The 72,089-nt window shown below is 37.6% G+C and overlaps 2 protein-coding genes across 4 annotated transcripts in view; one reads left to right on the top strand and one right to left on the bottom strand.

Moving 5' to 3' along the window:
* Positions 1-5,920, top strand: part of LOC5573845 (transmembrane protein 53-B) — a 12,008-nt gene extending 6,088 nt beyond the window's left edge. The window contains exons 2-4 of the mRNA XM_001654832.2: positions 3,108-3,468; positions 3,529-3,666; positions 4,760-5,920. Of these exons, the coding sequence (XP_001654882.1) occupies positions 3,108-3,468; positions 3,529-3,666; positions 4,760-4,936 (676 nt within the window). The 3' untranslated portion in view covers positions 4,937-5,920. The remainder of the gene's footprint in view (positions 1-3,107; positions 3,469-3,528; positions 3,667-4,759) is intronic.
* Positions 5,921-17,791: 11,871 nt separating this feature from the next.
* LOC5573849 (inositol-trisphosphate 3-kinase A) lies at positions 17,792-71,556 on the bottom strand. 3 transcript variants are annotated; one of them, XM_021845588.1, is made up of 4 exons: positions 70,297-71,556; positions 49,803-49,889; positions 26,031-26,131; positions 17,792-19,268 (listed from the first exon to the last, which is right to left on the bottom strand). In XM_021845588.1, exons 1-4 carry the CDS (start codon positions 70,429-70,431, stop codon positions 18,437-18,439), a joined length of 1,155 nt encoding a protein of 384 aa, XP_021701280.1. In that variant the 5' UTR covers positions 70,432-71,556; the 3' UTR covers positions 17,792-18,436. The 3 variants fall into 3 exon arrangements, with proteins under 3 accessions (XP_021701280.1, XP_021701281.1, XP_021701282.1); XM_021845589.1 differs by lacking the exon at positions 70,297-71,556 and adding an exon at positions 50,104-50,373; XM_021845590.1 differs by lacking the exons at positions 49,803-49,889; positions 70,297-71,556 and adding an exon at positions 35,836-35,980.
* Between the last annotated feature and the right edge of the window lie 533 nt (positions 71,557-72,089).

Below are 72,089 nucleotides of genomic sequence, written 5' to 3'. Positions count from 1 at the left end.
TAAATTGAAATTTTTACGGAATGAGTTTATTTGTTATGCTTGCGCTTATAGAATAAGTTCATTGGGCTTTGATACCAAACAAATCGGAGGGTCCGAATTGGAACAGGGTTGGTCCAATTCGGACCTTCTGAAGAATTTTGTTCAAACATGTCTAGTCATGTCCTGGTGGTTATTTATATAGATTTATATCTTAATGAGTTATAAATGAGGGGAATTGACGGTATAAACTTGTTTTCAATCTCTTTCAAATGATAACACAATGAGATATTTACATGACATCCTTATTACAAAATTCTGTTATCACGTTTATTATGTTGCCTGCTTATTCAACCAAAACAAAAACAAACTAAGTAGGTAATCAAGTGCTTGTTATCCGATAACTCAACTTGTTATCTTTTTGTTACTCAACTTTGCTCGGAGAATGTGTAATTGAAGGAAAAGCTACGTGATATTGTTATGATTTTTTTTTTTCAAAATGGTTCTTTGGGATGGTACACAAATTGTGTCACGCTGAATTTCAACTTTTTTGACTCCCTCCCCCCTTTGTCACGTTTTTTGTATGAGTCCTCCGAAATTTTTGTAAGACTTATCACACTTGACTTGACCCCATACCCCCTCGAAGCGTGACGTAATTTGTGCATGACCCCTTTCAATCTCACCGGTCGAGAATATTTTTCTAATATACAATATTTATACAAACACATTAATGAACGATTGGCGGAGCAAATTCTTAGTTATTAAGTATGCAGAGCTGAGATTCTGGCTTTGTCCGTATAGGGGTGTAATTCCAGACATATAAAGAAGAAAGTTAATGTATTCTAATCATGAAAAGTCACAGTTATACGCTAGAACTGATATACTTCCACGGCACGAATATGTGCCCTATGGCTTACTAAATCCACAAGATCACATAGGATAGTTTTGTCCATTACAACATGTAACCTTATATATCTTTGTTTTATCAAGTTTCATTTGAAATTTAGGCTTTCATCGAACTTGAGAGAAAAAAAAACTTTCTTCACCATTATAGAAACAAAAATTTAATATAAAAAATGTTCAGGATCGCTCAAGATATCGCGATAAGGAGGATGGAGAGTGAAAATGTATGCAGAATGAAGCGAAAAAATTATCGACATAGGGAGAGATATCGAGAACATTGAGATGTGGAGAGTCGACTGTACTAGCGATCAGTGACATAAAGTTAGAGTTCTAACGATGTGTGCCGATGGCGGCCTGGTTTCAGCGAGAATTGCTCATCGATAATAATATTATCATGAGTCATAGAACACAAAATGCTTATATTGTTATAGGGAATAATTACTATTTTCGAAGCATCAAATTTGTTTCAAATTGTGCTGTTAGAATAATATTGACATTAAAAAACAAAGCCTGCATTGGATATCAAAAATTTAGCCCATGAATGTCATGAGTATCACGTGACTTTGTCAATTGAATATTGATACTATCTCTCTTTCTAGTGGAAAATGCCGTTTCCTTGACCAGTTTTGAATTACTATAGGTTGGTTATATTAAATAACTGATGCCATATCTCACTTGACAACCTTAGCATTTCAATTTGGAGCAAATGTCAAAACTTTAAAAGTATTTTTTTGTTGCCAAATAGCCGAATCGAAGAAAATAAAAACACACACCTGTTTTATGTTGGAAATAAAACAGCTGACATTTGCTCCATTATTACTTGAGCCTTAACAGCACTAGTCCGAACAGGTCCGAACCATTAACCCTTATTATCACGGCATGAAAATTAACAAGGCTCTTTACTGATGTAAATATCAAATTTGCTTGTAAACATGTGACGTCACTTCTATCGTACCATATACCTTCCGGACCACTAGATCATTTTTTTTCACAAATTTGTTCTGGGTGGATAGGAATGACGTCGTCAAGTAGCTGTCAGTTTTCGGAATATATCACCTTCTTAATATAGTACACCGTGCTTATTATGGTGAACTCGAATTTCAGTATAGTTACATCTACATAACGAAAAAAAAACAGCATGCGTTTTAAAAAGGTGGTAAGTTTCGTGTGATTAACCCATGATTAAAAAAAAAATCCAAGAAAAAAAACTTAAATAAGGTACAGCAGGGGAAGTGTGCCAGTAGGGTAATTGGATCCTATGCCTATATTAAGCATAAATACTTGAATATTTTGAATGTTATCGCACCATTTATTTCATTTTAGGTTACACACTGATACTATTGCAAAACTGGTACTACACGTGCACTAACACAAGCAAACTTGGTAACTACCAAAATCAATTCATTTCAAAATTGTTTTCTGTCAATCAAAAATCCATTGTATATCTGACTAAAATCGAATATTATTTGTTCTTTCAACGCATGGTGAACATTTCAGTTCTAGTTGAATGAATCACAATGAAAAAATGTGATGTTAATATGTAAATACAGATTTTTTGGATATGGTACACTGCGCCGTATCTTTGAATGGGATGGGGTAAGTGGATCAAGTATTATTACCATATATTGGCAGACTGATTGAGCAACTTTGAATAAGTTTTAACATCCTTAAATATTGTTTTCCTTTAACTTTTTTCATTCAATGCTTAAATTTGTTAAATTGACCCGAGAATATTTTAATTAATCAACCTAAAAGTTTTTAAACCCTTCTGATTTTTATACCAGATAAGAAAATTAATATTGCAAAATTCTAACAAAACTTTTCCCGGTTTATCAAATGTGAATTGCAAAAGAGCAAAATATACCAGTTCTCCAAGTCAATCGTAGGTTATTTGACCATACCAATTGTTCTAGACAGATGATGTAAAAATATTCATAAACAATATTAAAAGATTTCAGCTTGGTAAACGAAAGTCAATGTAATAAATATTTTAATAAATAAAAGATTGAATTACATTATTCACATTACGTACGTAACAATGAAGTTGGGTATTGATTTTTCTGTATACACTTATCCTACGGTACCTGACTAAAAATATTTAAGCCTTTCGATATTTTCAGCCTATCGATCGTTTAATCTTATGTGTTTAGTCTTTTTCTTAATTCAGCCTTATATTTTTCGTAGCAAACCCGTTCTCCAAAACGTATAATCATCATTTCTTTTTCCAGCTTGATAACCATCCGATACACGGCTCCGGTTGACAATCTATTCTGGAAGCGAACCTCCATGAGCCAGATAGGCGAAAAGATACTGAAGCTAATCTACGACATGAACTTCGATAGTCATCCCCTGATTTTCCACGTGTTCTCCAACGGGGGAGCGTTTCTGTATCAGCACGTGGCCCTGGCCAATAGGCGCTCGAAAAAGCCGGTGCAAATCTGCGGAATGATATTCGATTCGGCCCCCGGCGATCGCCGAGTGCTGGGACTGTTCCGGGCCGTTTCGGCCATCCTGGGCAAGGAACGGCGCTGTAACAAGGTGGTGTCGGCGATCATGACCATTGGGTTGATCTTTCTGTGGGCTTTTGAGGTAATGATTTGGAAAATGAAGGTTGAGAGAGCTCTTTCGATGATTGTGTTCTTCTTGCAGGATTCGTTCAATTATTTCCGGAGCTTTATACGACCCTTCGAGGTACAGACAAACCCTTCGCACAATTTAAAATATGAAATCAATGAGTGGCCGCAGCTATTTCTGTATTCCAAAGAGGATAGATTGATCCCTTATACGGTAAGTCAGTGAAAAGCGCTCCAAAACACGTTTAGTTAGGAGCTTTCAGGTTGTTTAAAAATATTATTGGGAGAGCAATCTCTTTCTATTGACTGTTTAACAATAAACTTGCGACGATCGACACGCCACCATATTTCATATAACGGAAGTTATTAGAACTAGCTTGGAGGTGATGTTTTGGAGGTTATTTGGTAATTTGGAGGTTAAAATCACCTCCAAACACTAGTGATTTTGCGGTGGGATGTTGACGTTTGATCACGAATTGATTGTTTTGCAATAATGATCAAATGGACTTAAAACTTTCATTACCATATATATTTCGATGCATTGAAATCGTCATAGATAAAATCGTCCCACAGATAACATTGTGGAACGTGTGGAACATATTTTTTATCTCAAGCACCAAAGTACCGCTACCTACCTACATATATAGCGCGATGTTTGGCATTAAAGTTACCAGTAACAAAAAAAAAATTACTTATTGTGAGCCAATTTTTGCAAGTCAGTTTTAAGCAAATTAACTTGCTGCCCAGTTCATTGAAAAGGCAAATAGGCAGCGAAGAAAGTATATTTACCAACCTGTGTTTCAACAGAAACTCACAAAATTTCAAAAACTTTGGTTTCGAATGACGATAAAAATTGATGTTTTATACGCCAATGAATGATTAAAGCAACTCCACCCCATGCTCCAACCAGGCGATCATTGTGATAAACAAAAAAGTTTGAATCTCTTTTGAGTTTGGATCCAGGTTTCAAATGAGTTTCAGTAATAACTGCTATATGTATGTTATTAGCTGTTAGAAAATTAAGCAATACGTTTTCTTTACTAATCAAAGAACAGGCATTCCAATTTAAAATATTTAAAAACAAATTTGATCTATCAGAGAACCGTAACCCAATAACTATTTTGTTTGTATTTTTTACACCAACTTGGACTGCTTCAGCTGTAGTGGGGGTTTTGAACATTGCATCAATTATTTAATTCAATTGTTCAGTTAAGAAATTAAAATCAATTACAATCAGAGGGAGACATGTTACTAGAGGTAAAGAAAAGTTGAATAATTCTCACCGTTCCCATTTCGTACCATTGCAGGACATTGAGAAGTTCGCTGCCTACCGTCGGAGCTGTGGCGTTGACGTCAAAATGGTCTGTTTCGATCGGTCGGAGCATGTCAAGCACTACATCCGACACCCCCAGCAGTACGTCTACAGTGTTTGCAAGTTCATCAACGATTGTTTAACCACGTACTACAACAAATATCACACCTAAGAGGCGATCAGCAGGCGATCTCTACTGGAATGTTGTAGCGAGCATGTTACGATCGAACGAATGCCTTGCAGCCAAAATAAATAGTCACGTTTTCAACAGCTCCGTAGCGGATTTGGATATTTCGTTCCAATAGGGCAAACCATCAGGTTAGCAATAGTGTAAGTTTAGGAAACGAATTCAATGCATCTCTCCTTCTTTAGTATACTACAGAACGCGTGTATGGTTTGACAAACTACTGGTTGATTAGTTTGAAGTTTCTATGACGAATAGTAGTTTCATATTCAACTGGTTTCGTTTTGTTCTGAAAAAATACGGAGAGAGTTCTAGAAAATGCACAAATATCTTCAGTATTATGTTGTTTTTGGTTTAATGTGCTTAACAACAAAAGTGTCTACGTTTAGGATGTTATTTTTAATTTAATCATGTTAATAATCAACAAAATGAAACATTCGTGCACTTAGCTAAAAGCAAATAACTATTCCATCGTAACTAGTACATATTCGTTATCTTAAGTCAGTAAAACTGTTATGTGATATTAACACTTGGTGCCTCTCGCATTCGATGTTTCGTTGATATCCCGATACTCGCGCTGCTGGTTGCTATTGATACCACAGACAAATGGATGAGGCACTTGAAACATTATCGTCACCCAACGCAGTCGACGTAGCATTATTGCACAATCCTAAAACAAAATGTCTCGCTTAGCGTGAATTAGGTGGGAGTGGGGTAGAACCGTTCAATTCATCTAGAATGCTTGAATCGACTGCCGAATGGGCATTATGTTAGAACATGCGAGAAAAATCCAGAATTGGGAAAAGCACACACAAGGTTTTGGCACCGTCTTACGCGAGTACTGGAAGGTTGACCTCCAAAAACTAAAGCATTTTGTTTTGATTCATTGTTTAAAATAGTTATAAACCCCAAAAAAACTATACTTTTATAGGAAACACAATTGGTTCAAATATACTGTCATTTTAGCACTGATTTCGAGTTTCATCACTGCAGGGAAATAGTAGAGAAATGTCCTGTGTCCACAGTGAGTGTGAAAGAAGATAGCACACCAACGAAGAATTCTGTGTCTTGCGAACGCAACGTGTCCACGTTTAAAATAACTGATTCTTCAATTGCATTAGTTTAGGAATCTAATGGAAAAGGTTTTGATAGCCAAATGGATCGTTTTTCACCTTTGTTAAGGCTAAGTAGCCCGTCATTCGTTTTGGCAACAATGGTGATTTTTCAGCTTGCATTTCAAAGTGATAAAACTCAGTATTGATAGTTTATATTGACTTCAAAATGTATCACTGTACGCGCCAACATGCATGAAGTATGCTGATACTTTATCAGCTGTGTCAGTGCAGAACCAACTGATTTTCTTTGATTCGAAATCGTGAGATGAATTGGCAACAATCATCAACGACGCTTACAAAATACAATGACGGCCTACTTCGCCTTAATGAGATTTTTTAGCTCTGGTATCCAGCTTTTTGCGATGGCTATAAAACAACAGGGGGTGATTCGAATTTGATATGTTTTGCGTACAGATTTTATAGCTAGGTCTTAGTAGGCAGTGACTCGAGGCTCGTTGACCCGACTGTCAAAAATTTTCACCAACCAATTCATGTTTCGTATTCAAGTACTTATTCGTTAACTATATTTTATTTAACTAAGCTTCATTTGTTTTATTTTACGTACACAATGAAAGGAAGACCATTCACAGGAATAAATATACTTATGACGAATCATTGTAATTCCAATAATAATCCTTGGGAAATATGAGCTCTTGCCGTGGCCCTCGCCGCACTTTTTTTTATACAGCCGCTGTCATTAAATAGATCTTCCTCGACTTAAAAGAATCGCCTTTTTTGGCAGTTGACAGTTTTCAACATATCTTCCAGTGCTCTTTCAGCTGCACTAATGAGATAATAAGAATTGTTCGAAAAAATATGAAAAAACAGCAAGTCAAATTGTCCCATAATGAAAAGTAACCGCATATCAGTCCCACTACAGATTTCCGCGACATGTATTACGGTTATTTTGAAAAAATTCCGTTCTGCGGTAGCCGCCAAATTCTACCGCAGCTGTCAAAGTTCTACCGCTGGCTCGAAAATCATTGTATCATTGAACGAAACCATCTAATCAAAGTATGCTTGTAGAGTCCCCAGCTTTGAAACGCGGCAGAAAACAACAGTCATTAGCGTGGTTTTCGCAGCCGATCGATGATGCTTTGTGAAAATCAGTAATTTGACGACTGCGGTAGCTTTCTGTTCAACCGTAGAACGAAAAGTTATCTCAAAAATTGCAATAACACAAAAATGAAACGTTTTTTGTTCATCTTTATATTTTTCTCGGAAAGATATCGTAGTGTAAAGCAAATTGTGAAAGTTTCATCAGGATATGAACACGTTCCAATCCTATGGAATTTTTTGAATATTTGTATGTTTTATATCCTGTAAATAAAAAATAAAATAATATGTTAATCAGTCCACAGTTCGGGAAATCTCTCTTCTGTGCCAACTGCAGCTAGTACTTATAGCTCAAAAATACCGTAGGTACGAACAGATAAAAGATACCAAGTCAAAAGGTAGAATAATTAATATCACTTGCGATAGGTAGACATGACAGTCCTTTCCCTTTAGAAATTTCTAATAACTCTTTAAAAGTCACCTACAAGTTGCAACAACTCTTACAACGAACAATCGAAAATATATCTAAAGAATTCCACGATCTTATCTTAAGCACGCAGATTTTGCTAATTCCATGACTACAACAAAACATTCAAATCATTGGATTTTACTGCTCAACATTACATTTGACAAATTCGTCAACACTAAAAAACAATTTCGTTCATCTCAATACAGCAATCGCTTCACAAAAGAACAACTATGTTCACAATAAACGACAATTTCGTCAGCTCTGAAGAACAATTTGGTTCAACTCAAATTGGCAATTTTACCAGACTTTCAAAAACAGATACAATTGGCAATTCGCCTCCCCAAAGAAAATCGATTATCTTCAACACACGTTTCCATGATCCTCGTGGCCACTTTTATATCCTGTAAATAAAGAATAATAATAATATGTTAATCAGTCCACAGTTCGGGAAGTCTCTCTTCTGTGCCAACTGCAGCCAGTACTTGAAGAAATTCCCCTGAGAATTTCGTCGGGGATTTCTTCATGAATTAGTATCGTAGTTTGAGTTCGTCCTGGGATTCCCACGGAAAATCATTCCCAGACTTTCTGATCTCATCAGAAAATTTCTCTAAGAATCCAATTGCTTAAAAAATTTCTTAAACAATTCCGCCATAGATTGCATTAGAAATTCTTTTAATGATTTCTACTGGAAGGTCCTCTACGTACTTATTACGTTTAAATTCTAATTGTAAATTTTAATTAATCCTCCAGTAGCTCATAAATAATTTGTTTAGGATTTTCAGGAATTACTGAGGATTTCTCCAAATAATAGTACAAAAACTCTAGGAATCTCACCAAAAATGTCTTCAAGATCACTAAGCAAGGATTCATTCCACGAATTCTTCTTAATCCTCTCAAAACATTTTTTTATTTATTCAAAAATGCTCAACTAAGAAATGTTTAAAGAACTCTAACATTCCTATGAAGTTCTTAACGGAATAAGTTCAAATTTTCTTTCACTCTTCCGCGAAAATACTCAAAGATTTCCCGAGTAATTTGTTCAGGGATTTCCTAGAGAATTATATTATTGTTTCTCTAAGATTTCTGAAAAAATACCAGAGACTCATCTTAGTATTTTCCAGAGATTTTTTTCTTTATATTAATTTCAACGATTGAAAATTTAACAAAAAAAAAATATCAGAGTTGCAGTTCCATCAAGCATTTCTTCGGGCTCTGGAAATTACTCCAATCTTTCCAAAAGTTAATCTCAGAATTCTTCCATAAATAACATTTAAACTGTATCTACTCTCCATTTTTTGGTGCAAAAACCACTTCATAAAAAAAAAAAAAAAAATGTTTCAATTGCAGCATGAACAAAATTTGGAAAAATATACTATACAAATATACAAGAATTACATCATAGAATGGAACTTGTTGACAATATACCTCAGGAAAAAGCGTAAGTGGTCCATGTAGGATTTACTTCAAAAATTTTTGCTTTGCTTTGCCATCAATTTCATCATACTGCTTATATTTGGTGGGACTCAAGGTAAAAAATATACACGACCTCATTTGTTTTAATTTGAAGTCTCCAGAATTTGAAGAATCCCAACTATGCGAAATTCATTACCCACTTGCCCCACGGTACCTTAGATTCTAAAACTAGAAGAGTTTTTTTGAGAACTTGTGAAATAGTGGTGCAAAACTATCAAGAAACAAAAAACTTATCGAGGTTTGAATATTTTTATTGCGGTAAAATATGAAGCTGCCGGTAGAGGGGTTAAGGTGACCATTTCCAAAATAGGGTGACCAAAATAAATCGCGATTTTTTTTCTATCTTTATTAACGAGATTTTTAGCCCTGGGCTAGTTCATCTCGGGACCAACGGCTTAACTTCCCTTCCGAAGGAAGTCGTCACTGAAATTTTTTAGTAACTATCTCAGGGATGGGATTCGATCCCAGGTCCTCGGAGTGAGAGGCGTGTGTTCTAACCACTACACCAGGTCCGCCCCCTCGCGATTTTACTTAATTTTTATTTAAAAAAAATATAACTTTTGAACCGTTCGACCGATTTTCAATTCTTTTGGACGAAATGAAAGCCAAGGATTTTGACTTTTCAGGAAAAATATAAAATTTCACAATTTTTTTTTTTACATGAAAAAAAATCAATAATTTTCGTTTTTTCGTGTTTTTAAGGTCTCGGGACCAAAGGGGCTAGTGTTGTTCTCATTTTTTCTTGAAAGTTCAGGTAATTTTACGTTCACTGTAAAATTTTGTATGTTTTTTAGTTTTTTAGATAGGGGTACGGGTGGTAAAATGAACACCTTAAGGATATCATCTAGTTTCCAATAGAAAAACGAAGAATTTCTATAGTTCTATCGCACAACATCAAAGGTAGGGATGTTATCTAAAGCAGCGACACGAATTCAAACTAAAATTGCTAAATTTTCACATATTTTTATCGCTAGCAAAAAACGATGCAAATGTTCATTTTACCTGCACTATGTGGGTAAAATGAACATCATGCAAAAAACGTGAGCAAAACAAATATTTTTGAAAATTTTCATTGCATATCCGAAAATATAATTATTAAGGATTGTACCCCATTCAAAAGTAAATTTAAAAATATCAGAATTGACATCATATCATAACGATATTTACCTCACTGAAAAACCTCCAAGACCTCCGAGCAAAAAGTTACGTCAGTGCTAATTTTCAAACGTGATTTTTTTGCTAAATTATTAGTTTTCGTTGATATTTTCACTTCAATTAGTCTCCGTATCAACCCGAACACACCAATTTATACTCTAAATCGTCCGTGCATGATGAAAATTAATTGAAATTTGATTTTTCTCGGTAAAAGACACGGTTTTCATTTTACCACCTCTGTTCATTTTACCACCACTTCCCCTATTTTTTTTTTGAAAATAAAAAATCAGTCATTTTTTATCGGCACACACTGTAGGTCTCAGCGCAATAGATTTTTTTATTTGAAAAAAAATATAACTTTTGAACAGCTCAACCGATTTCCAATCTTTTGTTATGGAATAAAAGCTTAAGATTTCAACTCGCCGCTTTGGTCCCGAGGCCTTGAAAACACGAAAAAACGAATATTATTAATTTTTTTTCCTGTAAAAAACATTTTTTTGTGAAATTTTATATTTTTCCTGAAAAGTCAAAATCTTTGGCTTTCATTTCGTCCAAAAGGATTGAAAATCGGTCGAACGGTTCAGAAGTTATAGTTTTTTTTTAAATAAAAATTAAGCAAAATCGCGATTTTTCTGGTCACCCTATTTTGGAAATGGTCACCTTAATCAAAGAATCCAAAAACACGTGTATCCTTATTTTGGATAGGGAACAAAATAGCACATTTCCACGGAATTCGGTGTTCCACTAGATCGGTTTTTCATGCAATGGCTGTATTACTAATTGGACACGTTCTCAATCTACGCTGGTTCCATTTATGATGAGATTGAAACTGCATGGAAATGCGCAGATTACGGACACGATTGAAGCACAGATAACAGACGTTGAAGTGCGATTGTAAAACTGTGTAAGACAACTACCAATAATTTGGAATGGCAACACATATAACAATATCGTGACGCTGTCATCACTAAGTTCCCATGACAATGTCAATGCTGAATATGAAATATTTCAAGATACTGATATCCACCACTGATTGATGCAATTCGCTGTGTGGCGGCGCTAGTGATTGCAAGGAGTTTCAATTTGAAGTATTTTCTCAGATTTTTTTGTCCTAGCATAAATATCTGTTATCTGTGCTTGAAGCATATCATGATCTCAATTAACATGCTTTCCATTAAAAAGAAAGTAATTTGTATTAGGATTATTGTTTTGAGCTTTACAGATTTACACAATGGAACAAAGTATTAAGTTTTGATAGTAAGGCGGACTCGTTCCCCAAGCGTAGCTCATGAGCTACGACCGAGAGTGAAAGGGACATATTTTGCTCTATTATCACAGACTAAATTATAATAATCAGTGGCACCTGGGTTTCCCTGGGTATTGATACGGAACCAGATGCGCGTATCCTGGTGGAAGCGATCATTTCAAACATCAACCCGAATTTGTTCATCTCGAATTGCTGTTCCTGAAACTTTATTTTTTGTTGTTTTAGCTTTGATATGAATTACAAATTTTATAAATTGAAACAAAACAAACCTTCAAAAATAAACATCAATGTTTTGAAGAGTATTGTTCACATTTCGATTCGCTACTGAAAAGAAATTTCTTGATAAATGCTAATCAAATGTAATATTCCTGCAAGAAATTCCGCAAGCAAAAAATATTTCTTGAGCAGTATGCCGCTGAAACGAATTACAGTGGGATTCCGTTTTTGGCAACAAAGTTTAAATTTTCAGTTGCCAAAAACGGAACCGTGCCAAAATCGGAACCCATATTTCAAATTTTATTTTTCAATTATTGGTTTTGAAAACATCTTTACAATGTTAATACATCATTTTTATGGAATCATAAGGCTTTGAGACTTCGAAAAGGTTCACTTCGTAGTATTTTTCCGAAGGGTTATACTATGCTATGAATCTATTGCACCGTAATGTTAAATCTGGCAAACGTTTTTCTGGTGGCGTTTTTACGCCTCAACATCTTCAATTATTTTTAGAAGCTTTAATTTTTGTATAAAAGGCCCTTGTAAAACCAATAATCGCATAAGTGACCTTTATTCAAGAACTAGATATTTTCTTAAAACTATGAAAGAACACGAAAAAAATATTGTTTTTTCTTATAAAGACGTATTTACGAATCAAAAGCGCTGGGTATTGCAAAACGGCATTAGCTTATTTTTTAATTGAATGAACATTCAAAATCAGTTTAACTTTTGGACTTATGCGTAAAATTTGAAAACTTCGGTAAGTTTAGAATTGCTTTTTCAATTTATGTTTCTGATAAAGTAAAACATTTTATAATGAACTGTTGACTGCAATCAAAAGGGCAAACATAAAGATGAGATGATGCATAAATGTGACTTGTAATTCTGTAGAATTTATTTTTTACCTGAAATAATTTTTCATTGAGCTTGATATATGTTTTACACCTACTTTATGAAATCAACTGAAATTTACAGGATCCTGTTATGAAACCTCAATAACCTTATAGGAATCTTCAGGTTCTCATAAGAAATATACAGAAAAATGCTTGAGCTCTGAAGCATCTTGCCAAGCATCCGCAGGATCTTGCATAGAGTTCTTAGGATCTTGCTAAGGATTTTGCTAGGAGTTAATATCTTGGAATTCCGCTGCGATGTTGCTGAAAATTCTCAAGTCTCCGATGAAAAAACATTTTAAGTTTATTATTATTACGCTACCACTAGCACACCTCAACGGAGATGAACCAGCCAAGGGCTGAAAATCTTCCTAATAAAGATAAATAATAATAATAGCACACCTCAAATTCCTCTGGAAACCTTTTCAAAGCCCCCAAGCTTTCGCCGGAAATATTAAAAATACCAATAGAAATTCACATTATCCCGCCTAAAATTTACAGGACGCCCTAGTGTTTATTAGGAATTACCAGATTTTGGACATAATTCTCCATAACCATTTATACACTCTAAGGATCCCTCAAGAAGCCCTCAGTGTCCACTTGGAATCTGCAGATATCCTCATGAATTCATTAAAATTTCTGGAAAGTCCCACAAAAACCAAGAATCCCTTAAGGATTCTCCAGGGTACAGTAAGGAATCTCATAGACTCAGCTCGTAAGGAACATTTTGATGATGTTAAGACACGTATGCTTGATTACAGAATTCTGGATCGTCTCTTAACAAATTTAACGCCTTACAGAGTCTATAGAAAAAAGGAAACGTAGCTTTCAATAGTTGACGCAGAGAGATCAATATACACACCAATACCACAGACAAATAGTTAAAACACTCTCAATCGTATTTATCGCACGCTTCAATGATATTATTGAGAATAAATTGTAGTTGGGACTGTATTCGCATTTGTCATATTATTTAATGAAATTTATTAAAAGTTATGATGCACGACATTTTGCTGTACATATTTGTATATATTATTGCGGTGTGTTTTTACATGCGCTATGTTTGTAAATCCATAATCCATAAATCCATAAAAGATGAGACAAGATTTATGATTGTAACTCTGTGTGAGTCATAGATTATGCTCTTATGTCGGTGCTGGTGCTTTGTTCAAACAAGCTGTTCCAAATCTGAAGAAAAGTGTTTTTTATTGTATCACCTACTGGCAGACTCAAGTGGGCTGGACATTCAATATGAATGCCTAAGAAAAGAGTCTTTAGTTGAGATACTGGTGGAGACTATTGGCCTCATGAAACGTTGTCAATGTATGACCAATGACCATTCTGAAGTAAATAAGCGCGTACGCGAGTCCTTAGTAGTTGGTGAGATTTGGGGAAATATCGACGAAAATGGAGCTCTGGAATGTAATCGGTGTGGAGATGACATGCTGTTCAAATGACTAAAGCAACAGACACGAAAATATTTACAAAAAAATACAAATTTTAATGGCATTGAAAAATGTTGCCAAAAACGGATCCATTTTGTTGCCAAAATCGGGGGGTGCCAAAATCGGAGCATGCCAAAAACGGAGCATGCCAAAAACGGAATCCCACTGTAATAACCTTGGAGTAAAATTATTTACTGCGAAGGAAAATATGAAGCAGGTCGTGTTAATAGTGTTCCTATGGTAACGAAGTTTAGCTATAGTATCTCAGTAACACAGTTGTTATTCCCGTCAAAAATTTTCAAAGCTTGTGAACTCTGAAACGATGGCGCTTGAAGATATGTATGAGATCGAGTTTCTGGGCGATCTGGATGATATGCCCAGATTTGAGGAAGATGCCGAAAAAGCGATGTAAGTATTTTTTGCAGATTTTCTTTTTCTAAGATAGCGATTGCCATCGATTCTGAATTGATAACTGATTACTTACGGTTGTTTTTAGGCATATATGCTGGACAGTTCGTGGCCTGAACGGCAATCGAGGAAGTGGATGACGACTCCAAGAAAAAGCGCAAACGTACGACCCGCAGGAGGCTGGATTTTTTTCTTCGGACGACAAGAAGCAGCTAGCAGCAGAAGTCAAGAAGCGCCCGGTCCTGTTGGATCTTTCCCAAAAGGATCACAACAATGGGAATGCCGTAAACTCTTCGTGGAGGCAGATTGGAGCGGCACTTCGCCGAACCGGTTAGTATTAATTAAGTTTATTAATCCAGTTGAAAACCGGAGTTTTCGACTCGCGAAAAATCATTTTCTCCCAATCCATGTGCCGGAGCTACGTCGGGCTAGGTGCGCTGTCCAACGCACTACACTTAAAATAATCCAAACGTCAAGGCTACGTGGAAACACACGTAGTTTTTTTTCCATCGCACTTTTCACGTAGCACTTACGTAAATCATAGGTGGTTCCACGGTGCCCCGAGAGACCGTTATTAAAAACTAGCTTACCCGACGTGGCTAGCCACGTTCCAACGAAATTTTAAAGCGAAATGTTACGTATAATCTTTCAAATCGCTTGATACTGATGGCCGAAAAATCGCCTAAATTTATGCTCTGGCCATACTCCATCGAGCTCATGGCCTCAATACTGTTGTAGTGTTCTGATCTAAAATAATTACAGCCTTATATGCTGTTACAGTGTTCCTTCTGTTGAAAAATATTTCAAACGTTCCAGAAGATTCTACAAATTAGAGAGTAGAATCATACCAAAAATTCTAGCACATTCTCCCGAATACCTGATATCAGGGCCTTCCTTAGCCGAGTGGTGAGAGTCCGCGGCTACAAAGCAAAGTCATGCTGAAAGTGTCTGGGTTCGAATCCCAGTCGGTCCAGAATTTGTTCGTAAAGGAAATTTCCTTGACTTCCCTGGGCAGAGCCGCATTGTACCTGCCACACGATATATGAATGCGAAAATTGCAACTTTGGCAAAGAAAGCTCTCAGTTAATAACTGTGGAAATGCTCATAAGAACACAACGCTGAGAAGCAGGCTCTGTCCCAGTGAGGACGTCATGCCAAGAAGAAGAAGAAGCTGATGTCATTGTCATTTTTCAAAATCTCAGTTGTGGTGAAACTACCATCGAGTCAGGGAAATATCGGGTCATGGAACAGGAATGTTTTGGAAAGTTGTTTTAAGAGATTGTCATAATAAGCTTAAAATTTTTAAATATACATCCATGAGTCGAAATCGAGTCATTGAACATCGACTAATCTAGGTATCACTGTAAATCAATCCAACTCGAATATTTGGCGCACATTCATCCCATTTGTCTTGCTTTTACATATGTCGAACTCGTTTTTGAACATGAGTTGGAACTGAAGAAACCCGTTACACATTTTAAACTCCCACCCGATTCAAATTCGACCGAATAACAATTTGCTTGATGGTGAAGGGTTCGAGAATATTCTACGAATTGGAATGAACAATGTTCCAGAAAACTCCAGAATATTCTGTCAAAGAGCTATTGTAGTGCTCCACAATTTGCAATTGTAATGTTCTAATATTAATATTGACCGTTGTAGTGCGCTTATATTACTATTGCAGTGCTCAACGAAACTTTTCAATGAAGCATTTCAAAGCGTTACTGACAGACAGACAACTCTGGGATTTTATATATTACGGTTCTTTCGAAAATTTTCCGTTCTGCGGTAGCCGCCAAGTTCTACCGCAGCTGTCAAAGTTCTACCGCAGGCTTGAAAATCATTGTATCATTGAACGGAGCCATCTAATCGAAGTGTGCTAGTAGAGTGCAAAGCTTTGAAAACAGTAGAAAACAACAGTCATTAGCGTGGTTTCCAAGGTATCATCGCAGCCGATCGATGATGTTTTGTGCAAATCAGTAATATGATTGCTGCGGTAGCTTTCTGTTCAACCGTAGAACGAAAAGTTATCCCTAAAATTGCAATATACGATTGTCCATCAAATCTGAGCACAAGGCTCGATTTCTGAGGCCATTCTGCATCTCTGGACCATTAAAAAAAACTTAGGAGGATCCTCAAGAAATTTTGATTTGAAATTTTTCACTAAAAATTTCAATATAATCCTCATCAGGGATGGGAAATGTACTGTAGTAAACATTCACATTTTTCTACACGACCATCAAAATCCAAAGCAAACCATGACCGTTCAAAACAAAAAATGTCACGGCTCCTCAAAACTGTAATCTTCTTCTTCCCAACGTTTTTTCAAACCCGAATGCGAAATGGCTCGAGCACAGTGGTGACACGATTTTTCCGGTTTTCGGGGTTTTGCATTTTTGCTCGATAAAGGCAGCATGAAATTGAACTTTTTTATATGTATCGTAACGAAATGATTGTGCTCTTGCTATTAGCGCTAATAGATTTCAATTAGTTGAAAACACAAGCGAAATATTAGCGATTGAATTATTTAACTTTTTTTTTCAATCATTTACCTCGAGATGGCTGCCCGAAAACGATCATAGTGGAGAGACAAAAACAGTCTAGCAGTGTGTGAACTGTTGGCAGTGCAATGCCTGATGGTATTGATGCTGCTGCTGTTTTGTGTTTTGGTTGACTGGCAGAATCGATGAACTGTGGTGAATAATGGTCACAGTTCCCAAGCCTGATCCTCATGAAAATTTTGCAATAGCACTGAAAAAATCTACAAAAGCGCTCAAAAGTTGGCCAGACTGTTCTCTATTAGTATAAAATTGTTACCGTTGTTATAATTAGAAATTTACCACTGACCTAACTTACCGGATTGACTAAAGTATGTTGTTTTCATAGTTCACTGGTTCAAATTTAATTGATTGAAAGATTAATCAAATAAATAAACAATTAACAATGTTGTTATTTCGAAAAAAAAGATCTGAGAAATCTTCTTCTTCTTCTTCTTGGCATTAACGTCCCCAGTGGGACAGAGCCGGCTACTTAGCGTAGTGTTCTAAGAGTACTTCCACAGTTATTAACTGAGAGCTTTCTTTGCCAAAGTTGCCATTTTCGCATTCGTGTATACTCTATACCCAGGGAAGTCAAGTAAATTTCCATTACGAAAAGATCCTGGACCGGCCGGGAATTAAACCCAGACACCTTCAGCGTGGTTTTGCTTGGTAGCCGCAGACTCTAACCACACGGCTAAGGAGGACCCTGTTCTTGAGTCCTCTCAGCCGAATGCTGGTTGATATTCCTTAGGATCCTAACGAGATCCAGTAGATTTTGAGTTTCTTTCAAACATAGAAAAGCGTAATTTCATTAATTTTCGTATTTATTGATCACAACATTTGTTTGTTGATTTATTCTTATAAATAGTGTTGATTTTACCTATCTAAACCGTTGAAATTTGCTTTCTTTGCTTGCGATTCATTCAACTAGTACAAAGAATTATTGACAATCCTCTCGCTCTTTTGTACTTCGTATGATAGACACATCTGAGTTCAATGACAGTTTGAGGAGTTTCGATAATCCATGTACTTTGGGCACTTAGGGCTTAAGCTAAACTGGAGAATATAATTTACATTGACAAGCTTTAAGGCAAATATGTGTGTTTTTTTTCCTTTTCCAATGTGGAAAATTGGTCTGGAGAAAATGGCGTTTAAGTATTGTCTTTGCTTTAAGTAGAACATGTCTTTTCCATGCAAGTCTTTGATTAAGTATTGAACCATAACGGCATTTTGAACGCTGACTCAAATGTTTTCCTGTTATAGCCTATCTTATTAATATGAATTTAATTAACTGGCATTAGCATCTAGAAAAAAAAATATTACAGGCAACAAGGGCCACTAAATTCAGTCTTGATTTACTTTTCGCTTGTAGTTTTCTTCAAATAGCATTCATATGACTAGCTCTCGGGTTCACGTGTTTGTCCCATCCCACAAGATGACAGCAGTGTCCTCTATCGGCGCCCGTACTTTTTGGAATCATGCGAAGACTGCTGCAAACCTCTATGCACATCTTCCAGCGTTCGAATCAGCTCGTCGACCCCAAACAGCAGGCCTTCCTCGCAGTTTCCCAAGGTCCATCGTTTTCGGTGATCGACCTTAACGCCTTCGGGCAGCGGCAGAGCTTTGGCAAAATCGATCAACCACACGCCTACTTTGTGATCGTCGTACACGATGAAGATGCTACTACCGACCACCTGATGGCGCTGGAAGAACTCGGACTTTTCGATCAGCGTTCGCATTTGTTTCAGTCTTTTGGTCATATCTTTGACGACGCTTTTGCGCCCGTTCACGAAGTTCGATATGGTCCCTTGGATTTCCTGGCTGGTTTTCACCGTTTTCATGTCGGTGACCGGCGAAGAACCACGCATCTTGAGGGCCTCTATCCGGAAGCCTTTCTCGTGCGACGAGGACATGTTCTCCCGGAACAGCATGTACCGTAGCTTGGTGATGGCTTTCTGCTGGTGTTCTTCGGCCGTGGGAGCTGCCGGATCGATGGCGATCATCTTCTTGTAGAGATCCTCGCGCAGAGTCGTGTTGGACACTTCGTTTTCCGAGAACGTTCGGAAGCCGATCTTGATGTCCATCACGTGGGGATCATGAAAGCCGTGGAGCAGGTCCTGCAGTTCGATGAAGTATTCACCATCCAGTCGGTGCACGCCGAGGAACTTCGGTACGACTTTGCAGGCGTTGGAATCGACCGATAGCTGACGATAGGCGACCACTTCGGCATCGCTGGGGCCGGATATGCGCTTACGAACGCTTCCGTTGGCTGCGGGGGCGATGCTACAAGGAAAAAAAGAAGAGAAATGTGATTAGATGATTTGTTTTTGCGATTGTGATTGGCTATACTAATGGCAGGGAGTGAGATATGTGTTAATCACGTTCAATGAGCTTGCGTATGGGGATGAGTGAGTCATGGAACATCTGTTTTTATCGTAGCGATTCCATTCGGAACGAGGAATGCGTCATTTCAAATGGCAGTGAGTCATGTAGCAATATTTGTTTCTCCAATTGTACTGACTAAAGGCACTCGGTTTAATTTATGAGATTGATTGGTTACAGTGACCTAGTGGCGAACTTTTAAAGAATGTCCTTCAAATCCACAACGGAATAAATGGGTGTGGCCTCAAACTAGATTTAGAGGATCAAACACAAGAAGACAAATAAGCTATAAAAGATATGACCAGAGATCGCAGAAGGACACGTAATGTGGCAACCAAAGCAAATCGGTGTTCATTAACCACTTACACTTGACAGCTATGCAATCCGTCCGTAAAATTCCCTAAAGGCCCACAGCGTTTTGTGAAGGTACTCGGAAAGACCAGGAACCATTAGCGTAACTTGAACTCAAATCAAGAGGGGGCTTGACTCCTCTGATAGAAAAAATCCCTTAAGTAAAGTGTATACTTAGCATGAGAGTTGAAATTTTCTAGGGGGGCTTGAACTTTTCTAGGGGGGTCAAAGCCCCCCCTAGCCCCCCCGTATTTACGCCAATGCCAGGAACGTTTACAATTCGTAGTCCTCGGTCGTTACATCAGTGTTGTGTCCCGACTGACCGTTAACCAAATCCAAGGTTTAATGAATGCAATAATCATCAATAGTTGCCCTGGCCACGTCCTTGCCATAGCTTTGAATAGGCAAAAGTGGATTAGTTGGATGTCTACTTAAAGGAGTTGTAGAGAATCTAGCATATAGTCAGGAGCATAAGTCAAACTCATAAGTCGTTGAAATCAAAATATCTAGAATTTTCCAGATGCCTCGTTGCACTTGCGCGTTTGACGTAATCCGCATTCTAATGCGACGCACACCCGTGAAGTACGTTGTTGACAACGCTCAAGTTCATCAACCGCCTTGAGAGCGTGCCATCAAAACCAAAACGTCGCCGTGAAGCAAAACCACACAAGCAAGAAACAAAAAAAAAAACACGAACGATAAGCAAATAGGTTACAAGGTCGTGTCTGGCAAAATTAGTAAAACAAATACATATGTTTGCTTCATAATCAACGTCATCTGATGGGTTCGGTCCGTTAACGAGTGTCAGGTTTCCGAAGAATTCTCCCTACATCGAATTCCTCTCCTTCTCTGTGGAGGATATTGTTCCAACCCATTTCAAACTCCGCACGTAATTGTATTCCCACGTACGTTGTTGGGTAATCACAATTGGAATTTCAAATTTTGCCATTTCACAACGCACGTATCGCTCTAGTAGTCTATAGAGAGACAGGATACCATACCATATGCCACTCAAGATTTGTAGAATTTGCCATTTGGGTTTCGTTCGATGCAGCTTGGCGGATTTTTTGAATAAATGTTAAATAATTTGCTTCGGTGACGCGAGTTGCGAACCCCTTCCTCAGCTGGACTTGGTTTGACGTCAGCTCTCGGCGCACTCCATTGGCTAGTTGGGTTGGGGGCCGCTCGGCACTTTAGGCAAATTTATTCAGCGAATGGAGTGGCCCACGTAGGATGGATGCTTCTTCAATAGGAATATATGTAATTCAGTTGAGTTGCGATTTCGGGCCACTTGCGAATGGATTTAAAGGCTCGTTTGACGTCCTCATTCCGTCAGCAGAGGCAGGCAGAACCGTCATAGGGGTTATCGCACTTCTGGGGCACACGTATGTGCAAACGTGCCGCGCTTTTGTGAGATTTATTGGAACACTGGGAAGTGTTGCTACCCCACGCGAATCATCACAAGATTGTGATGCCTCGCACTAAGAGGTTTTCAGTTTTCCTTTTTTTCAAGTGTAAGGACCACATCACCTCAATATTTGAGTTTTAATAAATTGAGAATTTCAATTGATTTTTTTAGGTCGTATTTTCATGTATTTCGAATTGGTGCATTTTCATATATTTCGAATTGACTAGGTTTCCATCTTAAACATTCTGCTAGTTTAGCTGATGTTTGGATAGTTCGAATGATTGTGTAAAATAGATTCATATGAGCAAGGTAAAATCCATTCGAACACTTTAATAATTCTCCTTTGCATGGGTATTTTTGTAGCTCAATTCAGTCGTAAGAAGTTAAGTTAAATATAAATATGTACTAAGGCAGGCCTGCCCAAACTTTTGGAAACTTGGGCCAGATCGCAGAAAAAAATATTGCGCGACCAGTAATTTTTTTGTGCACAATCCTTTACAATGCTTTAGTGTCGTTGAACAAAAACTACCTATATAAGAAAAAGCTTATTTTGAAGAGATCGAAAAAATAAATACTAGAGTAAGGTGGGGCAAAAGTTCGACCTTAGTGGTATAAATAAAATTTCCAGAAAAACAAAAGTAGTTGAAATAAAATAAATACCATACAGTACTGAATCAACATTATAAACATGTGCTTTCACTGAAATCATCAATATTTTGCTGAATTTTGCCGAGATGATGTTTTCAACAATTTTTATGCTGAAAGTTTAGATTAATTCGCCAAAATTTTCAGCAAAAAACGGCTACATCATATTTAAACTTTAATTTAAAAAAATGGGTCCAAATTTGAACCTTGGCACTTTTGATCATGAATGAAGTTCGACAAAAACGCCACAGGGGTTTCACTTTTTAACACTGGGGTTGTACTTGTCTGACATTTCGGATGGGACACGGAAAACAAAATACATACAAAACTTGAGTTTAAACCAAGGGGTGTGACAAATTGTTACTTTATACTTTATCGTCTTCTTCTACTGTTTTGGCAACATTTTTTTCAACAAATTGAAAAACAATTTTTGTTTGATTATTAGGTACAAAAACCTATCATTTTAAGACAAAACAAAGGTAACATGAATGAATGGTGGTGAACATTCTGAGCATAGAAAGGTAATGTGACACGTACTTATGAGCAGAACTTATGTTTATCGAAGTGATATAGGATTAACAGTAGAAGCAAGTAATATGGAAGCATCAAATGTAAAATAATTAGTAAAACTGTATCGAACAAGACTGTTTCGATTGTCGTGATTGTGAGAATTTTTCAACATATCTATCGGATTGTGTTATAGAAAACGTTTGAGCCATTTATAATGTTGTAGATTGTTTCTTTTATGTTTTTTTTTATATATAAGGAGGTTTTATGCCTTTCGTGGGATGATTTCATTAAGAAATCTCTCAAAGAAGCTTTTCCTCTTTTAAAATTTCAAGTTAAATATAAATAAAAATATCAATAAATAAAAAAAGAGTTTGGCGGACTGGAAAGCAAAAAAATGTTTCCCGTATCTCGGGCGAACGTTTATAAGCAAATCCACAGAAAATCTCTTGTAGTAAGTGGTGTTTTCTTTTAGGCATTTCTGGGAGCATTTCCGTTAGACTTTTAGGAGAATACATAGAAGAGTTTCACGCTTTACTCTAGATGACAATTTTTGGCAGAATCTAAGGAAAGTAATTGAAGAAAGTTTAAAGAGGAATCATAATATGCATAGGAGAATCCTTGATACAAATTCTAAGGACATTGTTGAAATCTTCCAGATATCTTACTTCTCGTCGCATTTAGCCAAGACAGACATTTGGGAATATTTTCTGACAATATTGACAATTGGTCGGCGTTAAGCCAGAGTGGACCAAGTGACATTTTTCATATTTTGAGAAAAATGGGCTTAAAGTCTAACGCTCTGTAATTTTTTAACTCGGTAAAGTTTTGGTTCAATATTTCTACACATCTTCGTGTTACTTTCACACAATATAATGTGTATTGATAATCATGAAAAATCACAATCCAAACCTTTGATAGAACGATTTTTTGATGGACTATGTGTACTTGGTCCACTCTGACTGAACTAAAGACCACCGTTCAGTGAGTTGGTTCACTCTGACTGAACAATTTCTAGGAAAATAACAATCATTTAATGCTTGCATAGTCAAACTGGGTGCAAATTTCTAAGATAAACAGATTATCAAGACCCTTCGACACCAAAGTCGTAAATTCTTCAATAATCCATATCGTCAACCCCGAAATTAGTGGCATTTTGATAGCTTGAAAATTAAGGTTTTTCAGGGTACGAGCATTGGAGACCAGAAATATTCAAATATGCGTTTAGTCAGAGTGGACCAAGTGAAAATCTTGAGTACCGACCAAAAAATACTTGTCCAATAAGCGAGTTCTAGGACATGCCATACATACACCATAGAACTACCATGAACTCCTATCGGACTTTGAAATCGACTCAAAAAATGCAATAATCAATCAGTTTATTGCTTTTCAACAATTGGTCCACTCTGTCTGCACAAAAATTGTTGCAATTCCTGACCACCCATCCAGATATGATAAATGGACAAAAATCAAAATCAAATGCTTCGAATTAAGTAATGTTTATGAATTTATATTGAAAAATCATGCGATGTCGAAAAATCTGACAAATCTCTTGAAATGGTTTCATTGCCTCGCATTCCTCAGCGTGCTGATCATTTTCGCTGTTATAGTAATAAGCACTTGGTCCTCTCTGACTGCACACTTTTATGGATTTTTATTGATCATCCAAAGTAAATTTGTTACATATCTCTCGCAGCATACAGCATTCATCAAATCTGATCAAAGTGAAATGGAGGTAAGGTAATTTCGCATCTAATGAAAAAATAATCCAATTTTCCCAAGTTTTGTACTTGGTTCCCTCTGACCTAACGCCGACCAATTAACAATCAATAATCCAGAGGTGTTTTGGCCACATCTGTGTGACAACTAGAGATTGGGATATTTAGATGTCCATTAATGAGATTTGCTGGCATTTCTACAATTTGGAAAACAGTATTTTACAAGAAAAAGAAAACCACTGCTGCAATTGTTTTTATTGATTTTCCATAAAAAGGCTGATTTTTTTAGGAATTTGCCTTCAGTTTTCAAACATGTCACAGAAAATCAAAGAAATTAGTCTAGAGGTGGCGTAATTGTTGGTAAACAAAAACTTTAATCTCAGCAAATAAACATAATGCTAAATGGGATCTCGTCATAAAATATGTGTCTGAGCGTATGACGGAACCAGTCTCTATAAAAAGAATTGATCAAGATCCGGAAATACAATAAGTATGTAGGTTTTAAATGGGCCTTATGGTAAATATTTGATATCGTTCTTCTTAACATTACAACTAAGAAAGCACTGAGTTCAGCACAGAAATTCATGAGATGTTTCTCCATATTCAACTGAGAACTTTCTTCACTATTTTTTGGCCCATCGACATGCATCAACATCTTCTCAACAACACCTTATTGATAACAGAAGGCTCGATTTGCTTGTCAAATGGATCGAGCTCGGGACTTCAGTCTACTGTAAATCGCTGCAGTTGAGATAGGGCATGTCCAAGGTGTGCTATTTTTTCATAAAGGTATTGTCAGGTAACCGTAATTGCATTCTGTGTTCAGGAAAGTCGTTTCCCAGACCAAACCCGTATAAGACACCAGTTACTGTTAAAAAGGTCTAGCTTTAAAGCTATACATTTGCACTTATGAAAAGCAACAAATGACCACTGAAAGCTAGATCACTCTTATACTGTGTACAACAAGTGTTCTTTTCAACTTGTGCGTGTACTCTGCTCTGGTGAAGACTCCCAGACATTTTCCACACAATCTGTAGTTGTTGTGAAGCATTTAGAGATTACAATTTGAAATTCGGGGGACGGACCTGGTGTAGTGCTTAGAACACACGCCTTTCACGCCGAGGACCTGAGATCGAATCCCATCCCCGAGATAGGCACTCATGACAAATATGTTGTAGTGTCGACTTTCTTCGGAAGGGAAGTAAGGCTGTTGATTCCGGGATGAACTAGTCCAGGGATAAAAATCTTGTTAATAAAGACAGAAAAAAAATGAAGTTATAATAAATTTAAAATTACTAATTTGGCAACATCCCAGATTTGGTAACATAACATTTACGTCTTGTTGCCAAAATCGATAAGGCACTGTATTACAAATTGAAATCAGTTTATTCTAGATGCAGTTGATACAGTTTTCTTATAATTAAGTTTTTTTTTGCTCAAATTTAAAGAAATCGTTATGATAACACGTTACACAAAAATGCCATTTTTGCGTGTATCAAGGATCAAATTATGTGTCTTTAGTAGGTTTGAGGTTGCTGAACCTGATGCCGTTTTCAGAAAAGTTCCAGCACGTCACAACTTTTGGCTACAGGTCGTCAAAACCTTATAAAATACTGGTTTCATTGATGTTTACACGAAGTTTAAACTATGGTTTATCATACTTTTTTTGATCTGATCCACCAAACATGCAAAATAAGACTTTAACTTTTATTTCAGATATAATATGGTTGAAATTGCACCATTAAATTCAGATTAAATCGATTGACTTTTCTAACTTTTCTAACCATCAAAGAACAACTTTTGACCTACGAATGCATTACGAGCTTTGTTGATAAGTATTGTTATACACATGAATTTTAACTTTTGTGACAGATTAAGCAAATAAATTGCCATGCAAGCTGGCAAACTTGCATGCAAGTTTTCAAAACTCGTTTGGGAAATTTATAAACGGTGATGGTTATTTTTCTCTGAAGGAGGTTCTATGATAGCTAAATGATTGTCAATGAAGAGGAGCTTGTGATTGTGTCGACTTACCTTTTGGGGTGACCCGAGAGCTGGAGCCAGCCGGACGGGATCGCAGGGGCGTTGTGCTCCAGGAGGACGGGACTAGCGGGGGCACTCAGCTCAAGCGCATTCTGGAAAAGACGGAAAAAATAGAAACGGACATTGGTTAGTTGTGGTAATTGCACGAGGCGGATGTGTGATTTTAGGTGATAATTTTAGGCTCCTTTTAGGGGGGAATGGTTGGCCTCGAAAGATCGATTTATGGATGAAGAACTTCTGACACTTCAATTGATTCGAAGAAGCACAGTCTTGAATGAAGCGGTTTGGTTAATGAAGTATCTTGCTTTATATGGTTTAAACAGATTAGACAGTTTGAGTCATTGGAGCAATATAAGCCACGTGCAGGTATGACGTTCATATTGTGCAGAAACTAGAAAGTTCTAAAAGACAAAAAGGTTAAAAAGGAAAAGAGTAGGGACAAAAAGTAGATACTCTTTTCTCTTCTTGAAAAGAGAGGTTTATCATTTTCGACACTTTGTTCTTTCGGCCTTTTGTCTTTTGACCATCTGGCTTTTCTATGTTTTATTTTCGACACTTTGAATCCAAATCTCTACAGATACTTCTTCTGCTACTCTTCTAGGAATTCCTTGATAAATTCTTCTTTGCTTAAAAAACACAAAGTATCACATTGTTAGTTGTTCAGAAATGTCACAAGGCTAAAGAAGACCCCATTTCTGAAGGTGTTTCTTGTTGAATTCCCTCCATGAAACAGAGTTTTGTAGGCGTTATTCGAGAGATTTTTTCAAGCTTCCTGTGATTGTAGTTATAAGGAATGGTTAAGGATTACTCAAATCCTTCTGAAATATATCCTGGAATATTTCTGGTCATCTCTGCTCGCATGGTCTATATTACAGACCTACATATTGGATATCGCAAATATCGGTTTGCGAACTAATTTCTTGTATAAGTCATATGAGACCCCATAGTAACGATTTGGTTTACCAAATGGAAACGTAAAAACAAATTCTATCAAATTCGAAATTTCAAATTGTGAAACAACCGAGTCGTTAATGTATAATTCTTTATTGTATCACTTCATAGCAAAAGGTCCCCTTCCTAGAATGCAGACTTGTGCTCATCCTAATTGAGGTCAACTATGACGCACTTCCGTCGCTTTCAAGCTCTTAGTACAATTTCCTTTCTCCGTTTCATCGGAGGAATCGCAAAAGTCAATCCAATTGATAAGAGCACATAAAAAGACATAAATTGTCTTCCAAACACACCGAGTCAAGTGTATCCCAATCCTGAGCCAATGAGCTCGCGCTCCTTCGGAAGGCGTGCCCGCCCAGCGATTTGCTCGCAACTGGACCAATCGCCGTCGATCGAATGGCGAGCATACGAGTCGTCGTCGCATTGACGTCAATTCCGAACCTCGCGCGTTCAGCTGTGTGGACTGCTATTGTTAGACGGCGCCTCCATTAGCCCGTGGGTATACTACAGTGCAACTCAAAACTGGACAGCATTTGCTAATTAACTGCGTCAACTGATTTCGGACAGTAGAAGCATTAACCTAAGAATGCTAATGTCGCTGCTGTTCGTGTTACCAACATCTAGTTTGCCACGAACTGACAGCGTGAGTACCGGGCCTCAAAGTGTCAGATTAATTTTAAGAACCAAAACAACATCATGGTATAGAACAAACAATGAAAAACCACAATTTAAGGTAATAAAAATTGAAATCAGTTTTGTGACAACTACGCCATTAGCGTTCTACTACTAATAATTCTATTTTTCGGACCGACGAGAAAACGCGCTAAGGGCGGCCAAAGCCGATCGATCGCCGAGAGATTCTTCAAGTTGTCTAAAAACGAACGAACGACGATCATTCTCAGACAGGCGTTATCAGGAATTGTGTTACTATTTTTAATTCCAATGACTTTTCCATCAGTCAGTTCCGATGCATTTGAAATGCATTAATGAGGCAAACGCTTGATAGCGATTCGTCCGTCAAGCTGGATTATCTAGTCGCTGCTACTCGTTGCTTCACCAGCTTCTCTTTCATTCTGTGTGGGAACTTGGGTGGGATGATCATTATCTGGGTTGACACTTGACAGCCTGTTGATGCGCTTGTGTGATTATCTGATGAATCACAGTCCAATTAGAAGCGGCAACGTGATGATGCTATCGAAATGTTGCAACCAACCAAGAAGGTGACAGACAGTCGTAGAAATCTGGATCCGGTGACGAGGAGTGATCGCATGACAGCTTTGTCTGAACGATAACAACCCGTTGGACACTGGTCGATAAACATATGCTAGCCGCCTATCTCAAATGTCAACCGCCGGTCGAGTTTAGCAATGTGATTCAGTGTCTACAGTTGTTTCGTCGCGCGCTCGACTGAGTTTCACATCCGATGTTAACAATGTAACTTGAGCAGATTACAAGCGCTGTTCGCACAGCAAGACTCGATCTCTGATTTAGTCTCCATCTAATGCGGAGTCCACACGACATGCTTCGAAGCGCAGCATTCTTTCCTCAAAGTGTTGGTCGGTTATTTGCATGCTAATGCAAATAATTCAAACGGGAAAGGTTAACCATTCGCCGCGCATATGCCGGGGACTGTCAACGGCTAGGAGAGTCGTCGTTTGATTAGGAAAACGAATCTACATTTATACGAACCGACGATGGTGGTGCCCTTTCACTCATTCTGGACAAGTGGAGGAGCGATGTCGTTGTTATTGTAATTAATGAGCCATTTGCGGAGGAGGAAGTTTAATTCATTAAGCGTGGGGCACCGCGTGATTGCTCTGTCGAGAGTGAGGAGGATTCTAGCGGACTTGGTTGTCGTCGGTCAGAGCCGCTTGAATTGGGTGATAAAAATGCCGCATTGGCGAGGTCAATGCAATGAACATTATCAGAGATGGACTTGGTACCTCACCTAGCTGCTATGGTTGAGTTTGGCTGAGTGAACGGTTCATGCAGGAAAAGGAGGTATTCGTTTGTATAAATGGGAATATAATGGTTTAATTGGAGGTTGCTGCTCATATTCTAATGTTTACAATGAGGGGGGCATGACTGGAAACAGTGCTATCTTTATGATGTTTAAACTTAAATAACCTTGAGTTGGCTTGTTTCCGTCCAATGAAAATTTTTGTTATTTTTTCTAGTGAGACATCCCAGCTGGGACAGATTCTGCTTCTCAGTTTAGTGTAGTTATGTGCACTTCCAATTTAGCTGGGAAAACAAAATTGAAATTAAATTCTTCAAAGAACTTTTTTACAAATCTCAAAGACAATGTTTTACTGTGATTCAAACATTGTCTTAGAAATTTATCCTAAGATCTTCAAAAGCACATTAACCCGTTAACGCCCAAGGTATCTCACAATTGGAATTCAGCTCCGTTTTTCTTATTCATAGTCGTATTCCCATAAATTAAACCTAATTTCACCAAAAAATTTCAAGTCTATGGTGGGGATCCAAAAAAAATCATGAAAGTGTGTCGTCCATATCTAGTTGTTCTATAAGTTTATTTTCAAGATTAATCAAATATATTTTCATGCTCTTCGACCCATTACAATGTAAACAAGTTGAAAAAAACTTCACTTGAGGGGTAATTCATGAATTACGTCCCGTACAGAAGGTGGAAGGAGGGGGTTACAAGGAAACGTGACTACTCATATAAAAATTTAAATCTATACAAAAAGTGTAATATAGAGACAAATTGAGGAGGATGAATATGGCCAAACTTTGCGTGACGTAATTTATGGACGTATCCTGATAAAGAAATTGCAACATAAAGAATAAAAATTACAGAGGCGTAAGATGCATGCCAGAACTAAATCATTTAGTGACTTCAATTCAATTTTCTGCTCTACCAAGTAAGTAAGTTAGATAGAGACATACATACATTTCCATACATGTACATGTACAATTATGCCCACTTACACCCTTTATACCAAAAACAAAATAAAATCTTACGTCAAATATTTTGATTATAAAAAAAACCCACAGATGTTTCAAAATAGTCTTCAAAAAGATTCTATAAAACTTGCCAGCTAACTATCAAAATATTTTTTCTGGGTCAAGTTATTAGTATACAATGTAGTTCGGATCTGACAGCGATCGAAATATATATTTGGCAATATCATAATTTCGTTAGTGCTAATCAAAAGTTAGACCTTCAGTCCAATGACAGTCAAATATTGCACTCCAACTGTTACATGCTTTACAGACGTGAATATTTGAAGCCAACATAATTCGTCTATAACGTTGAAGTTACTGCATATGGTCTTATCCACCGATAGAACCGAATCCACGGGGTCCAAGATTTTTGACACTAGAGATTCAAAAGATCATCTTTTTCATTCGACGGCTAGAAAACATGTGTTTTCTTCTTTTAGCCTCCAATAAATGGTGTCAAGGTTCATCTAAAAATGTAAGGAGCATTGCATCCGAAATAAGCGATTGTTGCTCGACTCAATAGTAAGTATCCATTGTTTTGATCTAGGCAGACCAATTTCTTATTAATTGTTTCCTTGATGTTTTGCACATAAAAGCAATTCCCAGCAAATAAGTTTTTTTTGCGAAAATATCTCCTTTAGTTGATCATTGTTTTCGAAGATACCAAATTTTTCATCACTGAACTTCAATATAGACGAATAAAATATTTGCCGAATAGCGCCATCATAAAAAGGACTTCCGAACTAAGAAGGATTAAGGCGAATACCTTTCTTTGGATTTAATCAGTGGACTTATATATAAGAGAATAAAATGTGTGCCCAGTAGTGCCATTTAGGTGATTTTCGAAGAAATAAGTTTCCAGGCGAATAGGTCTCATTTAGTTCTTCAACTTTGTCAAAAACACTAACTTTGTATCCAATCACTGGATTGAGATATAAGCAAATAATATGTTTGTCTACTAGCGCCACCTTGGGAAAGTTTTTCAAACTACTGTGTTTCGGGGCAAATAGATCGCATTTATTTGAACACTTTTGTCGAAGACACCAATTTCGAATCTCATCGCTGGACTGAGATATAAAAATATATATATTTGACCACTAGCGCCACCTTGTGAGTGTTTTCCGAACTAATAAGGTTCTAGGCGAATAGGATTCATTCAGTTGTTCAACATTGTCTTAGATACAAACTTTGTATCTAATCACTTGACTGAGAGCAAAATAAAATCTTTGCCCACTAGCGCCATCTAGTGAATGTTTTCCAAACTAAAAAGTTTTCGGGTGAATAGATCTCATTCAGTTGAACGCATTTGTCGAAGACACCAATTTTGTATCTCATCACTGAACTGAGATATGAACAATCAAAATGTTCGACCACTAGCGCCATCTTTTGAGTGTTTCTGAACTTATAAGGTTTTAGGCGGATAGGTCTCATTTAGTTGATCAACTTTATCGAAGACACCTATTTTGTAGCTCATAACTGGACTAAGATATAAGCAAATAGAGCTTTGGCTCACTAGCGCTATTTTGGGAGTGTTTTCCGAATTTATAAGGTTCTATACGAACAGATATTATTGAGTTTTTCAACTTTGTCGAAGGCACCATTTTTGTATCTCATAACTGGGCTAAGATATGAGCAAATAAAGTTTTGGCTCACTAGCGCCATCTTGGGAGCGCTTTCCGAATTTATAAGCTTCTATGCGAATAGGTATTATTTAGTTGTTCAACTTTGTCGAAGACACCAATTTTGTATCTCATCGCTGGACGGAGGTATAAACGAAGCAAATATTTGTACGTCGGAAAGCTGTTTCATATTTTGCTTATAGATGCAATATTTGTTGGCGTATGTGCGCCACCTGGTGAGTTAATTATGAATTACAATAGTTACCAAGTGGAAGTCAGCAGTCCTGTGATCAACTTTGCAGAAGACATTTTTCTCGTTAACCTCTTTATTTTCAAGATATTTGCACTACAAGTACTGTCCTATTTATAGGATGCTGGGCGTTCGGAGCTTCTGTCCTATTTTTAGGACGCTGGGCGGATATGGGTTAAAATAAATATCACGACATTTCAGTTCCATCTAAATTATCTTGTAGATGTGGAAAACAGCCGGCAATGTCTGAGAAAATAAGGTTCAATTTGATACAAGTTCTGCATTGCTGGTTGAATGGAGTATTTCGACGTTTTCATCTTATCAAGGTCCACAGAATATCTTTGTAAGAGTCCAATCGTTTGTCTCACCAGATACCTCTAGAAAGCTGCTGGGGAATGTAAAGCAACGCTCATTAGAAATCTTCTATGGATCTTAGCTGAAATTTATCAAAGTTATTACGAGTAATTTATCAAGCAGTTAATTGAGAACCAACCAAATATATGACTGCATTACACAACCGCAAATTAGCGTTCATTACTGCGGTATCTTTCAAGGCTTTGAAGTTACGTGTAAGGTTTTGTAAAAAGAAAATATAAAAGATAGTACAATCAAGTCCATAATAAAACCTTGACGGAATACGCATATGGAATTTCATAAGAATCTTGGAAGGCTTTTATAGAAATTCCTGGAAGGATTCTGATAAGTTTCCTGAAAGGTTTCTAATGAAAATCCTTGGAGGTTTCTGATGATAAACAATTTCTGGTGCAGTACTGGATGGTTTCGAATGCAAATTCTGGAAAAATCTCTTTCAGAATCCTGGAAGAAATGTGATGAACATTATGATTTCAGATGAGATTTTTTCAACGTTTCTGATGAGAATCCTAGAAAGTTTGGATAAGAATCGTGGAAGGATTTAATGTGGCTCCTGGAAGGATTGTGAAAAAAATCCAGAAAGGAATCGGTTGAAAATTTAGGAAGAATTCTGATGAACATCCATGACAAATTCTCTGAAAGATTTCGGTAACAATCCTTAGAGGATGTCGGATAGATTCTAGCGAAGATTCCCGAGAGGATTCTGATTGGAATCCTGAAAAGATTCTGGTGAGAATTGTCAAATTTTTCCATCGAATCCAAACATTTTTTTTTGAAAACTTGACGCGATTCCGAAGTGCATTCAGAGAGGATGCTGATGAAATACCTAAGGCGATTTTGAAAAGAATCTTTTAAAGATTCTGATGAGAATCCCAATAGGATTCTTATGTGAATATTGAGAGGATTCTGATGAGAATTCTGAGATAATTTTCATGAGAATGCTGGTAGGAAACCGTAGTGAATCTTGCGATAATGCTGATGATAGTTCTGAGAATATTTCAAATAAAATGCTGCGAAGTATCTTATGTGAAACATGCGAGGAATCCAATGAGAATCCGGAGAATGAAAATTGTGTTAGGATTCTTAAAAATTCCTGTGAGGATTCATCAGAAACTCTATAGGATTCTAATCCTTCCTTTCAGTCTACCATCGATTATATCCAAAATACACAAATTTAGCTTCCGATAGTTTTACCTTCACGAAACAGTTGGATTTTATATTTCTCGTGATGAGAATTTTATGTTTGTATTCCTTTATGTGGCAGTTTATATTTTGGAAAAAAATATGAATTAAAATTCTGGATCCGATACAGGAGCTACTGAATGTCGGAACGGGAGTCGACCATTTCCTCGCGAAAATAGGAACTTTAGAGATCTCGTGTTTGAAAAAGCAGAACTTAAATTAACCTAACAGGTGAAAGAAGATCAGAATTTCCATTTCGACCAGATATAATTCTAAGGATATTTCAAAGAGTTTTTAAGTACTCGTGACATAGCGACAAGCATTACTACTTGTATTACTGTATAGTTGTACATGGTTGTTTCCAGGAATTAAATCAGACATCAATATAGGTATTTGTCTAAAGTTTGCTTCAAATCATCCACGAATTTCGTTAAAGATACCTTTTGAAATTTAACCTGATTTTTTCTAAGAATTACCTCAGAAATTACTCTAAAGAATGCATTAGTATTGTCTCAAAACATTCTCGCAGAAATTTTCCAAGAAATTTCTAAGTTTTACAAGATATAATCCAAAGATTCTTCCATCGACCTCCCTAGGATTCCCTCTAAGATTTACTTTTGAGAGAAGTCTTAAGAGATTTCTTAGGATGTCCTCCACAATAGCCGTTTAGGATTTTCATAGGATTTCAATCAATAATTTTTCTAGGGATATAATTGAAAATTTCCCCAAATATTTCATCTAATACTCCTTTAGGAACTGCTCCAGAAATTCATCAGGAAAGCTTCCAAATTAGTAAAAAAAAATAATCTAAACATTGATGTCCCTAGAAAAGTCTTCAGAAAATTGTGAAGGAAATTTTTAAGTAAAAGAAAATTCTAAAAAAAAATGATAACTGGACTGGACTCAATAGGAAGATTATTTTTGAAATTATTGGTAACTAATCAATAGAACCCCTGGATAACAATCTGCTGGATTATCTGAAACATCCCAAAACTCCATGAACAAATTTGTGTATGAATGATCGTAGAATTTAGAGTAATAGTTGCTGTAGTATTTACTAGAGAAATGTATCGAAAAACTGAAGGAGTAATTTATGGATTAAAATCTAGAAAAAAAAACCTGGGGCAATTTCAGAAAGAACTTCATGAGATATCTCTGGTCGAATTTATTGAGGAATCCGTGGAGAAACATCTTCAAAATCTCTGGAATGAAACTTTGTGGATCATATTAAATGCATATTCCGTTAATATCCGTCTATCTACGAAGCAGTAGTGAAAGCCGTCAAACTTCAAAACATGGTCTCAAGGCGGGAAGCGTTGATCCTTGTTTAGTAAAGAATATTTGAAACACGTGTCTTAAGGCGATTGTTAAGTATAATAACGTGTTCGCTATTAATCCTATAAATTCTTCGGTTTTCATCTAATCATTTATATTCGAATCATAATTTACATATTTTTGCGATCAGTCGTATGACTTCCAGTTTTATGACAAAATTAATCAGCCTCTAAATTCAAACAGGAATTCAAATTGCAATAAAAAAATCCTCAACCCATCTTCACCCCTCTGCATGCGGTGCCATTTCGCAACAACCGTCATAAACCTGTCGGTTGACCATCACGGGGGACACCGAATACATTGTAGATCGTCGCAGCAAGGAAACCTTTCTCTCGTTTCCTTCCCCAAGTCTCCGATAGCCGCAACAGCAACTGATACTTCCCTGGTGAGACCTCACACTTCGAAGCCGATTGACGTCATTGTCGTCGTGCACCCAAACCGACCGACAATGCCAGAAGCCTTCCCAACAAAAGTCTCCGAAAAGCAGTGAACTCGAGCGGCGAGCTCGGGAAGCCTTCAAAGAACCAGAGCTGGCTGCGGCGGCGGTGGCATTTGCGTCCATAGAGCGTTTCTCCGGATACTTACTTCCACTCTACATCGGTTCGACTTCGACCATACAATAGGCACCAGTCAGTGCTGTCGAACTTTCCGCTGCTTGGTAGTGCACACACGCATCACGGTCAGCAATGACGTCAATCTGTCTGCGTGTATCAGTTTCTTCTCGCCCGCCGCCGCGGCCGGTCTATTGTAACTGTTTTACACGCGACTCTCTCACTGTGGTTGATGATTACGCACGTCAGCTGTATATCATATCTACTATGGGGCCACATACCGACTGGCAAAGGCGCTTAGCTAGCACCAATTGCTAACGGTGACAGAGCGACAACGGCGTGACTTAATCACTAACTATCGCGCTTTGAACCATCGGACATGTGTTAATCGATCAATCGAGAATAAATGGCTTTAGCAGGGACGTTTCGCATACTGTTATGGATTTCGCATTGCATTCTTCAAAATGCTACCTGATATTGTATGAAACTGATTCATTCGAAATGTTCATTATGTCAAACGTCTTTTTTTGAGAAATGGGTGTTCTACAGAGACATAATTTACCCACCCGTTCAAGTGCGGCTGCAACTGCTGCAATACTGGTCGGGAATTGGAAGCGCACACGATCCAACGATGGCAAAACTTGCGCCATTTACACGATAACACTGATCGCTATCTAAGTAGGCACTCGCGCGCACACGGCTAATGGGACTCGCACTCGACACCGTACTGATCGATTTGTTTGGCTCGATTCTCGCACGCTATCAACAGCCGCCCACCGCCGTCACCAGACGTCGCACAGTGGTTCCGTTTGTTTTATGAAGAGGTCATAAAGCCTCCTATATAAAATCTGATAATTTCGTTAGCAATATTCAAAGCAATTACATTTTGACAATCAAAAAAGCTCTTGAGGTTATTGTAATTGATCCCAGTAAACCCAAACTCCTATATGATAGCGCACAAGAGTAAAAAAGTGGAGGTTATACACATACATGTGCCATAAGGCTGCTTGCAAAAAATACGTATATCGCATTTGTACTATTATATCCGTTCATGTACGATCGTGTCTTTACTGGGATATCATTTCCAGAATTCTAAATAATGAAGACAAATAAAGCAAAAGCAATAGTTTCTTGTAGCCGAAATGTACCATTGATAGCGTCTTTGAAGATTGATTCTACCAATTATACTCTAAATTATCAAATTGAGCTCAGCCTAGCATACTCTCTATCCTACCATCCCGCAACGTTTATGAAAATAGTTTGGGTTCCCTGTATCTTCTTAAGTAGACTTTGAGCTAACGTTCCTTCCCTTTCTCAGCGATTGTAAAGACGAGGCCTGGTTTACAGTATGACACTTATTTGGTTTATTTCTATTATGTAGAAATAAGCCGTCATGAAAAAAAAAAAAAAAAACATTTGCTTGCGACACTACATGTAGATTTTTCAAAACAGGTAGAGTTGAGAATTGTACAGCCACCCACGATTTGTACAGTCGCCTATGTTATGCTATGCTATGCTATAAAGCGATAGCATTTATATATTTAAAGCCCTTTAAAAAAAATCTGTCAAAAAACAGATGCCAAACTAAAAAAAGAGTTTTCTACATTCAAATTGACAATTTATTTATTTTTTTATGCTTCATTCTTGTAACGCAAGATTTACAATCTTATTAAATGTTCTTCTTCTTCTTGGAATTAACGTCCTCACTGGGACAGAGCCTGCTTCTCAGCGTAGTGTTCTTATGAGCACTTTCACAGTTATTAACTGAGAGCTTTCTTTGCCAAAGTTGCCATTTTCACATTCGTATATCGTGTGGCAGGTACGATTATACTCTATGCCCAGGGAAGTCAAGGAAATTTCCATTACGAAAAGATCCTGGTACGACCGGGAATCGAACCCCCCCAAGTAACCATGGAGCATTATATCATTGCATATATAATGCAGCTGCATTGCCGTAAGCCTACCATTAAAGTAGTTTAAAAGTGGAAAAGGGCACTTTTACAGTTAAATTAATGCAAGAAGGACGATGAAGCAATGAAGCAACTTATAAAGTTATATTAATGCATCAGTACAATTTATAAAGTGATGTTAGTGCATTGATACATGTGTAATGTAGGGTTAATGCTTTATTGCTTGACAGCTCTTGAAATTTGTTGAATAAAAGCAATGTTGCATCAATGTTGTTGTTATGCAGTAGAATACGTGCAATGTTATAATGCTTGTGGTTACTTGGGCCGACACCTTCAGCATGGCTTTGCTTTGTAGCCGCGGACTCTAACCACTCGGCTAAGGAAGGCCCCTATTAAATGTTACAATTGGTTGATATCGAGTAGGATGTGTTATTTCTCATTCATCGATTCAGCTGATCTTGCTATTAATCAATTGCGGTGTGCTTTTTAAGTGCGTTCAATTCAACTCCAAGAGTAGATTCCGTGTAAGGCTCCAAAAATAAACGGAAATTTTTAGATTCAATGGTGGGTGATTCCAATTAATTAAACCTGTTACAAACAGAGAGTAACTGGAGTGATGTAAACGAACAAAAAGACTTCTTGTTCTGGTGTTTCTACATAGATTCAACTTTGACGACAGATAACCCAGGTTATCAGATATAAGTATTTTGTAAATATGACGACATGATCTATGTATACTTGAGGAACTTATCGAAAGGACAGCTAATTAAAAATGTTCGAAGATGGGTGACACTTCCAAATCTTGGAATGTTAAAAACAAACCTGATGTAGAAATTGAGCGCAATACGTAGCTTATTAATACTGTTTCCGGTAGCATTCAAGTAAATAAAGTAATTATAGACAAATATGGGTTAATAAGCGACTTGAACAATTTGATTTTCATTTGATAGCTAAGATGCTTAGCAGTAAGTGAGAGCTCTTTAAAAGTACCGTATATTTTACCACCTTGTGAATTTATTTGATGTTCCCAGTCTAATTTAGAATTAAGGATGATCCATACATTGTTTACTTGGACTGTGAATTGAATTTGTTCATTATTCATGATAAGTTCAGGCATATAAAAGTAGAATCGTCGTTGCCGATTGATAAACACGGCTTTAGTTTTGGTTGTGTTATTGTAGATCGTAGTTGATTAACATCGACTTTTGCATGGCACTTGTTCTAGAATCAGCACAGAAATAAATTTGTATCGGCGAACATGTGTAGGGGGACATGGGGCAAGAAGGACACCCGGGGCAAGAGTGCCACCTCTAATTTCACGTAGTTCAAATCAATTTTTTGATGTTTAACGCAGGATAAGTATAAATTGAGTACTAATTGAGGGTTGTGTAAATATTACACTTAAAAATGTTTTTTACACAAAAAATAGAAAAATGTCTTTAACTCACCAACGCAAAATATGCGAAATATTATAAAAATGTAAGACTGGAAAACAAGGTTTGACTACCAATAAATACAAAACATATTGATTTTTCCACACAGTATTGATGATTTTCAATTGTTTAATATAGCTGTGAGGAATTTTTTTTCGAAAAAGTCCTTTTGACATTAAATTTTACATATATAATAACAGTATGTCTTATGGGGCAAGAGGGACACCGCAATTTTCTCATATAAAATCAAATGAACTTTTATTTTTCTTGTTTAATATTGCATTCAATCAATGGTTCCTACTAAATAAAATCAAAATAAACCATCTTGGACATTCAAAATGGTTTCTGAAAATTTTTACTATTATTGTTACAGTCAAATAAGATGAAAACTAAATTAATTTTGTAAAATTACTTTTTAACTATAAGTCAACTTTTATCCCTTAGTTTTTATCCTTACTTACTCTACAATTTATCCTTTAGGCGGGGAAATAATAATATACAAAATTTGTGGCATTTTGCTCTGGTGGTCTTCTTGCCCCATACAAGTGACACTCTTGCCCCGTGCCTCGTTTAAAAACCTCATAAGAAGGGACATTTTCAAAAATCTCAAATCATCATGTGTTTCTTATATTTTTGAAATCTATCGATAACATCATTTAGAACAAGAGCTGAGCTTGCCCCTACACTGGAATAATCTTCAAGAATTGTGCTTATCAACCATGATTTGAACCTATATATCTTAAGGTGTCCTTCTTGCCCCCAGCCCCCCTACTTAGCAGAATTTTAATGCGGCTGGAAGGTCATTGATGAAAAGAGAAAAAAGGGGTCCAATATTAGATCCAATGCTTGTGGTATCCCTGAATCAATTGGACTTAAAGCCTAACACCATTAAAAAAAGGATTAGTATCTATGTGCGAGATTAGTTCCTATTAATTTGACAGCAGATAGGGAGAATTCAAAAAGAGAACCAAGTTTACAGCTTATTGTGTGAAACATGTTTAAACGCTTTTGCGAAATCTATCAACAAGATAACTGCTATTCCTTTTCTATCAATTGATGAAGCAATATCATCATGCACCTTCACCAAATCAGAATCATAATCAGAATCAGAATCAGAATCAGAATCAGAATCAGAATCAGAATCAGAATCAGAATCAGAATCAGAATCAGAATCAGAATCAGAATCAGAATCAGAATCAGAATCAGAATCAGAATCAGAATCAGAATCAGAATCAGAATCAGAATCAGAATCAGAATCAGAATCAGAATCAGAATCAGAATCAGAATCAGAATCAGAATCAGAATCAGAATCAGAATCAGAATCAGAATCAGAATCAGAATCAGAATAGAATCAGAATCAGAATCAGAATCAGAATCAGAATCAGAATCAGAATCAGAATCAGAATCAGAATCAGAATCAGAATCAGAATCAGAATCAGAATCAGAATCAGAATCAGAATCAGAATCAGAATCAGAATCAGAATCAGAATCAGAATCAGAATCAGAATCAGAATCAGAATCAGAATCAGAATCAGAATCAGAATCAGAATCAGAATCAGAATCAGAATCAGAATCAGAATCAGAATCAGAATCAGAATCAGAATCAGAATCAGAATCAGAATCAGAATCAGAATCTGAAAACCACTTAATACCTTATTATCTGATCCATTTGGAATTATACATGCATTTTAGAAAATAAACGCATAACTTCTTATAACCACTCAACAGTGTAACGTTTGAACTAAGGATGCATTACAGCTAAATAGGCCATATCCAGCGCAGAGATAAGACACTCTGGTGAGCTGTCAAACATTTGTTTATGTTTTATTTGTGATTTATTTAAAAAAAAATAGCTTGCTGTTTTGTAATTACTACTAAACAATAAACCTGTTAACAAGTACTTGAAACTACACACATCTTTAAGTTAAAATACATTCATTGATTCATTACAGATAGACAAGGGATATTTTACAAACATTTGGTGTGAAGCTTATTTCTTCTTTCAGCAAGCGAAGAATTATTGCGGATTTTTTACGTGAGCAGACGAAAATGCTCGAATCATGAGTGTTTCAAATTTTCAAAAAATCAATTTATTTTGGTTGACGAAGGCAAAGAACAAAATGCGAAAACCAATAGATTATCACAAATTTAGAACAGTGATCAGTGAACCTATTAGTCACAACCTTACTATTTATAAATATCCCACAGGGACTTGATAAAAATATGTTTCTATATTATTGAGATCATGATAGATCCATGAAAAGGTAAAGGATTAAAAAACAGACCAACTTATTTTTCAATTTATGACCTATGGGCGGTACCATAGTGCGTCGCCAGTTTATGCGACCTGGAATTTGTGCTCGGAAGCCACTCCTTTCCCACCAATCATAGGGGCGTCGTCGCCGTTAATATCGTTCCTATGGGAGAAGGATGACTCTTATGCGAGCTTTATACCAATTGAGTCATAGTTCCTTAATGATTTAGAATTTGGGCAATTGTGTAATTGGCTTAGTCACGATTTCAGATTGATTGCTCGTTGCATTGTAGATGTATTAGGAACAGGTTTTGTGAAGGTCTCAAGCGCATCATCTCAGCATACAGTTATCTGGAGCGCTACAAATGCTATCAAAGGAAACCGTTACCGAACAGCGAATGAGGATGAGTAACCCCCTCCACGCCCTCGCCTAAGGCCGCCTCTGCGTTGGGGCCTGACTTGGTGTGTTTGTTATAAAAATTAAGTTCGATTGACGTCAAACGCATGGAAATGTCGTTTTCAGCTCGGCTGAATGAGCGAGTCGGCGCGTCGGTCGGTTCCAGTCAGCTCACGGACTTTGAGAATCAACCCGTTTCGGTTACGTTTGCCTGTTGGCGTTGGTTGATTGGTTGATTTTCGCGGGTTTCGATGGTGCTGCAACTCTTGAACAGCGCGGGCTCCACGAAGGGGCAATCGTTTGTCTGGGAGTCGAGAAGCGCTGCACCGAATCAGAGTGCTCTTGATTTCACGTGTGAGCCGGATTGAAGGTCCGAGTGGCCCGAGCAGGAGCGAATAACTAGTACTATTTATGCATACCATATTTTGGTTTTATACCCTAATTGAAAATATTGTTTTAAACAATTAAAAATACGTTATTGAGGTATTCGAAAGCTATTGTTGTTTTTAACTACTATTTAAAAACTTCCCTTCTATATGAAAATTTATGATGTATTATTGAGGTATTGCAATACCAGCTAGGAGTTTGTAGAATATTCATAAGATATTCTTTGAGGTATTTTACCTCTTATGCAGGACTCTTTCATATCTTATTCAGCTTATAAGTTTGGTATTTTCTTCTGCTCGGGTGGCGTTGATGGTCGACTTGTACGCGGTGATCTTCGCTATAAAGTCCGTGTCGTCTCGTTTCTCGAGATCGTATCGAGGTGGCGGACACACTTGCCAATGACGTCAATCGCCGGGCGACCGGCTGATTTAGCTTTTTGCTGGTCCACCTTGAAGGAGAGGGAGGGGTTTGCACCACAAGTGGTGCATTTAGGTGTGGCCGTTTGCGTTGTGTTTCGGGGAGTAGCGACGACCACCAATCGGGAGGCAGCTCTGGATTTAAGGGCGGAAATGTGGGCTGTCCCGTTGGCGGGGATTCATTTAATTTCGAACCGTTGATTTTGTCTGAAGGGGCGGTGTGGAAGGTGAAACGGACGAATGGATTTTGCGATCGGTGGGAAGAACTGGATCGATCCAGGCAGGAATTATGCAGTGACGCAATTGATCGTGCCGGAGATAAATTAAGTTTAGATAATGAGAAGGAAGCCTTTTCGAACGGGATCTTAAATTTTAGGCGGATGTTGGGGAATTTTAATCAGCTCATTTAATTGGATTGAAGATTTTTCGAAAAGAAAAATAGCTAGTAATCATTATGAAAAAAGAAAAAGAAAAATAGCCAAGCAATTATTATGAAAAAGATAATTCAATCTGGCATACAGCTGAAATCATCACAAGAATATTATTTAGTTCTCTTTAACAAAACTGATCTAAAAATATTAAAGATAAAGAAAAAAGCAAAACTTATGTCAGATGTATTTGTGATATCGGAATATTTCCAGAAACTTGGAGGAAATTTCCAGAGCCCTACTCAGTGCCGTCGGTACCAAAAGTGGGGTCATGGTATCAAACATTTTCGCATGGATGCTGAATGCATGATTGGCGGAGGTTCTTCTCACGCTAAAGACGTCTGACCTATGAAAAAGGATACCAAAAAGTTTGTATGCGCAAATTGCGGGGGCAACCATAAGCCTAAATATAGGGATTACCCTTCGCGCAAATGAACCGACGAGGCGCATACCAGGCAGATGAACGGTAAAATTTTTCGTTCCCGAAATTCCCCAGGCAGAAACTCCAACAATGCTCGTTTTTAGTTAACCATCGCTTGCTTAAGAATCGTACCCATCAGGTAAATTATAATCATACTCATTCACAGGCTCTCCGTTTAAATCATTTAAATACTAATGGATTTACCCAAGGAAACTCATATGCCCATATTGTAGCAGGCAGTTTCATTTAAATTGTCTTCCTATGGATAACCGTTCTAATTGTTTCAAATCGTATGGAAAAACCCCTGCCGCCGCAGGCAACTTCTATTCCGTCTCTTCATTAATGGATAATCACAACAAAAAAACAGTAGTAAATGCACCTACTGCTAGTAAAATTGCTCCCACTATTTTGTTTTTATTAACTGAACAATTGAAACAAATGATTGATACAATGTTTAAAACCACCACAAACTTTGTCTAAAGAACAAGCTTTGTTCTTAAAAATTCAGTACACCATCTCAGATTGGACCCATGCTGTTTCACATTAAAGGTAATGGGCTACACAAATCATTTTGGTGGACCCCAACTGCCACAGCGGTGAGACAGGGAACTAACCGGCCGACCTATGAAACAATCGCGATCCCAATGTCACCAGCGTTTAACGATTTCTTCCGTCCGGTAAAACCGCGATAGAAAAGCGTGGGCGGGACGTAAGTTTGCAGATTCTATTTGGCAAACACAATGTAGCAGAGGTACCTGTGCTCATTAGTATCACTGTAGGGAGTCGCAAAATTGCGAACTATTTTTAGCCTTGATTTGTGCCATTTGATACAGCTATTGCTCGGTTTTAATTGGTCGTATAATTTTGCGCGCAAACAATAGGCACTTAAAGCTGCTGGCGGCATCATCGCTCTGATGGGCGGAAATTAATGGCTTGTTGTGATCGACGAGGTGCCAACATTATGCAGGAAGATTTCGATCAGAGACAATCCGACACTGCACTGGAAAAAACTTCTTTCTACTATACGATTAATACTATGTATTTAACTTCAATAGTCATTAAGATTTACTGTTATGAATTGAAGTTTTGAAGTTTAACCTCATAACAGCTAAATTTCTTAGGCTGACATTGCCCAGAACTTGACTATTAATTAACTGTGATATTAAGATTTAGTTTCAAATTTCATGCTATCTTGCTTATCTATTCAAAATTAAATGTGTAATAGGGTCAACAAAATTAGAATTAAATTTGCTTGTTTTTTTTTATTGTATAACACTACAAAGCATTTTCTTGCTACTTTAAAAAAAAATTCGCGCATAGATGACGTCAAAAATCTTAAATTAAAAATTGGTCGAAATTTTAACCTTGACACTTTGAATCATGTTTGACGTTTACTTAGTTGACACTAACACCTCAGGGGTTTTACTTCTTATTACTGGGGTCGTTCCTATCTGACATTTCGGAAGATACACGGAAAACAAAATTCACCCAAAATTTTAGTTTAAACCAAGGGTTGTGGCAAAGTCTCGAAAACCGGAATAATTGTTTTTTTTTGGGCTTAAACCAATAAAAAAAAAAATTTAAAAATTGAGTAGTCATGCGTTTCTGGCCTAAACTTAAGCGTTTGGTATAAAATTGGGACAGGGCTCTGATACCCTATCAAGGAACAGTTCCGTTCCAAAGGAAGTCCTTGTCCCTTTTGAAACGACCAAGGCGCAAATCGGAAGCACCTTCGGCCAAACCGTCGAACAACGGAATCTCTCTCGGGCTTGCATTATTTTTACTGCTGCAAGCAAGGTACGAATGGCCCCCACCGTGCATGGTCTTTCATCGTTGACGCACGCGTGCCGATCGTTCCTTGCCGACAACAATAAATTGTGAAATGTCAACACATGAATTTCAATTGCATATCACTGACTGGAGGCAATGGCCTTTCAACAAAACAATATATGGCCTGCAACCGTCCGACGATTAAGGATGATGACGCTGTAGTAAACGATACCGCCCCGATGTTTGCTTTACACATTTTGCCTTTGCGATGGAGCAACAGATAAGTGGACTTGATATGGACGTTTATTCACGGGGATGGTAAAGGATAACGTAGATTAATTTCAGATACATCAGGGGCCCATCTCTGACCTTTCCTCGTATAAAATTGAAAAATTGGTAAGTAGCGTTGACTTTGAGCAGACACCTCTTGGCCTACAAAGTTTACGTGTTTCGTCTACTACCCTTTAGAAGTGTATCACTTTATTGAAGCTATTAACTTTAGAACTGTATGTTGAAAAGGGTCGGTTCTTGACCCATTTTGTATTCCAAGCTGGCAGCACCAATGATATTTTCTGGATGTGTGGACCTTGACTAAGTAAGCCCCTTTGCATCAGGGGGGATATACGCAACGAGGTTCGCCTACCGTTCATGTTTTGTGGGTGTGTTATTTTGGCTCACAAAGCTGCTAGGCATCCCGCTTTTTGAGTGCTGTAATGCATCAGCAAACGCGGGCCATGTTTTCGACCTGTGCTGTTTGGGCCGGCCCGCATGAGAGATGATTGTTAGGCGAGCTTTGTTTGTAGTTGACAGCCGTACACCCACCCTGCTTTGCATACTTTTCCAAAATTTATGTGGACTATCCTCTGAAAAGGGCCAAACTTTTTACCCGATATTTTTTTTCAGAATAATGTTTACCGAAAAATGCAACTCCTACAAAAAAATGTTATTTAGATGACTTGTAGTGAATTGTCTAAATTTTTGAATCAAAACACTGAAAAAAAATCATTTGTGGCCAAAAAAATTAAAATTTAAAGTCTTGGAAAAATTATCTTGAGACCAAATTTCATCGAAATAAAAAATTACCATTATTTTGAATCGATTTTGATTTTTGAAAATCTTTTTTTTTTCAGTGTAGACCACAAATGAGATATTTTGCAGTATTCAGACCAGGGATGGGAAAAGTACTGTAGCAAACATTTACCGCTTCTACATTTACATGTTTCTACACGACCATCAAAATCCAAAGCAAACCATGACTGTTCAAAACAAAAAATGTCACGGCTCTTCAAAACTGTAATCTTCTTCTTCCCAACGTTTTTCCAAACCCGAATGCGAAATTACTCGAGCACAGTGGTGACACGATTTTTCCGGTTTTATGGTTTTCTTGCATTTTTGCTCGATAAAGGCAGCATGAAATTTAACTTGTTTATATGCGTACTGCGATTAAAGACAATTGACAATTCTGGCAAGAGTCGCATCGAGATTACTTTTCTTTTCAGAAAAGTTGGCCACAAGGAAAAGCTTAGGCCACTTCTATTCGAAAAATTGGTCACTAAAGTTTACATTACTATTTTTACAGTCTAATGTGTATTTGTCCATTCTTTCTCAATTCTGAACTTCTAGTTTCATATTTAAACTATAAATTAAAATGTCTAATAGACAGAAAAAATCGTAGCGAACATAAACATTTTGCCGTTATTCTTCTGAGCAAATTGACAGTGAAATTACAAGATACTTCAATCGGAAAATAGATAGTAATTCCATTATTGTTTCAAGATTTAGTTGTCAAAAACGACGACGGGGTGACAAATGTTAAGAACTTAGGAAATATTTTGAACTGTTTTAGTTCGCCAAATTTTAATTTGACATTGTGTTTGATTAAAGATCGTGGTCAAAAGGTACCGTATTTTGGCATTTTTTCTTTGTAGTTTTGAAGTCACTGTTTGGTCACTATTCGGATCATTTTAGTCACTAAAGTCACTATTATTTTGCAGCTTGGTCGCTACCAAACCTGAATACGTAGCCTCAAACTTGAACATTTTGGTTGGGAAAACAACATTTGATTACTAACTTTTGTCACTGACGGTATTTCTAAGATTACAGAAAATTAAAACTAAAAATATCGGGTTTGTAGGAATACTATTTGTACAGATTAGTTTAATTCCAAATTTAGAAAACACAAGCAGGTTAAGGTACCACAGAGAAGGTCATGCTGCTTTTCCTATCTTTTGTATCATTCTAATAATTATCATCGAAACTTTGCAGAAGCAAACCTTCAGTTTTAATTGATCAATGAGGCTTATATGTATTGGGTTGTAGCACTACACACGTAAAATTATAGAGCTTAGTGATATTTGAACTCACGAACATTCACATACGGTCATTATACACAGTTTGTTTTTGTTTTCCTCAACGAAACTTGCACACAATTTCCAGTCTAATCAAAATGCATATGCAAATATTACCCAATTTGAAATATTTACACCCAGATTCTGGGTGCTTTCCGAGACAGAGTACATATTGTTTTCCTCTAAGTTTCACAAACACTTCTACCCTAGGGCATTATACAATAGAGCGTGATAACCACTATAGTGGTACATTTTAAAAGCGATAAAGTGTGGATTTGTTTTGGCAGCCATGTTGATTTATCTGTCTAATTTCAAAGTAATGAAACTTATTCATCATAGTTAATATCGATTCGGGCCATACATGCAGAAAATATGACGATACATTTTGTTTCAGTGCAAAACCAACCGATTTTCATCACTTTAAATTATAAAATGAATAAGTAACGATCATTAATGGCGCGAACAAATTTCGACGACAGCCCACTAACAAGTGAATCGCTACCAGCCCTGATCTCAGCTGCTGGTAGTCGGATTTTGCTAAAATTTGAATGATGAAATTACAAATAACTTGGAATTTTATCTGTAGTGAATTCATTACATTGTGTGGTTATGTGTTGGAAAATGTCTGAAATTTAATGACAAAACTTTAAAATATTGGTAGTACGTCATTCAAATACCTTTCATATCTGACTACCAGAAACTGGGATACAGAGCCCCAAATTTGAGCATTTTATATGAAAAAACAGCATTTGGTAGCTAATTTTTGTCACTGACTTTATTTTGTAGAAAAAGTATCTATCAATATGGTAGTATCCAATGCCGAAGTCAAAGTGGGGAGCCGATTCAGATCTCGTGAATTTTGCTCCAGACGGGATATTGCTACTTTTCCCTTCCCTGAGAAACCAATTTTATATAATTTGAATCACACCTTTTTGCTTCCCGAACTTTGTTGTGCAAATGGCGGTTTAAGAATTATAAATGGGATTCGGCAAACAAATAGTTATGTTGCCTTTTGATGGAATTCAATTCACTGATGTAAGGCTTAGCTAGCAAAGAGAAGAAGAATATCAAACGTGTGCTAGAGTAAGGGCGTAAGTAATATGATCGATTTTTTCTTCTGTAGATAAAGGTGACAAGAAGCAAGTCAAGACACATTTCAGAACGATGTTGATAGACTCAATCAATGAGCTCTCCCGCGAAATCAAACTCATTGGAAATCCCAGATCTCATGCTTAACTATTTTCATGCAAAATCACTCTATCACACTCAAGCCGTCAAAAATGATTGAGGTATGAAACCCGTCAAAAACTCGAAAATCGAATGTTGTTGCTTTCGTTAGCGAGGATTACTTTAATTCTACCAGATAAACAAGGAATCATTGTTTTGTGTGAGAAAACTGTGGAAATACGAGGCAATGAGTCAAACCGGTGAGTTTTCATGATTTTTTGACTGCTGAGTTGCGTATTTGAATTTTATTTTTTCACAACACTGTTGGTATGCAATCTTGTGTCATGAGGTGAAGAAAAAAATCATGCTTGCAGATGAATTCAATTCCTTTTTTAGAGATTGGCTTATAGAAATTACACATTTTTTGAGCATCTTGAGATCAATTTACGCTCAAATTATAACATTCACAAGAAGCGTGATATAAACGAAATAAAAACCGTGAAATTTGCAAGTAGTGATTAAAGTGAATGATGAAAAAACTGGAAAACCACTGTCCCTGGACTACTGTTACTGGAATACTAATCAGAACGGTATGATTTTGAGATTTTTTATATTCAAAAGGATTTCACTGTCATTTCAATGAATACTTCCACCTTTATGGCAGAGCGCTTTATCAGATGTACCAGAATTTTGAGAATCCAACAAAAATCTCATAAATTATACGTATTTGATTTATTTAAATAGCAATTTTTTAATGAAGTTTAGTATTATCAAAATTATAGCTACAGTCAAACTTCCATGACAGAAAAGCTTTGGAAAGCTATTTGAATCACAGTAACCATGAAATTTAGTTTTTAGTATAGTTCCATAAGTCGATATCGAGTCGTAGAACATAGACTCTTGGAGCTTTCACTGTAGTTTTTTAAATCTCGATATTGAACGGACCAGAAGCAATCTTCAACGAATACTAGATTGAAAAAATCTTTAATAACAGAAAAAAAAATCTAGCAGACTAAATATCAGCAGAAAAAAAAACTAGTCACGAAACATTCCATAAAAAGTACTCTAGTACAACGAATCAACATGCAGAAACATCTAGAGCGTACAACATCCACGACGCCCTCCTGGAAGGTGTTCTTTGCACTCCTCTCACGTCTGTTTGTATGCAAACCGAGCAGAGCTGTCAATCAGAAGGCTAGATTGCAAACTGCCAGCTCAATAGTGATCACGTAAAAAGCAAATCGAATCGTCAGACTTATATAATAGTATAATAGACTGGTGGCGCCACTTTTTGTGGAAATTTTAATGCTAAATCGAACAAAAATTCTCTTAAATTCGACTTCCTTTGATGGTCATACCTGAATTACTGAGAATTATTACAAATGGTGTACCACAAGCGATAAAAAATCTCATGATCATAATCAGATACAAAACCAATCAATCATAATTTGACTTAACTCATTGTCCGAAACAGAAAACATCGCAACAAAAAAAAAAAACTAATACAAAATCATCAGTCTTCCCCCTTTGTCACAATACACGTTCGAGCTCGTGCGGATGAATTAAATATTAGAGTAGGTATATCAATATGTATGTACTTACGATTGCAAAAAAGCTCAGCAGCGACTTGTTGTTGGGCGCTCCTTGCTCGACCAGATACTCGGTGGCTGTTCTATCGGCTTCGATGTTCTGCAAATAAAGAAACACACAAAAATCCAAGCATTAGCAACAATAAAGCCGTTCTTCCACATTTAGAGTAACGTGGGGGTGCTATAAATACACATATGAAGAAGCGAACAAGGAAATCTATTCCTAGCAGAGCATAATGGCTTTTGTGGATCATTTCAGGCTACTACGATCGATGGTCGCCATTCTTCAATCCTGCACGAATCGAGACTCTTACCACTTTTAAACACGACAGCAGAGCCATTCTTCGAAGAACACCTGGATCATGCAGAGGGTACGCGGCCTAATCCAAAGCTGGCCGGTCAATCGTCGTGACGACAGAGGTCCTCCCTGAAACACGCCCGGCACTTATAGGGGGATACGGTAGGATGTTGAGCGAATAAAGAACCCGAGAGCACTGACTGCCGACGATGACAGCGAGACCATGCGGCTGGTAGACAGTGTGACGTTCCCGCGATATCGTGAGTGAGTGTCTGAGGGGCGAATGACGGAGTTAGAGTGGTGGAGTTGTGAGGAATACCATCGCTGCTGTGTTTACACACGGGCTCGAGCGGTTTTCCCGAGGGGCGGGAAATAGTTAGCGACGGGTTTCGAACTTGCGATGGGCAAGGCCCCATCGAAGTGGATGGGTTTTTAAAATGAATGTAATTCGGAGGCATCGTCAGTAGGCTTGGCACTGAAAGTGCAGCAAAGGGCGATCAGCGGCAGAACAGTTCACTCCGCGCGAGGGTCACTTTGATCTACTTTTCGATTCGGGGTAGAGTTGGCGATGCAGCAGATCACGAACACGTGCTTGCCGCCATGGTCAACACATACGCTCATGGTCACAGAACAGGAGAAAGAAGTCCCGCGCTCCAATGCACAAACATTCCACTGTATTTGTGCAGCAAATCAGATCGCAACGCAAACCAACTGTGGTGGAGGTCACGGTGCTCCCCAGACCGTTTTTATCAGGAAAAACTACAAATCTGTCTTTATCTGTCGCTTTCTATGGGTAAGTCTGGGAAAATTAAAAATGAGGTATTGTTTCGAAGTTACGCCTTTTTGATGGTACAGTTAACTCTCCCTTACTTGATGTTCCGTATCTCGATATTGAGTTAGAGAACCATAGTAAAAGTTGGTTTTCATGGCTAACTCGATGGTCCCTTGGATCGCAGTTGTATTGATTTTGTGTACTGTAAATCGATACCTCCCTAACTCGATGGTCCCTTCAATATCGAGTAAGGGAGAGTTGACTGTATATGTCCACAAATTCAATGGAAATCAAAAACCAGATTACCAGATGAAATATACTGAGAGAACTTAAAAGTGGGTTTGTTTAAATATTTTTTCACTCAAGAAAACAGCCCTGGAATACATTTGCAGTGTACATATTTGTAGGCGAGTTCCAGTGCGTATTTTCTTCGAGGGAAAGACAATTTTCTTGCTAGTGAGTAATGGAAGAAAATTTCTTCTCTTCGATTCGTTGTAACGATTAAATGTTCATTTTACATATTTTACAGACTTGAAATAAAAGATTTAAACGAGCTCACCAATTGATCCTTCATCCTCGACTGAGCAGCCACAATCCACTTTCAGCTTCACTCAACGCATATAGACTAATGCCTGAATTGCTACTGAAAAAGAATCGCCAAAGAAATTTCTCGCCCATTCCTTGCAGAAATTTTCTACAGCGAATCCCATTTGAACTGACATTTATTTTCAACTGCGTACTGCGATCAGAAAACAGCTCATGCTTGATCGATTTCTTGCAGAAATTTTCCATGCATCAAAATAGGCCAAGAAATTACTTGTCAGCAGCGAATCAGGCTTACCTGAGAAAAACAATCACCCTGGAGTCGCGAGAAAAGTAACCCTTGCTTTTCATACAAAATACCGCTCTGATGACACCAAACAAAATCACGAATGCTTGCTCTTTCATGAAGCATCGCCAAGTAAAACGAGCGCAACCCGAGAAAAACGAAAAAAAACCCCGACGAGGCACGTAACCGACACATCTGCTCGGGCCATATCAAAGCACTCAAAAACAAAAAGAGAACGCGCAACCTAAGACGGAAACAAACTGGGAATACTTCAGGTTTTCTCGATGCACTACCTGGCAAAAAAAGCGCACAACCTTTTTGAAGAAAAATAAAGCTTGCTCGGGCTTTCTTAATGCACTGCCCGGCAAAAATAACGCGCACTGGTTTTCACTAATCTTCAGTTTATGATGTTTTAGGCATTATTGAAGATGATGAAACGCTGTTTTTCAAGTCTTATACATATGGTGTCAAAATCTCGATCATTATTGAATTTCCATAAACCTTGGATATTTTTACGAATCCGTTCAGCATTTGGGCTAATATTTTTAAATTGGAGCCGTAGAAGTATTCTGTCAGTGAAAAATTCCCCATACATTTAGTATGAAATAAGTTTAGCTGCAAAATTCTGTGTCATAAATTTAATATAGAGAAAAAAAAAACCTTAACGTTATTTAATAATAATCGAAATGTTGATACCTTGATGCAAAATTAGAAAAATTCACGAGTTTCTTCAAAATCATGAATATTTCGGAGAGTGCTGAACTTGTGGTTAACCCCATTCAGACACATTAATAAAGGTTTAAAAAAGAAATATTTCGCTGCAGAACCTGGCAAAAAAAGCGCACAACCTTTTTGAAGAAAAATAAAGCTTGCTCGGGCTTTCTTAATGCACTGCCCGGCAAAAATAACGCGCACTGGTTTTCACTAATCTTCAGTTTATGATGTTTTAGGCATTATTGAAGATGATGAAACGCTGTTTTTCAAGTCTTATACATATGGTGTCAAAATCTCGATCATTATTGAATTTCCATAAACCTTGCATATTTTTACGAATCCGTTCAGCATTTGGGCTAATATTTTTAAATTGGAGCCGTAGAAGTATTCTGTCAGTGAAAAATTCCCCATACATTTAGTATGAAATAAGTTTAGCTGCAAAATTCTGTGTCATAAATTTAATATAGAGAAAAAAAAACCTTAACGTTATTTAATAATAATCGAAATGTTGATACCTTGATGCAAAATTAGAAAAATTCACGAGTTTCTTCAAAATCATGAATATTTCGGAGAGTGCTGAACTTGTGGTTAACCCCATTCAGACACATTAATAAAGGTTTAAAAAAGAAATATTTCGCTGCAGAAACTCACTCAATTGTTCGAAGTAACAACAAGGTTCGGAAAGTTTCCCAACCATTTTTGAGCAACGAATTTTGAAATATTTGACAAAAAATATAGTTTCATTTAGATTTCTAATTGTAACAGTTCTTGAAATGAAAAAGTATGCTTAGTCATCGTGCAAAAATTTCAATTGAAGTTATGATGAAGGACAGGTGCTCCGAGCAAAAAAAAAAAAAAAAAAATTCAAAAAGGCTGAAAACATGGTCTACTTCTTGTACGATAGCTTAAATTGCAAAATATTTTTTTCTTGTTGCTAGTTTTTATTTGACAAATCTCTTTGATTTTTATAACAAACATTTGAAATTAAACCCTGCACTCAAGATAATGTCCTCATTTGATGCATGTGCCAACCCATATGGATTTTTGCAATGGGGGTTTGCATATGAAGGGTATGTGCGAAATCAATGGATTGTCGTCAATCTTTATTTCCATTGAAAGTACGATTATTTCATATCCAATCCATAACCCAGACACATACTTTACATGGGCGGCTTCAATGGAGTATATTGATTGGACAAATCATATTAATGAACGTTTTTGGTTTTCCTTGTTATATTCAATAATGATCAAAAATAAAGAAGAAAGGTTTATTGTATAGATTAATAGACATATTACAACAGCCTCAATATGCGGTATGATAAAAAAAATAATTATAATAAGCAGGTGAAGCAGACGAACCAAAAATTGCTTGTTGAGGCAACTCGTTTTGGTTTTTATTCTCATCACATCTTTGTGGGCAGTGAGGTGGGTAGTTCATCAGTCGATTATCGTCCTGGTCATCGTTTATTACTGTAATATTCTTTGCATAAAAGTAGATTAAGTTATAACAATATCATAGAGTTGATTTTCAGCCATAATTACCTTCCAATTCAAACAAAATATCGCTGAACAAATGCAGCTTATTTAGATCACCACCGCGAAAACTTTTTACGGACGCCATGTTTTTACACAATGTGCTTCAGAAGAATGTATACATTGCACATACTTTGAATACGTTTCAAATGGCGTATATGTGCTGCAAATAGTAGGTATTTATTACTATCATAGTGTGTATATGGCACATATAAAACTAATGATTTTGGAAATTTAAGCAACGTATGTGCAAATCCACATTAATTCAAGGGAGCCATTTTCTTGAGCGTGCAAGTATAACGACATTGAAATCCATTAAAATAATAATCTACTACCGTAAAACGGGGTAACTTTGATAATGCGGGTAACTTTGATAGTGCGTAACCCACCACAAACTAAACGAAATATCATAATTTCTGTTAATCAGTTAAGCAAAACGAATGCAAAACTAAAGAATATTAGTATGACACTTCATGAAAGAGCGGTTTTCATTTGAATCAAGAACATATTAGCCTTTTTATGCGAATTTAAAAAAAATACACAATTTTAGCATTTTCGAAACGCTTACAAACAATCTGTTCTACGATCACTATTTGATGTAGTTTTGAATAGTTGGCCACTTACTTTTGACAGCCTAGTTATCATAGAACTTGAATACGGTTTCAAATCTCTTAGCGAAAAGCATTATCACAAACTGGGACCATTTTTGTAATCTAAGTCACAAATTTCCATATAACGTTAAACGCCTAGAGGTATGCAATGCCCTACAAATGTTCGTTATTCATTCAATTTTGTTCGAATCTTACTCCATTATCGAAGTTACCCCAAAACAGAAAACCGACTTTCGATTATATGAAAAATTATATATCCATTCATTATAAATCTTTTGCCAATCTATCGACTGTAATCGATAGCTAGGATGCCAGTACTTGTTTTAAAAATATAAATTGTACATCTTTGAAACAGCATGCATAAATATTGAACTTTTCTTCGAAAAAACTATCAAAGTTACCCCGTTTTACGGTACCTATATTTCCTGTTTTTTTACCGCTGCTCTTTATATCGTATGACGGATAGCAATCGACTATTGAAAACTAAAATTACAGATAACAGACACAACGCTCGGAATTATTTACTCATACAGCAAAATAGTACTCAATATTAATATTTGGTAGTGTGCCACATGGTCACTCGTGGCGCTCGTATCGCTTTTATTTGAGTTTGATGTTGGCGTACTACCGTCACCGTAAGGCGAAAAGGGCGTTTATGTTCGTGGTACTATGTTGTAAATTTGCTAATTGGCTTGTTTAGGGGTATACAGTTTTTTACACATTCTGATTCTACGTTAACAATGTATGGCATTTGAGATCATGAGCCTTTGTACATGCCATAAATTCTTTTGTTATTTTGACTTTTACTGTGCGCCGTGTGTTGATGCTATCTCGCTCTTTCTCACGGGTAACTTAAAAACAGGGCGCACAGTAAAAGTCATACGTTTTATGGTATGCATAGGCTCATAGAGCAAAATCTAGAATACTGTGAAAATTGTACTGCGATCTGTCAAACTTGAGTAACGATAGACCGAATGCAGTACTAGAAGTGCAACCCATTCTGAGCCCGACTACTATGCCTTTATTCGCCTTAATAAATGTTTAAATAAAGCGTAACTTCTAAACGGGTCTTACGATTTTTTTTAGAATTTTGCCCAGACATGCAGCTTATAACCATAAGAAAACAACTCATGTGAACAGATTCGATAAAGGTTTTTTTTAGATAATTAGGGTCTGAGGAGCACCGTGAGTTGCATCGGTAGATATGGAGAATTGGATTTTTTGTTCGATTTTCACTCTCCTCTTTTTTGCTTCCACAACAATAAATCGGTTATAATCTGGTTCGAGTTTTTGGGGGCTATCATTCGGCGATGTGTGAGTAAATTTGATAATTTGCAAACCTTTTAGCATTGGGCGATTTGCGATTGTTGTCATTTTATTGGATCACTAGGGGAAATCCAATTTCGAATGGTTATCGTTAGTTATCTGGTTTACTTACTAAGGTTGTTACTGATAACGAAACGATGAATCCGAAGTTCTGACATGCAGCTGTTGGGGAAATCCGACTGTGACAGGGCGCATTGGATTTAAATACCAGTATGATGGTCGCCAATCTGACGCAACTTTGTCGGGTAGTGGGTTAGCAAATGTATTCCCCCATAATAAACACATTACGTAAATTCCAAACTGCCGATTGGTTTGAAACAATTATCTCTTTCTCTTGCTTCTGGAAACAAGCGAACGAAGAAGCTTGGTTTGCACGTAAATTTCATTGCTGGGTATTATTATTCATAGAAGTGTTTAAAATCAGTTTGAACCAGTTCTGACTACTCCGGAGATGAGCTACTTTTAATCGGTTTTCATTTCCTCACCTGTTTTGATCGGGTCAATTTAAAGTTAATAAAGCCTACGGTTATTGGGAGTGCTACGCGGAACCGCGCAGCATCATTATACTGATTTTATTCTGTTTTGAATAACTCTGATGAGTGGAAATTGAGTTGGAGTCTCGGATGAAAGTCAAGAATTAGCGTAGAATGTAGCGAAATCTATGGACTGCTAGCAAGATATTTTTGAAGATATTTAGTGGATCCATCTAGTCTAAAATCGAGTAGGCGAATGATCACCGGATGTTCATGTAAAGGTTCACACTCTGTAAACGAGGTCTGCATCTCAGTTGGCTTTGTCTCGTTTGAGACGAACAAGAACGACAATTAACACACTGAAACAATTTGACTGCACGCGTTCATAAAAACAACACCCAATTAATAGTGTCACACTCTGAATGGGATCAAATTGAAGACGCAATTTACAATAATTACGCGGCCATCTGACGTTCGAAACAAAGACATAACCGACCTGCAACCAGTTCGTGTGAAATGTTTTTATTATTAATTTCATTATCTTGTGTCGTAATTTTTCGAGGCCCAGATCTCGTTTGTTTGTGAGTCTACAAGGTTGACAATTATGGGCACGTTTGCTGAAATTGAAAGTACGCATGGACAGAATTTAAGTTTCAGTTTGAGTTTTCAGTGGGACAAATGGAATCAATCCGACTTTTGTTGTTTGAAAGTTGATCGATCAGGTCCCCTCTTGATCTTATCGATTAACTGTCAAGGGTGACAAGAAAAACGTCGAAAAGTTTGCTTCCTATCAGAAATCAAGTTAATTGTGAACTCTTTTTGAATAGTTATTACTATTAAAATGTTGAAGATTATGCATACCACATTTCAAAAAAAAAAAAAAAATCTTGATATATTTAGGTTTTAACTTAAAGGTTGCATGAAGTAGAGAAAGTTCGAATTCGACACTTCTCTCTTATGAAAATTTTTAAACTTCAATGGTGATGCAATAAGCTTTCAATCAAGCATTAGGAATACCCCCATTCTTCGGAAAAAGCGTCCTCTATGACCCACCCTAACATCAATCAACAGCATATTTAATTATGGCCACACACCTCTTAGACTGTTGTTCAACCTGCCTTTCCTGGCAATCGACCTCCCTGGCAGACTATTGGGGCGCCAATTTGCCAATGTACCGTGCACCTGCTCCGGTTCAGCCACCGCTTTTTTGCCAATGCCATTACATTGGCATTCGATTGAGAAGCTGTCTGGGAGATTTCGAAGGCCCACTTCATTAACGAGAAACGGTGTTTTCCCCCTTGTTGGTAACCTTTCACAGGTGACTCGTCCGATTGATTGGTTTGGGTCATTATCTTTTTGGGACGGTTCATGCTCATTTTCGTTTCTATTACATTTCAATTACGGTCACTAATAGCTCTAATAGCTCTAACTTTCAGTCTCATGATTCCCTAATTAAATTTTTGTTTCCAAGGATGCATTGTGGAACCGTTTCTTACTTGTCGGAGAAGACCTTCTTTGATCATAGTATTGCCAAAATTTGAGAAAATATTTATGTTCGTTAAGAATATTAATGAATAAACATTTTTTTTATTGAAATGCTCTGTTAATTGGGGATTTTGTATTAATTTGTATGTAGTAAGCATGGAATTTGAGAAGCGTCGCAATGGAAAAAAGATCTCGTTAATCCTGGGATTCGAACCCGATCCTACTTTGCAAGTGATGATCTTACCATTCGACGGCTCCATCGTAATAATGAGCTAGTGTTTCTGTTTCATCTCAAACAAAGGAAACATTCATCATCCCACCTACGGGTTCTAATAAACTACGTCTTCAGCAATTGGTACCGTCAACCTCCAGACGTCACATGTTTAGAAAAGGACAACACGGAACGCTCACTTCCCGGTTGTTGGCGGTCCCCAGCCAGAACAGTTGTTTCCCGCAAAATCACGGTGGGAAACCTATTTAGATGGACAAAGATGATTACGGTTTGACACCTTTTATAGACCACACCATACAAACAAACGTCTAATGGTGGTTCCCTTTGCGGTGGATGATGACGGGGCATAAACACGGGGATCGGTACAATCCCCATGAAGACTGTCTGCTGGGTCCGTCAAATCAGACATTGAACCGAAACGGACAGTTTGATGGGTTGGTTTGATTATTTTTTTCGGTTTGTAAGCGCTCGAGTCGTGATTTTGTGCGTTGAATTATTGATGGATGGAAAGGGAACAGAACATATCCTACTGGATGTTACTTTCTGTGGGTATCGATGGGAATTGGCTAAGATATTAGTTTGATTAGAAATCAATCTTGAAGCGAAAAGGCAATAACCTTTTTGGGGGCAAATAAATAATAACAATAAGGCTCACAACTCAACGCTTAAAAACTTGATTATTCCTGTGCTCAATAACATGGAGAGGAACAAAAAAACTTGAAGAATATTCTTTCCGGAATGCTAGGCCATCCAAACTATTTTTGAGTTCAGTTATAAACTTTCGCAGATGTAATTGCAAGTTTTTTCGACCATAAAAGAAAATAATGAAACGTAATCAACCATATTCATTAAATTTTCTGAGCAGATGTGTCATGGTGGTTACTCCAAGTTAGTCACTGAGTAACTAGCTCCACAGAATAAAAAAAAAATAATAATGAGAAGTATGCCCCCATGAGTAGTCAAAACTCTAAACAAGTATTGATAGCATAGCTTCTATGATTCGGATTTTTTTTAAAAAAGCTCAAAAGTCATTGGATGAAAATTGCGCCCAATGATTCAGAAATTATGTCGTTCTCTTTTACCACCTTCCTGAATGATTAACATCATCTAATGCACATTGTACCCAATGGTGGAATTGTTCACATCACGAAGCACCTCCCAAATGTAAACCAACGCAAAACAAACATGACAGACTTGCGAACTGGCTTGGTGTGAGTAAATTCGCACCGCCCCTGCTCGGGAGAACATGCCAAAGGAAATAGCAAAAAGTTCGCGAACATTTACTCCCGACTAACCGACCAAGGTGTGATTTATCATGGTTTTGACAGACAAATCAATTATATATCCATCGAATCGACAGCAAATTGCCAGTTTGTAGTAAACAGCTTCTTTTTTCCTCAAAAGTGCAATTGACTCTGATCAGCTCCGAACATGTTCATGAAGCATTTTAGCTTCGTTTACTCGCGAACAAGACAGATGCGAGTAAATCAGCACTCTGATGCTCCCTTTTCGCCTTCTTAATTACTGTGGCGTCTCTAGTTGTCATAGCGAGAAATTTATTACAGTCTTTTGATCCGGAAGAATAGTCTAATCAGTGATAAAATTTTTGGGACGATTTCTACATATTTGCAAAAGTTATCGAAAGACGTGAAACCCTGAAAACCCAACATAGTTGGAAGACAAAATTGGCAAAAATCTTATATTTTCTGATTCAGAATCAATAACTTTTCCTTGTGAAGTGTTAGGTGTTCGTAAAGGTTTCTACTGATAAATCCACTGGCAAAGCTATCTGCAGCCGTGGAAGAAAAAACATTATTGACATGTTGGGAAATTATCAAGCGTAAGTCTAATAAATAAGTCTGAACAAAAAATTTTGAAAAAAAGGCAGAAAAGTGAGACAATGGTACTGTGCAGGAATTTACTGGTAAAATTCAGCGGAAGATTTGGAAACTCAGCTGAAATGCTAAGAAACCTGTTTACTTACATTTTCCATTTAAAGTTTAATAAAAATGATGCGCTAAGATTTTCGGTACGTTTTTTTTTTTCTTGTGAAGAAATTACACATTTGTGTATCCCATGCTAGGAGCTCCAGGGCAGTTTAGATGAAAATTAGTTCTTGGCTTCTATCAGAGGGATTCTTTACGAATTTCTACAAACAATCCATGTGAAAAAATCAGAAGGAAGCCATGGAGCAATTCTTTATGAAAATGGATAATTTATTTCGAGTTCCCGAACAAATTCCTAGAATCATCTTTGGCAGAAAAAAATTTGATTTGTAATTTGTGGCTGATATCTAGGGTATTATTTGCTGATTCCCCCTCTTTGCCAATAACTTTCTCAAAAATAACATGTGGAATTGCCTAAGAAACTTTTTAAGATCTCTCCACTATATATATCTAGAAAACTACTGAAGATATTCGATGTTTTTGAAAAATTTTCAGATAAATTCATGAAATTCGCGATTTTTATAAGACTTTTAGATGCATTCATCTGTGTTTCATCTAACTTTTTATCTGATATAAAATTAACTTCTTTATTTTCATAGACTGTAAGTTTAATTTTGAAGATTTTTCAGTTAAGAAATTCATAAACGACTCCTTGAATGAATTTCTGGAGAGGTATGGAATTCCTGAAAGGATTCGTAATGGTATGTCTAAAAGCTTTTGAAGAAATTACTGGAGAATTTCATACCGCCATGCTTGGGATAAATCTTAAGAGCTTTTTGTAGAAATTCTCTTCTTGGAGAATTTTTAACAGGAAAAGGTGATGAAGGAATTTTCCAATCAGTTTCTGTAAAATGTCTGAGTTTCTGTAACACAATCTGAGAGCGGTTATGCTTAGTGTAGACGCATGGAAGTCGCACAACAGTTAGTAGCCATGACGCACAATTCTTCATATTGGACTTTTTGAGGAATCTAAGGCTGAATTCCTCGGAGAATCCCAGTAAAAAAAATCCAGAAGTAATTGACAAGAGAATTTCTAGAATGAACTCCTGGAGAAATTCCTAGGATTGTGTTGCAAGCAATTCACAGAAGAATTCGTGAATGTTACATTGATTACTAAACTGTCAGTGAGCATAACCAGCATAAGTCTGATATCATCGTGTTGTTATTCTTCAAGTACGCAATTTTTTTTTGTGATGACGACCTTGAAGTAATATTATACCGAAGGGAAGCTAAATGTCGTGACTGCAGTAGTGGTACCGGACTGCAGGTACACATCAGCAAGGTATCCACCTCTCATTAACGACCAGCGCAACGTCATGAGATCAGCAAATTTGGTTCTAATTTTTTCACACGCGCTTGCTTTGTTGCTTTATTTCACACCAAACTGTCATTTCCCGCAAACGTCTAAATTATCGCTGGTTGTTATTGCGAATGACCAGCCCAGCGATTCTGAATCATCGCCGAAGATCTTGTGACGCATTACAGTAAAACGCTGAAATATCTGCAGAATCGATATATTCCTTGCAATAACTTTCCGTTGATCATTTGTATTGTAATTAAATCACGACGGCCGTCACAGCAAATTTTGTTTACAAACAGTGGGCTTCATTAAAGTCAATGTTATTAACAGGGTCTCGCTACGGATGGAAGATGAGCTTGTGGTGGAACGTGACGCGACGATGACGAGTCAGGGCGCCCTATACGTGTGCGGAGGAGCTGATACGGCTAGTGGGCACCGATCATAAGGTGCATAAGTAGGCGACGACCGACGCCATCTGTTTGGGTTTCGCAATGTTTCAGAATCAAAACAACTCAGCTGGCCATGCAAAACGATCGCGTGCACGAATGCTTCTAGTTTGCGATTATTTTGCACTGCCAGAATCGATTCTACTCGATTTCTGTCGAGGCGAACGGGAAAACTCTTCGCAATACAAGGGTTGTATCAGGTGTTGGTGACGTCAAACACTGCTGAAGGTCAGTCGGAGTGGAAGATGGTATTTCCAGTTTAGCAAAACTGAGAATATTAGTGAATATGGGATTTTTTATGTGGAATGTTGGAAGGAGTGGTTGTGTCGAACATTATGCGATCCCCAGCGAAAGGGTTTTCGGCACCCGTGAAACCGGTTTTACAAAAATGCTTTGCACAGGATTTAAATTTATAAACGTCATGGAATTAGAGAGGAGCGTGTCACAATCGTTCAACAGCAAAAATGCTTAGTCATCGTTCGTTATTATCGAACATTCACAAATACCGCGCTGTCGTCTATAAAAAGAAAACGAAAAATGCACAAATCAAATTTACAAGCTGTCACTAATTTTCGGTGAAAATTAGACATGCAACACGTGGTACCTAACACTTTGTGTTCGACCGATCTGCTTGCGTAGATAGCTGCGCGAGTATCCAATAACGGAATGGGGCTTATGCAACAACGTGACAGCTCAATGATCTCGCATGTGCCAATAGCGCACATCCTCGAACCTCGATCCCGCCGTAAAAAAGTTTCTCCGCATTAAATTGTCATTTGTCATCGCGCAGACAACTATTTAGCGGCTTTGCTTTTACCCGTGTGAATTACCGTACGGTTGTAAAATGCCTTCGGCCGCGGCCTGGCAGAAGACAGACGCTTAGCAAACACGGAACAGACACCGCGCGCCGCATCTCGTTAAGCGATAAATAGCGAATCTCTTTATACATTGAGACATTCCATTCGATCCAAGGCGGCGGCGGCTGCTGCTGCGCCGTTACGTTGACGATTCTTCACTTTTCCGGAATCGCAGTAGGCACACGCGCTTTATGGTCTTCAATGCTGCCCCCTTCGATGCGTCGTTAAATATGGTGGAGAAGGCCCCATGAAAGTGCGGTAGACATTCCGGCTTCAATTCCTACCTGGAGTAACTTACACAGTTGTGTCATAAAGCGTGATCACACAATGAAGCGTGCGCCATTCGATGGGTCCCACTTTCTTTCTGAGATCCGGAATGCGCTATTGAATGGAAAAACTGGTGGTTGGTGGATTGAGCCGGATGGGCCTTGGGCGTAGCCGGAGGGACTGATTAATGATTGAAATATACGTAATGCCAAGAAGAGTAGCCATAAACTGGAAATTTTCATAGATTTTCTTTGGTTTATAATCTTAATGGAACAAACCTGAAAATTTCAGTTGTCTGTCAATGATTTCCGTATAGTTTTGTTGCGGATGTAGGGGAACTTACCTATTCTCGGCAGGCTGAGTAGCCGAACTTTTTAAAATGCAATTCTACACAACATAAGTCACAAAACTTAGTAGGAGACACCTGAGATACACTTGAGTTCTCTTTGTTTGCTGGTTATTATACACAAAATAACATTTTATTCTTAAAATCATCGATAATTCCTGACTAAAGTCACGAGGCACTTGTTCTATTATCGGCAATGCAATTTCTATTGTTGGCAACTAAAATGTTCTCTTCGTCAACCCAAATCTGTGGAAAAATTAGATTATGTATTGGTAGCATTTCGTATATGTTTACAATTCCTGATATTAAACGTCACTCATTATGGTCTACTCGTTGAAAGGGCCAATGCAGGAAAATTCACTGAGAACAGCGGTGCAATGAAAAAACAACATCAGAGAGTCAAATGGAATACATAACGCCACTAATTTCGTATTTATTTCGATTATCTTGTGCGTTCAATTTTACTATGGCACCTTTTCGACAGTAAAAATTACAAAGTCATGGTTAAAAACTTGCAGCAGGTAAGAATTTAACTAAGAATTGCGATTGTTAAGCGCACGGCTATCGATGCATTTGGATTGAGAGGAAGCAAAACGCACATGATAAAAAGCGTTCATGATTAGCAATCATCACAGGGATAGTCAGTTTAAAAACTTGTTCGTGGTTCTCATTACTTCAAGGCTTATACCAGTATACTAATAGAAAATTTAAATATTGCGATTATAGTTTGAAGCCGGAACCATTGACACACAAAGCATGATTTTGCTACAAAGTGGCCCCTAGAAGACTAGAAGATTTTCACCATAGACTAAAGAACCATTAGCGAGTGACCAATCGATCAAGTTTTCAGCTTGAACGGATATCTGGTTCTCCAGATTTTTGCCCTTGAAGATTTGAGGTGTGGTTTAAGTTCATTCTCACCTTAACTGGACCCATAACCCAACCGAGAAGTTTTGTCCCCTGATGAATAACCTATCTACGCCCATGCAGATGACCAACGTCAACGATCGCTGCGCCAAATGGATCGATAAATATTTGATAAGACTCCCGGACTACAATATGGATCATGATCGCAGTCATCGATCGAGAGGGGCTTAAAATAGAACGGTCACTCTCTAACGTCATACCGGGCTTCTGGTGGATAATTTACAGAGTGTGCGGGAAGAAATGTGCGAGGGCTACGAACGATCGATTCAATTGCAGCGCAATAACACACAGATATGCGGAGACGGAGTGTTAATTCGATCCGCACAGGAGACGTTCGCACATCATTGATCCGGTCTGTATTTGCAATGTGCAATGACGCACCGCCCACGACGATCCGGGAATTGAAAGTGGACAAATGGCGCGGAGTGGTACAATGGATCATTTAGTGCGATACTGTGATTATTTTCACAATAAATTATAGGTTTCTTCAGTGGGAATGCAAGTTGTAAGACACAGTCAATGGCGCCGCGGTTGTGGAAGGCATTTCTCCGCTGAGTAACCAATTGACTGACCAAATTTAAAGAGACGCAAAAAAACTTCAAGATGGCGTCATTTGACAGTTTGAATCGATGTAAGTGACACAATACGTCCAAATCATAATAGAAATCCGTACAGTGTTTTCTGACACGTCTTGTGATAGTTCTGCAGGTTCAGAGAGATGAAAGTCCTTGGAGTATTGGACATCTTACGGTTTTCGTCAAATTTCATAATTTTAGCATCAGTATTCAGTTTTCTGTAAAAGCATTCCAACATTATCGCAAAAAAAAGACATCAATAATATTTGCCAAAACATTGCCAAATATTTTGTCCCATCTAATTCTGACGCAATTCCGTATTTGTTTTGGCATAGGTACTTATCATAGCACTTGTAGCTCAAAACAGCAACATTGCGAATCGGGGAACTTGTTTTCATTCGAACGCGTCAACTGACAGCAACGAATCAGAGTCCCGAAACTTCTCGCATTTGTAAGGTTATCAAATTTTGCACCGAATCACGTGTAGCTCGCGGTAACTCCTTCCTACGTCCGAAATCGCATGGTTTATTCATGGCTAGCTGAGGTGGAGAATTGTTGCGTCGTCGCGATCGATGAGCCATTTCGCTGTGATCATCGAAGCAAGCCATAATCTATTCTCTTTTCGGCGCTGGAGCGACTCATCTAATATTCATGGGGAAGATGCTCGATTCGTCCGACTACATTGTGGAACATGATATCCCAGAAGTTGAAACGAAGAAGCGTGTCCAGAGAGTACGACGTCAATGGCGGCACGTTGACCTACGCAAATGGCTAAATTTGGTGGTTTCGATGCGCGAGCTTTGAACCATGACCATGTCAATGTACTGTTGTTGTTGCCTGTATGATCTAATCCGATCGACCTGACGATTTCGATTTCAGTCGAGCAGTGTTTTGATTTTTAGATTCCGTATTGGCCTTTAATGGTGTATTTGTTCTGCGGCTGGATGCCACAGAAAAATAGACATGGGCGCACCCAAATTCCATTATCAGTTGTGTTTCCGGAATTGCCGTGTTCATGTTTGAAATTTGCTAAATTGGTGCAATAAAGTTTCGACACGCGCGCGCACTTTTTCCTAAGGAAATGGAGAATCGTAAATGCGTACTCTACTCACAATATGGGCAACGGAGGTCTCTTATCTCAAGACGGAACAAAGAATTCCGCTGTCTATACAGCGCAGCACTTTCCTATGGTGGTTGGGGTTTGGGGCTAAAGTTGTGTTGGTGCTTTTATCAGACGTGGTTTTGTGGTGGAACATATTTTTATCGTGCTTAGGTTATAAGTCCCGTTAGTTACGGTTGACTCTCTTCATCTCGAAATTTTCGATCACGAAGTTTTAGCACGGAATCCCTATAGAAACGATTCTTTAGGAAACTATGATGATCCATTCAATCGTTTACTCATTGCTCACGCGTTATTCTTTAAATATCTCCCTCATTCGATTATCACCTTAATATTCCTATGTTAAAAGTTACTTGTAGGGTAGAAGCACCGATTTTGGCCATAGCGCTAATTATAACTATGCTGGATTATACACCGTTTTACACGGAGAATCAGCACGAAACATTCCTTGTTTAGTCGAGTACATTCACATGAGAAAGCAACATTTATTTATATGTGAAAATTGATAAAAAAAATCTACTTTATGGTTTCTAATTTGGCCAGACATCAATGTGTTTGAACAATTAAGTAACCAAAGTTAGGAATGTGGCTGAAACTGGTTCTGGTGTTAACCATAACCAAAAATATTAACCAACGCGATTTTCAATGCGAAAATAAGGTTTATTCTCAGTTCCGATATCTTCGATACATAATATGGATTGAAGTAAGAGACGAATGAATTCAATAATTTAAAGTCTCTATAATAAACGTAAAAACGTCAGGAAAGTGTACTCACTCAGAAACAATTATAGTAACAGTAGAAATCCGTTAGCGTAGTTACGGTTTACTTCGTAGATTGACACTAGCAACATTACTGTTTTTTTTTTCATAATCTTATCCAGATTGCTTGCATCCTTATTCTTGCAAGCAATCTGGATAAGATTATGAAAAAAAAAAAACAAGGAAGTATTCCTTGATCCAATCTTAAACAAGAAGACCAAAATCATAAATACCCCTATTCCTGGTCACGCCCATCTTTACCGTAACTTGATGTTACGTAACTAAATGTTGATGTAGCAGTACACGGGAACAAATTCGTATTCAAAAACAAGATTATGTCCAATGATATCATGATTCCAGTGTGTGTGCACCTTACGAAAATGTACCATGATTTGGGATCATGATATTATGAGTCTGATTGTCATAACGCGGCTCACGCGTTATGTTGTTGTTACTGATTGCTCGGGATCATGAATCAAATGTCATCATGAATCAAATGTGACTTACGCATCCGTTTATGTTCGATAAAATAAAAAGAATAAGCTAGAGCGAGATTCAAACCAGGACCCAGGAGATAGAGATCCACGTACTCTACCACACAACCACTTCGTCATGTTGAATTACAAGTGATCGATACGAATGAGTTGAAGCAAAGCGCACCGCTTAGTGTTGTCACTCTGGATGTTACGCTTATGAAGAATCACCCAAGTAACCAAAAAGCATTTTAGTTCGCCCTGCATGCTAATATAGTGCTGTTATAGAGCGGACACGCCCCACATTATCCGTATAATATAAAGCGGTAAGGTTGATTTAGCGAGCTAGTGTTTACTTGGGCATGATTATGACTGCAGGAACCATGATTTAAGGTCCTAACCTAACCAATTTATGAATTGCATGACTTGTAAATCATGATTTGGGAATGAGCCATTTTACGAAGCTGGCCAAATGACAGGAGACCTTGGATTATAGTTTATCTTTTCAATCATCGTATCAGTTTTTGCGAAGTTTGTGCATTTCTAGCGTAGCTTTCCACACAGGCGAAAACTTAAATGGAGAATATTTTTTAAAATATTTCTGATCACAAAATGCCCATTTTATGTGAAATATGGGTGACAAAGAGGTGGCTTATACAATAATCAGGTGTAATGTTGCAATAACGAACATTTTTGAACCTCTTTTTTGTTATTTTCTCCATGTTCCTGTTTGGTAAGATGAGGCGCTGTTGAAAATCACGCTGGATTTTATCAAAACAACATCCCAGGTCTCCAGCGACGGTCAGCTGTTAAGAATTGTCTCGTAAAATGGCTTATTCGTTTTTTTTTCGGGAATTGCAATTTTAGAGATAACTTTTCGTTTTAGTAGTAATTCTGTGACTATTTTTATTTCTGAGTGCAGCGCTCGCATCGTTTTTGTTCGCGTTTGACGTTTACGTACTACCGCCATCTGTTGGCCTGTCGGCCAAACACACTAATTTTAGCATTGGGCGTACATGTGTTCGTGACTATGATTTTGCTTGGGATTTGTTCTTAGTGTTACGTCTGTTTGTCTGTGATAAAATGATTCGCAAGATTGCGGTAGAACTTTGTCAGCTGCAATAGAACTCTGCGACTACCGTAGAACGGAACATTTTTAAAAGATCTGAAATACTAAATTTTATTCCTTTTTCACGTCAATAGACTTTCGAAAGTGCAACATGTTGACATTTCACTTAGCGAATAATCTCCATTGATTGCTATGAATGACACAATCTGTCAGTGGATGTCAATTGCAGCTGATGTGCGTGCATATTTATAGGTTGTACACAAGTACGACCGCAAATTAGTTACATAGACGTGGGTTAATTTTAGGCTGGTACACTCAGAAATAAAAGTAATCTCACTCATGTACTTAAGTTCATGCATCAATGACTATTTTCCACTTGTCTTTCGTTTGTTCTGCTATGGTTTTTTTTACCCATTTCTTTTCAGCTGGGTTCAAGCAAGTGGTAAATTGACAAACAGAATAAAAAATCCCAGCAGAGATAAAGAAAGACAGATGAAAATAGTCGTCATAAATTATGTACTGAACTTTTTTTGAGATTTTTTTTTTGTTTTACATCCATCATTCGTAATTTTGGAAACTTTTTCCCAATTACTCACTTTATGTTAGACCTTTCTACATTTCGACAAGTTGTTTTTCTATCATCTGTCCCTAAACGTATGACGCGCCACAAAATGACGAAAGACAAACATTCGAAAGGGTAAAATATAGAATAACAGAAAGATCAATAAGTTAGAATGTTTTTTTTATTCAAAAAGATGTTTTTTCACGAATACTTTCATTCCCGCCCTATTATCATTTCAACCTTATTTCGATGTTTTATCCCTTCAACATTAAATTTATGACAAAAAGTTGAAAGGGCCAAACGTCGAACAAAGGGTCGAAAGGACAAAAGGTTGAAAAGGAAATGAGAAAGTACAGATTGGAAATCATTTTTCATAGAAGGAATTAATTCCCACTAATCAAATCATTTTCGGGCTTTTGTTTTCAAATTTGTATAAAGGAGTGGCTCCTAACATTCCCAAAGTTGTGGCCGTGTTTGCTTTGCTTCAAATATCTTGCGGCCCAAAGAAAAATGTGCCCCCAACAGTTAACAGAACATAATTACATTTTTTAACCCGTATCCGCCCAACAAATGGAAAAAGTTTAAAATGTTGCCATATCGTCCGTTTTCAACGGATTTCAATGGAATTGTCCAGTTTTGTGTAAATTATTGGAAGTTTTGGAAATGTTCCCTGGTCCGGAGTTATTCCCGTTGGTCTCTGGGTTAGATCGGGTAAAAAAGATCAAAACTTCCTTTTTCGACATCATTTACCCAGCTTATTTGCATTAGTTTGACTCCAATTCGACTTGCATTTATAGTTTCAACTACGGATGTTATGTGAAAACTAAATTAGATTATTGGTCTAGCTTTCGTCTTGGGTAATTGTTCGGTTTACTATCGGACTTTCTTGAAACCGGGTCCAAACAGCTCAATTTTGTGTATCTTCTAAATTGACCGGTGTCAAAATGGTCTGATTGTAAATGTTGCCGAAAAACGAAGTTGGGTTCATTTTCACCCGATCTGGCACAGTGACTCACAGATATAATTTCGGACCAGTCGATATTTCCAAAAATTCTAACGGCCTTCAGAAAAACTAGACATCCACATGATTCCATTTAAGCTTAAATGAAGGAAATTCGTCAAAAATTTACAAAATAACAGAATTTTGATCTTTGTTTCCATTTGCTGGGCAGATGCGAGTTAACTAGAGAGTTTCAATATAATCTTCGAGCTGTTTTGTTGAACTATAATCATAAATGCGGGTCAAATCACTTAAAGAATTGTTATGATATCCCAACAATGTACCGCGTATTTTGCAACGAACATATTATGCTCTGCAAAATTTCTTTCTGAGAACTTTCTTTGCCTAAGTTGCCATTTTTGCATTTGTATATCGTATGGCAGGAACGATGATACTTTATGCTCAGGGAAGTCAAGGACATTTCCATTACGAAAAAACCCTGGACCGACCGGGAATCGAATCCAGACACCTTCAGCATGGCTTTGCTATATAGCCGTGGACTCTAACCACTTGGATATGTTTTTCTTAAAAGTAAATTTGAAAGCATCAAAACTCCTACCAAACCAACTTAAGAATTGCATACTTACGCCATTCTTGCTATTTCCGTTGTCCAGTATGAGCATTTTGAGCAAGGTCCGCTTCAAACCCTGGTTCTCCAGGCAGCTCAGTCGAAACTTGTCACTAGTCCAGCCGGCCATTGTGAGGAAGATAGACGAAGTCATACCTCACACAGATCACAATGTGAATGTTTCTCGCGCCTTTTCTTCCTTCGATTGTTTAGTCTTCTTGTTTCTTCTTATTCTTCCCACTTGAGATTTCTTCCTGAGCGGCGACAGTAAACTCTCAACCTCGTTTGACGAATGCTATTTCTTCACCACCTCTGGATATATGATAATCAGCGTCGTGTCTTCAAGGTTTACCCCACCCCACGTGCGTCCTTGTTTGAGGATGCTGTTTGCAAGCCACCACCCTTTTAAGGAGCTGCAACAAAGCTGTTATCGATCTCTGTTAATGCCACGGCACCAAACGGAACTGCACCGCGCAGAGGGCAACCGTTTTGTTTCAATACGCAGTATTTACCGAACCAGAGACCACATATTTGCTCAGAAACACATTCAACGGAGGCAACACAGAGGCCAACACAGTTGCCTAGAGGCCGCAGATATTTGTAATTAACATTTACAACGCTCAGCTACCGACCAGCTTCCTTTCCTGGTCGTCGTTGTCGTTTTGTACGGCTGGTATGCAACGAGCAACTCGTACTTACAATTGGACGCTTCGCCCATTAACCAGACATTAATTTATAATTTTGTTTTCTTCACCTTTTAGAGATTATGCAAATATTGTTTTCGCCACAATTTGCTCTTCCAATATTGATTGTGCAATCATCCACTTCTACGCCTATTGCTCCGGAGAGCTGACAATCTCTGCCTTCGCCTGCACTATCGCTTTCCGAAATCCTTCCTGGGCGTTCACCAACTGGGAAACTAATTCCGATATCACAATTCAAACAACCACTGAGCATGCAATCTGCACTCTCTCACACTCCGTAATAGAAACTTCCACGTTCAACGGAGTCACTTCTCACTAGTTAAGTCGATGTGCAACACTGAATGCACCACCAAATGCATCGACCTAGATTGTTCTTCCACTTCATCCCCTGTATAATATCCAACTATACTAAACCGCCAAAAAAACGGGAGGCTCGTCGCCTGATGCGAGAATCGAACCCAAAATCGTTTCCAATCTTCGCTGAACCACCTTTGCGTAAACACTATATGCGATGCGCTGCGATGCGAAGCGTGAGGAAACGTTCCGTGCGTTGCGTTCGACGTCTGCGAGTGAACTAAAGCTCCGGGAACGATTAGCGCTGGCTTTTGCTTTGGTGGTTGAGCAGCTGAACGCGATAGGGTAGGTGTTCGGACGCTGCTGCGCTGTTGGTTGTCCGTTCGGGATTTGCGCTCAAAACAGTTTTACCTGGCCGAGTCGAGTGTGCTAAGCCGTTTTGGGTTCGCGGTTCATTCAGTGCTTTCGTTGTGGTTGTGTGGTTTTGATGATCGGGAGCTTGAATGAAAGCTTCGGGTGAATGGGGTAGCGAAGTATCCAAAAGTTTGTATTTTTTTTCTTACCATATAAATTTACTGAATCATTTAATAATTAGCAGGTTTTTAAAGTGGCTTTCGAGATATGATTATTCCGTAGTTTTTTTTTACTAGAGATATGATGCTTAATAGTTTTGTGATTTTTGGTATCAATCTAAACAATCTGCCGATCTGATGGAATCGAGTGATAATCACTTGAGGTTCGATCGAACATTTTTTTAAATTCTTTATTAGTATCATTCCAAACATTGAATTTATTTCTTATTTCTAGGTGTTCT

Source organism: Aedes aegypti, chromosome 2 (assembly GCF_002204515.2).
Source record: "Aedes aegypti strain LVP_AGWG chromosome 2, AaegL5.0 Primary Assembly, whole genome shotgun sequence".
Lineage (NCBI taxonomy): Eukaryota > Metazoa > Arthropoda > Insecta > Diptera > Culicidae > Aedes > Aedes aegypti.
The sequence above is the reverse complement of the archived record's forward strand: the minus strand, read 5'-3'. Positions and strand labels throughout refer to the sequence as shown.

Coding starts and splice junctions, on each gene's coding strand:
- LOC5573849 (XM_021845588.1), bottom strand. CDS start 70,431: ATGACTTCGTCTATCTTCCTCACAATGGCCGGCTGGACTAGTGACAAG. Junction 49,890..70,296: donor ACGGAAATAGCAAGAATGGC/GTAAGTATGCAA, acceptor CTTTATTTGCAG/AACATCGAAGCCGATAGAAC. Junction 26,132..49,802: donor TGCTGAGCTTTTTTGCAATC/GTAAGTACATAC, acceptor CGTCTTTTCCAG/AATGCGCTTGAGCTGAGTGC.